Source organism: Oncorhynchus masou, unplaced genomic scaffold (genome assembly GCF_036934945.1).
Source record: "Oncorhynchus masou masou isolate Uvic2021 unplaced genomic scaffold, UVic_Omas_1.1 unplaced_scaffold_1234, whole genome shotgun sequence".
Lineage (NCBI taxonomy): Eukaryota > Metazoa > Chordata > Actinopteri > Salmoniformes > Salmonidae > Oncorhynchus > Oncorhynchus masou.
Window position 1 is genome coordinate 1 of NW_027002148.1, and position 72089 is coordinate 72089.

At 40.9% G+C, this 72089-nt stretch overlaps 3 protein-coding genes and 1 pseudogene across 4 annotated transcripts; 2 read left to right on the plus strand and 2 right to left on the minus strand.

Annotated features, from left to right (window-relative positions):
* Positions 1 to 5603: 5603 nt before the first annotated feature.
* Positions 5604 to 25943, plus strand: LOC135530011 (zinc finger protein 501-like). The gene is made up of 5 exons (XM_064958400.1): positions 5604 to 5663; positions 7813 to 7862; positions 8983 to 9286; positions 22095 to 22343; positions 22742 to 25943. Exons 3-5 carry the CDS (start codon positions 9196 to 9198, stop codon positions 23734 to 23736), a joined length of 1335 nt encoding a protein of 444 aa, XP_064814472.1. The 5' UTR covers positions 5604 to 5663; positions 7813 to 7862; positions 8983 to 9195; the 3' UTR covers positions 23737 to 25943.
* Positions 25944 to 29336: 3393 nt separating this feature from the next.
* Positions 29337 to 41632, minus strand: LOC135530008 (oocyte zinc finger protein XlCOF6-like). Its single transcript, XM_064958397.1, has 4 exons — positions 41550 to 41632; positions 40374 to 40622; positions 34666 to 34914; positions 29337 to 33876 (listed from the first exon to the last, which is right to left on the minus strand). Exons 2-4 carry the CDS (start codon positions 40474 to 40476, stop codon positions 32372 to 32374), a joined length of 1857 nt encoding a protein of 618 aa, XP_064814469.1. The 5' UTR covers positions 40477 to 40622; positions 41550 to 41632; the 3' UTR covers positions 29337 to 32371.
* A 9116-nt stretch (positions 41633 to 50748) lies between these two features.
* LOC135530010 (zinc finger protein OZF-like) lies at positions 50749 to 64239 on the plus strand. Of its 2 annotated transcripts, XM_064958399.1 has the most exons (6): positions 50749 to 50832; positions 51784 to 52030; positions 56434 to 56667; positions 59857 to 60030; positions 61012 to 61095; positions 62589 to 64239. In XM_064958399.1, exons 2-6 carry the CDS (start codon positions 51928 to 51930, stop codon positions 62633 to 62635), a joined length of 642 nt encoding a protein of 213 aa, XP_064814471.1. In that variant the 5' UTR covers positions 50749 to 50832; positions 51784 to 51927; the 3' UTR covers positions 62636 to 64239. The 2 variants fall into 2 exon arrangements, with proteins under 2 accessions (XP_064814471.1, XP_064814470.1); XM_064958398.1 differs by having other exon boundaries at positions 61012 to 64239.
* Positions 64240 to 67488: 3249 nt separating this feature from the next.
* Positions 67489 to 72089, minus strand: part of LOC135530018 (zinc finger protein 271-like) — an 8931-nt pseudogene continuing 4330 nt past the window's right edge.

The following is a 72089-nucleotide window of genomic DNA, read 5'->3' on the forward strand; positions in this document are numbered from 1 at the left end:
CTCATTACATTAAGCTTTAAAATAGTAGTGCAACCGTGAAATGGTCTCTCTGCTGCATCCACTCTGCCTGGACTGAAGTCTGTTGATGCAGACCGAGTGGCGCCGCCATTTTACCAGCTCGTGAATTTTACACAAAACTAATAAATTGTAAAACGAATTCAGACATCTCAAGTAAATATATTATTTGTGAAATGACATTAGGAAAACGATGTAGATCCACTCAGACAAACACCAAAGGCTCTAACTATGTAACTTGTAAAATTGTTAACATTATCACGTTCTTCACTTGGCTTGACATAAAAATAACACATCACACCTTTACCCAACGTGATAATACCTTAACGGATGTATTACCAAAAATGGTACGACATGTTCTTTCGATATTAGAATGTTTAAACGTGTTATTACATACCTGTAGTAATAAATAGAAAAGGACAAAAAAATATCTGATTGACTGCACCGTTCTGGCGCTTTCTTTACACTGAATAATGGTGCGCTTCTGTCCGGAACTTCCTGTTCCCCCACTAACATCGTCCGTGCATTCCGGGATCCTTGGGATGACCTAAACCCATCACATGAGAAGGGGTCGCTGCCTCCGGGACACATATATTTTGCATAGCGTTAATTGTGGCCTGTAGAATGTTGTCACATCCCAGTGGATCTGTGCCGATTCCGGCTGAGAGTCAGACTCGGCCGAGTCTGGGCCGCCTTAGGCAGTATTACCGAGTTACCGGGCCCAAATATATTACTTGGGTCTCAGACCGACTGGGGCTACTATCTGCCAGATGATTACACGGGCTGCTTTATGTAATTTACACTTCATTATTATTTTATTTGTCCATATTTTATCATAGTATTTTTTGATCACAGAAACAATTTAAATTAAATTATTTAAGAGTTCTTTTTAAGTTGTATTTTTAGTATTTTGATACTTTGTGCAAGGCAATTGATAAGCATTAAAAACTTTTCGGATGGACTGTCCCGATTGGCGCAGCGGTCTAAGACACTGGGTTACTACAGTGAAGTAGAGTGTCTTAGACACTGGGTTACTGCGTTACTCCAGCTGGTAGTTCGATGACTGTATTGTACCGAAAATCTCCACACTGCCAGATTTTTGGCACAACACCGGTCCCTGGAAGAGGGCCGCTTCTGGGCCGATTCCTCATTGCTAGCTGGGACTCCTCTTCAATTGCTGTGCGAAGTTCCTATATATTAGCGGGAACTGGAACAAGCTGTGGTACACGTCGATCCAGACCACCCCAAACAGGCTCAATGGGTGACATGTCTCGTGAGTATGCAGGCATGGAAAAATTGGGACATTTGCAGCTTCCAGGAATTGTGTACAGGTCCTTCAGCATTGTGGGAGATGATTGGCAGGACAATGGGCCTCGGGATCTTGTTATGGTATCTCTGTGCATTCAAATTACCATGATAAAATGCAATTGTGTTCGTTATCCGCCATACCCTAACGCTATGCTACCATGGAGTGCTTTGTTGACAACATTGACATCAGCAAACCGCTCCCCACACAACACCCATACAGGTGGTCTGCAATTGAGACGCTTTGGGCATACTGCCAAATTCTCTAAAACAACTTGGAGGAGGCTTGTGGTAAAGAAATTAACATTTAAATTATCTGGTAACAGCTCTGGTGCAAATTCCTGCAGTCAGGGTTAGGGTCCTACAGTCACTGGGTCCTGATTGTGACAGTGGAGCCCAGTTTGCACTGCAGGATCCAGAGATGACATCAGTGAAGCTGGAAGACTGCAGTCAAACACTGGAGCTGAATGTCAAAATTAAAGATGAAGAAGAGGAGAGAAGAGAACATTGGTAAAACCAGGTTCTATATGCTATTCATAAATTAAACCTACATAAAGAATGACCCCGTCTATTGCTAATGACATTACACATCCATGAAGAACTTCCGACTGCACTAATGTAGTTATGAAAGTTCAATCAGTAAGGCTGGTCTGAATGGATCGTCACTTCATTCATCTAGTAAACTCTATCCTGCAGCTCTGTGGACATAGATTAAGCCTAATCCTAGAATAAATTTCACTTTTAAACTGTAGTAACTAAATTCGTTTTTTTCAGATATGGTTTAAAATAGTCTGACTTGCCCTAGTCTAGATTTTCTGTCAGGATGATATCATCTAGATCCAAGCAGTGGGGAACCATGAGGGCCTTCAGAGAAGGCTAATGGCTTGATAAAAATGTATATACATTTTTTAAAATAAAATGTCATTTTAATTACGATCGTTTTAATTTATATTTCGACTTTACAATAATTGTAATAATTTTCTGATTTCATCTCTTCAGTTGTTGTTGGAAAGAGAAGGGTTATTAAGAGAAAAGCATATCCAATCAGGATATTCTTTGGTGGTCTCTGGGTAGAAAAATCTAGCTAGCTCAGCCAGCCATTGGCTAGAGTCATGGGTAACAGCAAAAATAGAGTGTGTCTGAAAGTGGGCCTGTTGACAGAAGTGGGAGGATCAACAGAAGTGAGTGTTTGGAAAGTGAATTAGCGAATTGAGAAGATTTGTTGCCACTCAAGACCGTTTTGTGTGGCTGATATGATTGTTGAACATTTTCTGTTTGACGACTGTAGCATTTTAGCTAAGCAAAACCCTGACCCTTTTCCTAACCTTAACCTCATCATCCTAACCTGCCACGTTAATTATCCTAACCATTTTCCTAACCTTAACTTCATTATCTTAACCGGCCACGTGAATTATCTTAACCTGCTACGTTAATTATCCCAACCTGCTCGGTTAGTTCCTCTTAACCTGCTATGTAAACATTAAGCTGACCAGCATGTACCTGGCTATGGCTGGTCTAACCAATAATGGAGTGCAGATGTTACACCCATCACTGTTGATCCACCCACTGATGTTACACTCATCACTGTTGATCCACCCACTGATGTTATGCTGTGTTAACCATACTTGATTGGCTAGGCCTTCAGAAATTGAACAGATGGCCTCTGCTATTCAAATGTATTAGAGCAGAATTTTAGAGTGACAGGACAAAATAATCAGTGGGGCAAGCAGTAGTTTTCCCACATTAACTCTAGTAACTTTAGTTAGCTTGTGTTGTGGTAGTAGTGTGACAATGGCAGCTGCAGCAGCTGTTATCAACTTCAAGGTGGATGTTGTTGCTAACTTGTTAGCATCACCCTTTTCAAGATTAACTTTTAAACTTTGTTTACAAATGATCATCTGGTGAGTGGCGTCGTGTTTTTGTTGTAGCTCCTTGCTGTTCGCTATCTCTTTGAAAAGAATGACTGTACAAAAGGCTAGGAATTATTTGAAGTTAATCATATCAGTAATGTTAGTAAATCTTATCAGAGCTGTAGCTCCGCCCACCGGTGAAGTGGTGCAGAGCATGCTGGGTGATCTCCAGCTCAGAGAAGATCAGCTGGAGAGAAGTGAAGTATATGCCCTGTAATTGTATACGGGTATGGTGCATATGGGTATATATTGGTATTACATTGTATTCAGGTTCATTGTGCTGTCGTAGCTCTGTACTGAAGATGATGGTGCTGTGCTTTGTAGAAAACGTGCGGCGGCACCCTTTGATCTCAAATGAGTGCAGTCACAGTCACGTTGTATTGAGCTGTATGGTCCTGTACAGCATTACGTCACCATAGTCATGTTCTAGCCATGCATGTTGTTTATAAGAGATGTGAATTGGAGATTGTATTCAGTTATTCACTAGTGTATTTCTTTATTTGCAGACACACACAGACTTTGAGGCAAGTTGCCAGACCACTAAGTTCCTCAGCCCATCCATACTACGTACCCGGTGCTGTTCTGTGCCTGTACATCTTCAGCGTTATTAAACCATTTCAACGGGAATCCTACCTGTCTGTCATCTGTGCCCTTACCAGCACCAGGAAGAGAAATACATAAAGTAGAACCTAACCTAAAGAACATACTGTCCACCAAGTCCTTACTTACACCATGAATGAATCATGCACAATGTGCTTATTTTATTATTTAATGTTTTTGTGTTTGAAATTGTTTGGTAAAATATGCATAAAAGGAGAGTAATTGCCCATATTTCTGCACCTTTTGATAGTTGTTCTTCCAGCTTTTTACAGGCAGTCATTTTCTTTTGATTAATGTATTTGCAATTTTGACTGTATAATATATTTTTTAATTAATGTTTTTATGTTTTAAAAAGACAACTACATTTTTGAAAAGCATTTACTGTTTTGCAAAAGTTGTGTCTTGCTGACTCTGTTTTGCTTGTTGGCGATTGAGAGAAACTGTGATACATAAAGACGGTTGCTCCCTGATTAAATAGTACACGAGTACACCCTGCTGGACAAAAAAGCTTACTGCACCTGGTATTCCCAGCGTACCATCCAAGCACTAGTTATTTCAGCTGGTATGGCCGCAAGCCAATGACTGTATTGCATATATGATAGGCGATATGATAGGCGACTCCGGGATGCTGGCCTTCTAGATAGAGTTGCAAAGAAAAAGCCATATCTCAGACTGGCCAATAAAAATGAAAGATGGGCAAAAGAACACAGACACTGGACAGAGGAACTCTGCTTAGATGGCCAGCATCCCGGAGTCGCCTCCTCACTGTTGATGTTGAGGCCCTCTAATGTACTTGTCCTCTTGCTCATTTGTGCACTGGGGCCTCACACTCCTCTTTCTATTCTGGTTAGAGCCAGTTTGCGCTGTTCTGTGACGGGAGTAGTACACAGCGTTGTACGAGATCTTCCGTTTCTTGGCAATTTCTCGCATGGAATAGCCTTCATTTCTCAGAACAAGAATAGACTGACGAGTTTCAGAAGATAGTCATTTGTTTCTGACCATTTGAGCCTGTAATTGAATCCACAAATGCTCATGCTCCAAATACTCAACTAGTCTAAAGAAGTCCAGTTTTATTGCTTCTTTAATCAGAACAACAGTTTTCAGCTGTGCTAACATAATTGAAAAATGATCAATTAGCCTTTTAAAATGATAAACTTGGATTAGCTAACACAATGTTCCATTGGAACACAGGAGTGATGGTTGCTGATAATGGGCCTCTGTTCGCCTATGTAGATATTCCATTAAAAATCAGACATTTCCAGCTACAATAGTCATTTCCAACATTAACAATGTCTACACTGTATTTCTATAATTTTTTTGTTATTTTAATGGACAAAACATGCGCTTCTCTTTTAAAAACAAGGACATTTCTAAGTGACCCCAAACTTTTTAACAGTAGTGTATATATATCAAAAGTCAGTAGTCATTAAATGTTATGTAATCTTATTGTGTTTCTTTAAAAAATAATAATACTTTAGTTTATTTAGAAAATATTTTCTCAACTCTATTTCTTGAACTGCATTGTTGGTTAAAGGTCTATAAGTATGCCTTTCACGGTAAGGTTGTATTCGGAGCATGTGACAAATACAATTTGATTTGATTTGAGTGATATACTGTATGCTTCATTGCGGTTGGCCATTTTGTATCATAAAGTGTAATGGGTTTATTTTATAGTCCAGTTGGGGGCGGTAATGCTACATATTCGATTCCAACCGCTGTTAAACTCCAAAGCAGAGGAAGAAGTAGTTCCGGGGAAGCGCGCTCCATTCTTCAGATAAAGGAAGCGCTAGAACTGTGCTGTGAAGACAATAACTATTGGGTCCATTATTACAGGTATGTAATAGCAACAACTTTTTAATGTAGAAAGACCACGTCATAACATGCTAGGTAACACATCCGTCAAGGTATTACCACGTTTGGTAAAGGTTGTGTGTGTTATTTATGTGTCAAACCGAGTGGGTGAAAAACGTGATAAACGTCACGTTGCTCGATTTTTCTTTTTGACTCTTTATTAAATTACATTTGAATGATACACGTACAATGTATTTGAGATGTTATTGGCTTTGTGTAAAAATATAAAAGTCCCACGTGCTGGTAAAATGGCGGTGCGCAATCTGTCTGCATTTAATGATATGTATTTTATATATATTTTATATCTATATATATTTTATATTTTATATCTATATATATATATATATTATCCAGTTTATTTTGTACTCAATTAGTTCCATCTTCTCCTCCCCTGAGAGTCCGTCTGGGGACCTCCGAGAAAAGGAAGTTAATGATCACCTTTTGCTTCTCAGCTCTTCTGGTTTTAGCAAGATTACTACCTTATTTTCTAAGGCATTTGGACACCTCAAATTTAAAGAGCTCCCAGTTCTTGCAATAAGATTTTTCTTCACAAGCCCTTTCCCAAAAGTGTGAGAGCAGATCTTTAAACCTCAAATTTGACTATATCATTATTTAATAATGAGCTATTTAGCTTCCAGTAGGATGCTCTACCCAGGTTAGTATCAGGGGTAAATATTTTGATATCAATGTAAATGGCCCTATGGTCTGTGAGGGGAGGAGTACAAATATTTGTAGTAACACACTCACTATCAATACATTTGGATATAAGCCAAAAATCTATTCTGGATTGTCTGGAACCTGTTTTGTTACTCCATGTGAATGATCTGTGGTCGGAAACCTCTCTCTCCATATATCAGTAAGATCAAACTTTTCCATAAAAAGTATTAAACCCAAATTCTGATTGGTTGGCCTACCTGGGGGCCATCTATCAGTTGAATTATCTATAGTAATGTTAAAGTTCCCTCCTATCAATAATAACGAATTGGGAAATTTAGATAACCAATGAAGGATATGCTTCTCTATAGATTCAAGCAACTCATCATTCTCATGTTTGGTGTTATACCCGTAGAAGTTTACAGTAATGAGCGTAATAATGTCATTGTAACTGATCATTCTCATGTTTGGTGTTGTATCCGGAGAAGTTTCCAGTAATGAGCGTAATGACATTGTAACTGATCACAAGACAAATAAAGTGACCAAAGGGGTCACAGTGTAGAATATTACCACCAAAGGTATTTTTCATTTTAGTGACACCAGTGGAGCGTTCAGATCCATGGGAAAGCCAAATATCGTTACCCCACTGTGACCTCCAGAAGTTGCCATCAGCCGAAATTGAGTGAGACTCTTCAAAAAAAGCAAAAATCGGTTCGAAATTGTTTAGCTAATAAAAATAAGGCCTTATTATTCACATTGTTTCGTAACCCCCTAACATTAAGAGAAACTATAGACAAAGACAAAACAACAATGGTATAAACTGTAGTAGGATGAGTCAAAGATGTAGGAGCAGTGAACGTAAACAATAAGGAACCGAGATCTGCACCATTTTAAGTCAATTTAAAGTGAAAATAGCTTATTCCATAACCTTTGAGCTAGACATTATCCGGTTTTGAAATTCCACTCAACTGAAAATTATGTTCAAGACCAAACCAAGGGTTCTTGTAGTAAGAGAGACGAAAAACCCACTTTAGTGTAATTCAGGAACTATTCTGAGAAATAAAATGCAAAATAATAATTTAAATAAAAGGTTACCTACTATTTTAATTGCATATGAAAACTGATCATAAAATAATTTAATAAAAAATGCTTTACACGTTCCTAAGACATTTTTGGGGAAATAAGTATTAATAATTAAATAGAACAATAACCAGTACAGTCAGAGCAGACCTGTATGCTCTTTAAAACAGTATCTTAGTTACTGTATACATAAAACATAAATTCAGCTTTCAATCTTCTTTGTAAGTTTGTAAACAAAATAGGTATTCTGGTGATACACGAACAAACTAATAAATTGAAGTACCTGAGTATTCCTAAAAAAAATATAGTCACCTGATGCTTGTTAGGTAAACAACATAAGGAAAATGAGAATATCATGGCTGAAACCATCAACCTGTTCCTTCTGGTGAGAATTTAGGGAGGAATATGGATTTCTGAACCGTTGATGAAGCATCGCCCTCTGACGAAGTAAGCAGCCTTCCCCTCACTTCGTGCTTTCTTGATCGTTGGCCACAACTTGTTCCTTCTTTCTATGTCCTCCGGGCTGAGATGCTCGGTGAAACGCAGACCATGGCTCTGAAGGAAGGCGTTCTTCCTAGCAGCTTTCCAGACAGCATCACTGTAGAATCTGGCAGTGAATAGGATGGGGTAGCAGCGCAGGTGTACTAAAGCAGTTAGCATCTCTGAATGGGGTAGCAGTGCAGGTGTACTAAAGCAGTTAGTGTCTCTGAATAGGGTAGCAGTGCAGGTGTACTAAAGCAGTTAGTGTCTCTGAATGGGGTAGCAGTGCAGGTGTACTAAAGCAGTTAGTGTCTCTGAATGGGGTAGCAGTGCAGGTGTACTAAAGCAGTTAGCGTCTCTGAATGGGGTAGCAGTGCAGGTGTACTAAAGCAGTTAGTGTCTCTGAATGGGGTAGCAGTGCAGGTGTACTAAAGCAGTTAGCGTCTCTGAATGGGGTAGCAGTGCAGGTGTACTAAAGCAGTTAGCGTCTCTGAATGGGGTAGCAGTGCAGATGTACTAAAGCAGTTAGCGTCTCTGAATGGGGTAGCAGTGCAGGTGTACTAAAGCAGTTAGCGTCTCTGAATGGGGTAGCAGTGCAGGTGTACTAAAGCAGTTAGCGTCTCTGAATAGGGTAGCAGTGCAGGTGCATGAGTGAGAGACTGAATGGGGTAGCAGTGCAGGCATAACTGTTTTGAAGCTGAATGTAATGATCATCAGTTTCTACATGTGTACTAATATTGAGACACATTCAGTTGTTTCAATCTTTATCTATAATTGTTACTATGGTGGAACGGGAAATACAATTGGTAGTGGTGTAAAGTAACTAAGTAAAAACACTGAAGTACTGCTTAAAGGAGACGTTCTCTTTTTTTATAAATGGCATGTTATGGTTACGTGCACTTGTGTTGTGTTGTGTAATTTAAAGTATGTACTTTGTCTAATGAGAATGTTTTGTTTGTTGTCAATGCTTAGCTACCTGATCTATTGTAATTACATAATTGACTTTAAAAAATATTTTTAGAGAATATGAATGTGACAGAACTGCCAAGACAATAACTTTTGTGTCCTTTTCTCTTTATTACTACAGGCCGACTCCGATTTAAGTCTGAGACCGGTAACATCAACATTTACATTTACATTTACATTTAAGTCATTTAGCAGACGCTCTTATCCAGAGCGACTTACATCAACAGTGAGGACAAACCCAGCCTGCCTCTCTCCTTCCACACTGAGTCCAAACCTACAGTCACTGGGTTCTGATTGTGACAGTGGAGCCCAGTTTGCTCTGCAGGATCCAGAGATGGCATCAGTGAAGCTGGAAGACTGCAGTCAAACACTGGAGCTGAATGTCAACATTAAAGATGAAGAAGAGGAGAAATCGGTTTCTCTTAGTAAGCACAGGTTTTTTCTAATTAAGTTTGTGTTCATTCCAACTTCCCGCTGTGCATGAAAAGTTGCAGTAGAACTGTTTCAATTGAAAGATTACTTTTATTTCATGCTACTGAGACTTGCATGGTTTGACACCAGTATTGCCAGCATTTGTTTTAAACACTGGGCTATCTGGAGTGATCAGAGTGTAGACTGAAGAAGTGAAGTAGACAAACTGGCAGTGTTTTAGGGTTCTATGAAATGAGTAGTTGATGAGTAGTGTAGTTACTAACCCTTGTGATAGTGAGTGGAGGATGATATGAAATGAGTCTGTAGTTTCTAATCCTTGTGATAGTGAGTGGAGGATGATATGAATTGAGTCTGTAGTTTCTAACCCTTGTGATAGTGAGTGGAGGATGATATGAAATGAGTCTGTGTAGTTACTAACCCTTGTGATAGTGAGTGGAGGATGGTATGAACTGAGTCTGTGTAGTTACTAACCCTTGTGATAGTGAGTGGAGGATGATATGAAATGAGTCTGTGTAGTTACTAACCCTTGTGATAGTGAGTGGAGGATGGTATGAACTGAGTCTGTGTAGTTACTAACCCTTGTGATAGTGAGTGGAGGATGATATGAAATGAGTCTGTGTAGTTACTAACCCTTGTGATAGTGAGTGGAGGATGATATGAAATTAGTGTGTGTAGTTTCTAACCCTTGTGATAGTGAGTGGAGGATGATATGAATTGAGTCTGTAGTTACTAACCCTTGTGATAGTGAGTGGAGGATGATATGAAATGAGTCTGTAGTTTATAATCCTTGTGATAGTGAGTGGAGGATGATATGAAATGAGTCTGTAGTTAATAACCCTTGTGATAGTGAGTGGAGGATGGTATGAACTGAGTCTGTGTAGTTACTAACCCTTGTGATAGTGAGTGGAGGATGATATGAAATTAGTGTGTGTAGTTTCTAACCCTTGTGATAGTGAGTGGAGGATGATATGAATTGAGTCTGTAGTTACTAACCCTTGTGATAGTGAGTGGAGGATGATATGAAATGAGTCTGTGTAGTTACTAACCCTTGTGATAGTGAGTGGAGGATGATATGAAATGAGTCTGTAGTTACTAACCCTTGTGATAGTGAGTGGAGGATGATATGAAATGAATGTGTAGTTACTAACCCTTGTGATAGTGAGTGGAGGATGATATGAAATGAGTCTGTGTAGTTACTAACCCTTGTGATAGTGAGTGGAGGATGATATGATATGGCTGTGTAGTTACTAACCCTTGTGATAGTGAGTGGAGGATGATATGAAATGAATGTGTAGTTACTAACCCTTGTGATAGTGAGTGGAGGATGATATGAAATGAGTCTGTGTAGTTACTAACCCTTGTGATAGTGAGTGGAGGATGATATGAAATGAGTCTGTGTAGTTACTAACCCTTGTGATAGTGAGTGGAGGATGATATGAAATGAGTCTCTGTAGTTACTAACCCTTGTGATAGTGAGTGGAGGATGATATGAAATGAGTCTGTGTAGTTACTAACCCTTGTGATAGTGAGTGGAGGATGATATGAAATGAGTCCGTGTAGTTTCTAACCCTTGTGATAGTGAGAGGAGGATGATATGAAATGAGTCTGTAGTTTCTAACCCTTGTGATAGTGAGAGGAGGATGATATGAAATGAGTCTGTGTAGTTACTAACCCTTGTGATAGTGAGTGGAGGATGATATGAAATGAGTCTGTGTAGTTACTAACCCTTGTGATAGTGAGTGGAGGATGATATGAAATGAGTCTGTGTAGTTTACTAACCCTTGTGATAGTGAGTGGAGGATGATATGAAATGAGTCTGTGTAGTTTCTAACCCTTGTGATAGTGAGTGGAGGATGATATGAAATGAGTCTGTGTAGTTAATAACCCTTGTGATAGTGAGAGGAGGATGATATGAAATGAATGTGTAGTTACTAACCCTTGTGATAGTGAGTGGAGGATGATATGAAATGAGTCTGTGTAGTTTCTAACCCTTGTGATAGTGAGAGGAGGATGATATGAAATGAGTCTGTGTAGTTTCTAACCCTGATAGTGATAGTGAGGAGGATGATATGAAATGAGTCTGTGTAGTTAATAACCCTTGTGATAGTGAGTGGAGGATGATATGAAATGAGTCTGTGTAGTTACTAACCCTTGTGATAGTGAGAGGAGGATGATATGAAATGAGTCTGTAGTTACTAACCCTTGTGATAGTGAGTGGAGGATGATATGACTCATAATTTTCATGACTTTTTCCCCCCTTTTTAGCTTTCAATAGTTTTATCCCCCCTTTGTTTTCCACAGCCTACTTATGTGAATACATACAGTACCAGCCTACTCATATGTATGCATATAGTGCATTCGGAAAGTATTCAGACCCCTTGACTTTTTCCACATTTTGTTACGTTACAGCCTTATTCTAAAATTGATTAAATGACAAAAAGTTTTGTCATTTAATCTGCACAGACTACCCCATAATGACAAAGCAAACACAGGTTTTTAGAAATGTTTGCACATTTATTAAAAATTACAAACATAAATACCTTAGGCAATTACTTTAACAATACCTGTCCTTGTCAATTCTTTAAACCAGTCCGTTACTTTAACAATACATGTCCTTGTCAATTCTTTAAACCAGTCCATTACTTTAACAACACCTGTCGTTGTTTCTTTAAACCAGGCCATTACTTTAACAATACCTTTTCTTGCCCATTATTTAAACCCCTAGTCAGTTTTACCAGGTGTGAAATTGTCATTACACCAAATGGGTGTAAAACTGGATAATACAGGGGATTCGCCCAGATATTGCTGTACTTTGTGGCATATAGTTGGTGTTTTTAACAAAGGGATTAATAGTATTCTTCTTTAGTTTCTTAAAGGGAGCAGAGTTGTTTTTATTTTATTTAACCTTTATTTAACTAGGCAAGTCAGAGCAAATTCTTATTTTCAATGATGGCCTAGTAATAGTGGGTTAACTGGTCTAGTAATAGTGGGTTAACTGCCTTGTTCAGGGGCAGAACGACATGTTTTACCTTCTCAGCTCGGGGATTCAATCTAGCAACCTTTTGGTTACTGACCCAACGCTCTAACCATCCAAAGTTAAGCCTTTTGTGAATATCATTTCCATGTGCAGCCAGGGTAGGTATTGTTTCCTGGAGAACCAAAACATTGCAGCCCTAATTTGTGCAGTCCAGTAATACCACTGTAGGTTTGGATGTTGCAACCCCCCTCTGTCATAGGCCAGATAAAGAAGAGGAAGTCTAAGCCTTGGTTTTCTGTTGCTCCGGGTATCTTTCAGGTCTAAAGTTGGTGTAGCCAGAGGAATTGATTGAAATAGATGAAGGAATTTGGGCAGAATATTAATGTTAATGATATTTATTCTACCAATAGTAGATACAAGCAGTAATGTTCATCTGTTGATGGATTATGTTATACTCGGCACCGTTGGTTCATAATATGTTGAGTTCAAGGAGCTAATTTCTGGTGTGATTTTAATACCTAGATACGTGAAACCATGTTCTGTATTCACAAATAGATGCTGTACAACTGGATTCAGTATCTTGCTTGTTGAGGAAAAGGATGGAAGATTTGGTTTTATTTTTTAACTTTATTAAGTTATTAATTACATTTACAAATCCAAGATGGTAGCCAATCAGTCTGTCTGTTTGTATGTGATCTTTGAAATCAGAGTTTTAAGAGTTATGTTTTAATGATCCTGTTTACAGAAGCAAATACTTTTGATGTGAAGGTGGATGCTGTATATAACACATTATTTATTTTTAGATCTCAGTCTCTATTTTACGAAATATACTTGTACAAAGATTTCGGATTGAGAGGTCTTTATTCTTTTCCGACACCTTTCTGGAGTTGGAACTTGCCGAGTCAGGAGGGTCTGTCTGCGTGCAAGGCCTGTTACTACGCCAGCGCTGGTGACCACTGAAGGTTAGGAGGGTCTGTCGCTGGTGACCACTGGTGACCACTGAAGGTTAGGAGCGTCTGTCTGCGTGCAAGGTCTGTCTGCGTGCAAGGCCTGCTACGCCAGCGCTGGTCACACTGAAGGTTAGGAGGGTCGTCTGTCTGCGTGCAAGGGTCTGTCTGCGTGGCCACACTGAAGGTTAGGAGCTGTCTGCAAGGTGCAAGGCTACTACCAGCGCTGGTCACACTGAAGGTTAGCTGGTCACACGTCTGTCTGCGTGAGGCCTTGCCAGCGCTGGTCACACTGAAGGTTAGGAGCGGAGAAGCGGATCAGATTGGAAAACCTGATGCACCTTGGGCCGTGGGAACATCTACGTTCTGCACAACAGTCTACTGGTTGTTGCACACCTGTGCTGAAATACCTCTAAAATCCGGCATTATGTAGCTGTTACTGTGCCTGCTCTTTACTCAATGCCATTCTGGATTAAATAGGCTGGATGATCAATGGGTCAGTGAATTATCTTCACCTTATGCCCTACAATTTGCAAACACTCCGACGAGACCATCATGTCAATACCACCAGGAACTTGGTCTCTCTCTGCATTTGTACCACTCAAACGCAACTGGACCTACACTTGATGGCATACTTCCAAAATGTCAAACTATTGATTTACTTTTTTTCCTGTGTCAAAAGACTGTTTGTTTTATTGACAATGGTGCTGGCTCAGCCAAGTCCTCACGCATTGGGCAACTGAGATATATTGTTATGCTTTTATTGTTTCTCTGGTAATGTGCGACCAAACCCTGGGTCGGTAGATACCATGCAATCTCTACCGACTCCCTAGGATTTTAAAAACAGAGACGGTTTTGTCCTCTTGCATGTTAATGTTATTTCCAAAAATAGACATGATTAGAATACAGGCCAAAACAACAAATGCTGACATAATGGTTTGATCAGAAACTTGGCTAAAGAAATCTGTGTCAAATAACTGGATTTCTATTGATGGGTACATGGTTTTTAGAGCTGATCGGATGAGTAAAGGAGGAGGGGATTGAATTTATGTTAAATCTGAGTTTAACACCTCTGGAATTCTCTCGATTACCAAGCCAAACATTTTGAATTGCTTGCGGTTAAAGTGAAAGTATACAAGGACTCTCACATCACTGTAGTCAGCTGCTACAGACCGGCCTCGGCTGCTACAGACCGGCCTCGGCTGCTACAGACCGCCCTCGGCTGCTACAGACCGTCCTCGGCTGCTACAGACCGCCCTCGGCTGCTACAGACCGCCCTCGGCTGCTACAGACCGCCCTCGGCTGCTACAGTCCGCCCTCGGCTGCTACAGACCGGCCTCGGCTTCGGGAGACGTGCTAAACTCTCTTTCTGATGTTCTGCTCAAGTTAAATGACTCTGAATTCATTCTTCTGGGAGATTTCAACTGTGACATGCGTACATCTGTATCAGACTGTTTTAAAGAACTGTGTGACTCCCTGGATCTCGCTCATTTAATTAATGTTCCCAACCAGATGGAATCCCAGAGCACCTAACAAATCAACTCTATTGGACATTATTCTAACGAATACCTCTCACAAACACACATCAACTGGGATATTCTGTAATGATGTCAGTGATCACTGTGCAATTGCTTGTGTTAGAAATACAAAAATGACCAAAGCCAAACCCCGTTATATTTAGAAAATACATTTTAGACAGTTTGATGAGCAAGCGTTCTTACATGATCTGTACCATAATATATAATAATAATATTGACAGAGTAAGTCTGATTCCCGATGTTGACACTGTCTGGGACTATTTTTATATGAAATGTGTGTCCATTTGTGATAAGCCTGCCCCTGTGAAGAAATGTAGAATCAGTGGAAGGGACACACCCTGGTTTTCAGATAACTTGGCACAATTAATTAGAAAGAGAAATATATCTTGGGCTCAAACTAGACATACAAATGCTCCTGTTGACTGGACCTCCTCAGAGCGCTAAGAAACAATTGCACAGGTTTGATCAGGAAGTCCAAATCAGATAACTATTTAAATGTAGTCACCGAGAACCTAAACACCCCTACCAAGTTCTGGAAGCGAATCAAATCAGTGTCAGGTTCTAATGTATCCTCTGACCTTCCTGACCATTTAATGATGGATTCTAATGAAGTGAAAGATGAAGCCCATATTGTAGGGGTTTTAACAAGCACTTCATATATGCTAGTTCAGTTGTTGATAATGGTGGGGCCCAGGCCTCTAATGTCAGCTCTGTTACAGTCAACTATGATATAGGCCCTCATGGGAACCATTTTAACTTTGAGCCTGTTTCTTATACTGATGTCTATAAAGCACTAAAGGCCATAGACACTAAAAAGTCTGCAGGTCCAGAGAACCTGGACTCCGACCTCCTTAAAGATAGCAGCCGGTATTATTACTGAACCTGTGGCTCACATTTTCAATTGGAGTCTCTTGACCAATTCCATACCCAGCATTTGAAAATCAGCTTTGCATTGTGAAAGTATTCAGACCTAAGGCCACTAATTCTTGAGTCGGAGTTCAGAAGGGAAATTGGTCTAACTTTCACATTTTGTTGGGTATTTATCCAGCTTCAGAATGAGAGGAAAACACTCCTTAGAGAGGGGGAGCAACCTTGCTTGACTGCATTTTTTCAGACCCCCACATTTTGTTACATTACAGCCGTATTATGAAATAGATGAAATGTTTTTTTCCCTTGTCAATCTACACACAATACCCCATAATGACATCACAATACCCCATAATGACATCACAATACCCCATAATGACATCACAATACCCCATAATGACAAAGCAAACACAGGTTTTTAGAAATTTGACAAAACAAAACAAAAACATTTACATAAGTATTCAGACCCTTTACTCAGTACTTTGTTGAAGCACCTTTTGGCAGTGATTACAGCCTCGAGTCCTCTTGTGTATGACGCTACAAGCTTGGCACACCCGTATTTGGGGAGTTTCTCCCATTTATTCTCTGCAGATCCTCTCAAGCTCTGTCAGGTTAGATGGGGAGTGTTGCCGCACAGCTATTTTCTGGTCTCCAGAGATGTTCAAGTCTGGGCTCTGGCTGAGCCACTCAAGGACATTCAGAGACTTGTCCTGAAGCCACTCCTACGTCGTCTTGGTTGTGTGCTTAGGGTCGTTGTCCTGTTGGAAGGTGAACCTTCGCCCCAGTCAGAGTTCCTGAGCACTCTGGAGCAGGTTTTCATCAAGGATCTCTCTGTATTTTGCTCCTTTCATCTTTCCACTCTATCCTGATTAGTCCCCCAGTCACCTCCCTGACCAAGGCCCTTCTCCCCCGATCTCTGTTTGGCCAGCTCTAGAAAGATTATTGGTGGTTCCAAACTTCTTCCATTTTAAGAATGATTGAGGCCTTTCGATCATATCCTTGGACTAAAATGATTGACACTCACATGCAAGCCTAACATCATGTGCAAAGGGCCTCTGGGTAACGTAGCACATTATTCAATGGTATCGCTGTTTCTCCACAGGCTGTTCATTTCTGATCTTTGATACTTTCTTTGTTTATTAAGGTATCATGTTATATATACTACGTTAACACTATATATGTATGGACCATTTTGTTACTTAGTATTGTTAGGTTCTAATTCTCAGAGTAAAAACTCAACGGACTCTAAAAAAGCTCAAACCAAGTTTATTCTTCTCAGCGGATCAATATAGCTGCATTTGAGAAAGACATTGCTCACACAAGCACTGATATTTAACCCTTTCTCCTAGGCTGAGTCTCCTCCTACACATCTGAACAAACAGTTTTCTGCCTAGCAGTTAAGATACAAAGTGATACAGCCATAAACGTGTCTTTCTCCCTTAATGTATTCTTATCGGCAGACTCAATAGCCTTGGTTTCTCTAATGACTGCCTCGCCTGGTTCACCAACTACTTCTCAGATATAGTTCAGTGTGTCAAATCGGAGGGCCTGTTGTCCGGACTTCTGGCAGTCTCTATGGGGGTACCACAGGGTTCAATTCTCGGGCCGACTCTTTTCTCTGTATATATCAATGATGTCGCTCTTGCTGCGGGAGATTTCCTGATCCACCTCTACGCAGACGACACCATTCTGTATACTTCTGGCCCTTCCTTGGACACTGTGCTAACTAACCTCCAAACGAGCTTCAATGCCATATAACCTTCCTTCCGTGGCCTCCAACTGCTCTTAAACACTAGTAAAACCAAATTCATGCTCTCCAACCGTTCGCTGCCCTTTTAGCCACACTTCTGACCTAGAATATGTGGACAACTATAAATACCTAGGTGTCTGGCTAGACCGTAAACTCTCCTTCCAGACTCATATTAAACATCACCAATCTAAAATCAAATCTGGAGTCGGCTTTCTATTTCACAACAAAGCCTCCTTCACTCACGCCTCCAAACTTACCCTAGTAAAACTGACTATCCTACCGATCCTCGACTTTGACGATGTCATCTACAAAATAGCTTCCAATACTCTACTCAGCAAACTGGATGCAGTCTATCACAGTGCCATCCGTTTTGTTACCAAATCACCTTAATCCACCCACCACTGCAACCTGTATGCTCTAGTCGGCTGGCCCTCGCTACATATTCGTCGCCAGACCCACTGGCTCCAGGTCATCTATAAGTCTATGCTAGGTAAAGCTCCGCCTTATCTCAACTCACTGGTCACGATAACAACACCCACCCGTAGCACACGTTCCAGCAGGTATATCTCACTGATCATCCCCAAAGACATCACCTCCTTTGGCCGCCTTTCCTTACAGTTACATTTACATTTACATTTAGGTCATTTGGCAGACGCTCTTATCCAGAGCGACTTACAAATTGGTGAATTCACCTTATGACATCCAGTGGAACAGCCACTTTACAATAGTGCATCTAAATCATTTAAGGGGGGGGGGGGGTGAGAAGGATTACTTTATCCTATCCTAGGTATTCTTAAAGAGGTGGGGTTTCACAGTTCTCTGCTGCCAGTGACTTGAACGAATTGCAAAAATCACTGAAGTTGGAGACTTATATTTCCCTCACCAACTTTAAACATCTGCTATCTGAGCAGCTAACCGATCGCTGCAGCTGTACATAGTCCATCTGTAAATAGCCCACCCAATCTACCTACCTCATCCCCATACTGTTTTTATTTTATTTACTTTTCTGCTCTTTTGCACACCAGTATCTCTACATTTATCACTCCAGTGTTAATCTGCTAAATTGTAATTATTCACTAATATGGCCTATTTATTGCCAACCTCCTCATGCCTTTTGCACACACTGTATATAGACTTTCTTTTTTTCTACTGTGTCATTGACTTATTGTGTAATTGGCTTGTATGTTTATTTCATGTGTAACTCTGTGTTGTTGTCTGTGTCACACTGCTTTGCTTTATCTTGAACAGGTCGCAGTTGTAAATGAGAACTTGTTCTCAACTAGCCTATACCTGGTGGGAAAAAAAGTGACCTGACCTTTAACCCCCTTCATCACTAATCCATGGCTCTCTCTCCTTATCAATACCTGACACGTGATTGCTTTCCCTGCACTCAGCACATTCCAAGCTTAATTGCACACACTATATACCTTCCCCTACAGATAACCATTTACTTCTGGTGTAAGCTCTCAATATTTCAATAGGATATCTTATAATTAACCCTATCCCAAGGTCAGGAGTTAATACCCAGAATCCATCAGTAGCTACAAGCCAAATACCCTGTGTTGTGGTATCAGGCTAGGAATATGTTATTGAAAGTATGTGAATGTATCATTTTGCAACTGTGATGGGGGTCATATTCTCGAATTCCCAGAGTGCCCTGTTAGGGTGAAAGTGATTGAGGTGTCAAGGATCAGGGCTGACAGCAAATCTCTTATGTGGAGGTGGAATAGATGTGGAGGTGGTGACGAGAGTTATCGGGGCAAAAGACCACAGTTCTGATGCAGATATGGAGGTGGATGCACCGCAACTAGTTGTAAATGTTGTATGTCAATCAAGTGATCTGGATACACTTACTGTGAAGGTGGATGTTTTTAGTATTTATCGCCACAGTTATTAATTGTACTGCACAAGAAGTCCAAGAATCTGGACCTCATATCTGCAGCTGAGACATTTTTGGGCCTCCAAGACCGCAAGGACTACTGTTGCCAGAGAACGTAATATTAATTTCTCTACCATAAGCCGCCTTCAATGTTGTTTTAGAAAATGTGGCAGTATGCCCAACCAGCCTCACGACTGCAGACCACCAGTATGGAGTTGTGTGGGCATGCAGTTTGCTGATATCAATGTTGTGAACAGTGTGCCCTGTGTTGATATCGGGGTTATGGTATGGGCAGGCATAAGCTACAGACAACAAACACAATTGAATTTAACAATGGCAATTTGAATGCACAGAGAAACCATGATAAGATCCTGAGGCCCATTGTCCTGCCATTCATCCTCCGCCATCACCTCATGTTTCATCATGACAATGCGCAGCCCCATGTCGCAAGACTCTGTACACAATTGAAAATGTCCCAGTTCTTCCATGGCCTGCATACTCACCAGACATGTCACCCTTTGAACATGTTTGGGATGGTCTGGAACGACGTGTACGACAGCTTGTCCAAATGTAATTACTCTGATTCCTTTAATTGGGATGTTTACTTTGCTAACAGTGGAAATAATTTTTCATGCCACAAGAGGTGGCTACCTGATTCTGGCAAATGGGTTCCAGAACGAAATACAAAAAAAGTGACAGGTGCTGGAGGATCCAACTGAAATTAAGCACTTCCCTTCTCATATAACAGGGTAGGGCCATTCCAAGTATCCCAGTCAAAACTGTTCCGGCTCTTTATTACAATGGTGGAACAAATCACACCAAACGGAGTCAATATCCGGAGACAAGAAACACCTCTTCATACCTAGGATAGGTCCTTCTCACCCCCCTCCCCCTTAATGATTTAGATGCACATTTAAAGTGGCTGTTCCACTGGATGTGAAGAAGGTGAATTCACTATTTTACAAGTCTCTGGATAAGAGCGTGCTAAAGACTTAAATGTAAATGTAAATTATCCAAACCAAGATGACAACACTGCTCAATGGGAAAGATAAGTCAAGTGGGCAGAGAACACTAAAATGAGATCCACATCTAGCATATCTGCATATGAATGAACGCCTATTATTATTAAACTACTTTTTCGTTCCTTCTCAACGTCTTTAAAAAAAATAATAATCATAACTTTTGCAAAGGGTGAAGTCTACAAAATTTGGTCCACTCTGTTCACAACTGATTTTAGTTTGGGGAACAGAAAACTGTACTAAGATCAGATGTTTCATCGATTAGAACATTTGCAGAATGTCGACCAAAATCCATCTCGTTCCATCTTCTCCCACTGCCGGCCAGTGGGCTTCCTCTCACTACCATATTTGATAGTGAGTGGAAACACTAAGCAGATGCTTCCCATTTATACATCCGGTGAAATATCTGTCTCATTGTTCTATCTGTGGCTGCACTGTGGTCGTGGGGGAACAGGAAGTTCGGGGCAGGTACACACCATTCTTCATAATAAATATAAATATTTATCTCCAGAACTGTCATGTTAAGTAGATAACCCTTGTGTCCATTTATATGTATTACTACAGGTATGTAGTAGCAGGTTTAAACTTCCTAATATCAAAACATGTCATACCATGCTAGGTAACAAGGTATTATCACATTTGTTAAAGGTTTCATGTGTTATTTTTGTGTCAAACCAAGTGAAGAACATGATAACTATTTTACAAGCTACATAGCTAGAGACCTATATATATATTCTACCTGTGGCTGCAGTGTGGTAGTGGGGGAACAGGAAGTTCTGGGTACACAACATTCTTCAGAATAAAGAAAGAACCAGAACTGTGATGTCAAGAAGATAAACTTTTGTGTCCGTTTCTATTTATTACTACAGGTATGTAATAGCACGTTTAAACGTTCTAATATCAAAAGAACATGTCATACCATGCTAGGTAACAAACCTATTTAGGTATTATCACGTTTGGTAAAGGTTTGATGTGTTGTGTCAAAGTGAGTGAAGAACGTGATAAACTATTTTACAAGTCACATAGCTAACGTTAGATACTTTGGGTTTGTCTGAATGGATGTACATCATTTCCTCAAGAATCTATTTATTTGAGATATCTGAGTTTGTTTAGCATGTTATTGGTTTTGTGTCAAATTCACAAGCTGGTAAAATGGTGGCACCCACTCTGCTTCAACAGAATTCAGTGCTGGTCCAGAGAGGCAATTTCACGGTCACACTACAGTTCTGAAGCAGAATGTAATGATTATCAGTTTTCTACATGTGTACTAATATTCAGACACATTCAGTTGTTTCTATATTTATCTATAAATGTTACTATGATGTGAATGGAAATACTATTGGTTTTTGATTCGACTAATACAGCGAAGACAAGGTTATTCAGGAAAATAGTACATAGTGCTGCCTAAAACATACTGCAACCTTGTACTAAATGATTTTTAGTCATTTATGCGAATTCGGGAAATATAGGTTAAGTGCACTTACGTTGTGTAGACTAATTAAAACAGGTACTTTGTCTAATTGTAATGAATTCATGTTTTGTTCTAAATGCTTATCTACCTGATCTATTGAAATGAGATCAGTGCTTAACTTGGAAAGTATATTAACAGTATTGTGGAGCTCCTGCACCTAAAAATGATTACCAGCACCTATTTCAGTCCAAGTCAAGCACTGAAATAGATCATTTAACAAGAAGAGAAATATAATATATTTTATTGAGAATAAAGTGCCAGAACTGTCACAACAATATTATAATAATAATAATAATAATAATAACTATAAATAAATAATAACTTTCTGTGTCTGTTTCTCAATGTTCTTACAGGACAACTGGAATTAAGTCTGAGGCCGGTAACATCAACAGTGAGGACAAACCCAGCCCTCCTCTCTCCTTCCACACTGAGTCCAAACCTACAGTCACTGGGTCCTGATTGTGACAGTGGAGCCCAGTTTGCTCTGCAGGATCCAGAGATGGCATCAGTGAAGCTGGAAGACTGCAGTCAAACACTGGAGCTGAATGTCAACATTAAAGATGAAGAAGAGGAGGAGAAGATTGGGAAATCTGTTTCTCATGGTAAGAGCAGGTTCTATCTAACTAAGTTTGTTGTTCATTCCAACTTCCCACTGTGTATGAAAAGTTGCAGTAGAACTGTTTCATGATGAACTGTTTCAATGAGAAGGTAGATGTTATTTCATGCTACTGAGACTTGCATGGTTTGACACCAGTATTGCCAGCATTAGTTTTATTAACTGGGCTATCTGGAGTGATCAGAGAGTAGACTAAAGAAGTGAAGTAGACAAGGTGATCTTTCTCCCCAGTCTGTGGTACTGAGTATTCTGGAACAGGTTTTCATCAAGGATCTCTGTACTTTGTTCTGTTCATCAAACCATTGAATGAGTATGTGTTCTAAAACTTTTGACCTGTAGTGTATATCACACAACTGACTGGTTCTTCTGATGTTGTTCACACAGGACACCATGTTGAGACATTCTCGACATCCAGAGAACAACAGCAGGAAGCTCACAGAGCTAAGAGGTCTCACCACTGTCCACATTGTGAGGAGAATTTTTCAATTCCATCCAAGCTAAAATTACATGTAAAAATACACACAGGAGAGAATCTGTATTCCTGTACTGACTGTGGGAAGAGAGTCACAACATCAAGGGCTCTGACAGTTCATCAGAGAGTGCACAGAGGAGAGAAGCCTTATTCCTGCTCTGACTGTGGGGCGAGTTTCTCTCAACTGGGCACCTTAAAAAGACATGAACGTATACACACAGGAGAGAAGCCTTACTCCTGCTCTGACTGTGGGGCGAGTTTCTCTCAACTGGGCGACTTAAAAACACATGAACGTATACATACAGGAGAGAAGCCTTACTCCTGCTCTGACTGTGAAAAATGCTTCAAAAGATCAACTGCTCTAAAAGTTCACCAAAGAAATCACACAGGAGAAAAGCCTTACTCCTGCTCTGACTGTGGAAAGAGTTTCTCTCAAATGGGCGACTTAAAAACACATGAACGTATACATACAGGAGAGAAGCCTTACTCCTGCTCTGACTGTGAAAAATGCTTCAAAACATCAACTGAGCAAAAAGTTCACCAGAGAACACACACAGGAGAGAAGCCTTACTCCTGCTCTGACTGTGGAAAGAGCTTCTCTCAACTGGGGGACTTAAAAACACATGAACGTATACATACAGGAGTGAAGCCTTACTCCTGCTCTGACTGCGGAAAGAGCTTCTCTCAACTGGGCCACTTAAAAACACATGAACGTATACATACAGGAGTGAAGCCTTATTCCTGCTCTGACTGTGGAAAGAGTTTCTCTCAACTGGACAACTTAAAAAGACATGAACGTATACATACAGGAGAGAAGCCTTACTCCTGCTCTGACTGTGGAAAGAGTTTCTCTAAACTGGACAACTTAAAAAGACATGAACGTATACACACAGGAGAGAAGCCTTAATCCTGCTCTGATTGTGGGGCGAGTTTCTCCCGATTGGGCAATGTAAAGACACACCACCGGATACACACTTGACTGAAGCCTTATCACTGCACTGACTGTGAGAAGAGATTCTACAGATTGGGCCATTTAAAAAGACACCAATGTATACATAAAGGAGAGAAGCCTCATCAGCTCTCTCAGACCAGCTAAGATTAGACACTCCACTTCATTCTCATGTCATTAAATAATTGGCAACGTTGAATTGGATCAAATGAAGTGTAGAACGCTCTATTGTAAAAAACAAAAACAAACAAAAAACATTAAGAACACCTGCTCTTTCCATGACAGACTGACCAGGTGAACCCAGGTGGGCTAAGGAATGAAAACACTGGACACTGAAAATTGTAAAACTGTTGCCTGGTCTGATGAATCCCTGTTCCTGCTGTTTCATGCTGATGGGAGGACTGGGGTATGGAGGAAACCACGAGGACATACATCCAGTGGTGGAAAAAGTACCTAACTGTCAGACTGAGTGAAAGTAATGAAACCTTAATAGAAAATTACTCACGTGAAAGTGAGTTACTCAGTAAAATACTACTTGAGTAAAAGTCTAAAAGTATTTGGTTGTAAATATACTTAAGAATCAAAAGTAAAAGTGTGAATAATTTCAAAATCCTTAAATTAAGCAAACCAGACTGTACAACTGTGTTGTTTTTTATATTACGGATAGCCAGGGGCAGACTCCAACATTCAGACATAATTTACAAACGAAGCATTTGTGTTTAGTGAGTCTGCCAGATCAGAGGCAGTGGGGATGACCAGGGATGTTGTCTTGATAAGTGTGTGAATTGGACCATTTTCTGTCCTGCTTATCATTAAAAAAAATGTAACAAGCACATTTGGGTGTCAGGGAGTAAAACGTGCATTATTTTCTTTAGGAATGTAGTGAAATAAGTTGTCAAATATAAGTAGTCCAGTACAGATACTACTAAAGTAGTTATTTAAATAATTTTTACTTAAATACTTTACACTGCCTGCATCCATGACTTGTGTCAGCATTGCAGGCTGGTGGTGTGATGGTTGGGGTGTGTTTTCAGGCCACACATTGGGGGGGACTTGATAAAAGTTGAGCAATGTTTGAATACCACAGGATATCTAAACATCATTGCCAATCAGGTGCCTCCCTTCATGGCAGCAGTGTATCCATCTGCAAATAGATTTCTTCAGCAGTATTATGCCACATGGCTTGACAGGGAATGGTTCCAAGAACAGCTCACTGAATTCACTGTAATTGTGCATCTGTGGGAGGAGATGGAATGAGCTATTCAGAGTAGATCCACTCCCAGCCAACTTGACACAATTGTGTGAAGCATTGGAGTCAACATGGACCAGCTTCCCTGTGAACCGCACACAACACCTTGGACAGTCCATGTCCTGACGATTGGAGACTGTTCTGAGGACAAAGGGGGGTGCAACTCTATTAGGAAGGTGTTCCTGATGTTTTGTACTCAGTGTATATCAGATGAAGATGGTGTGATGATCAGTTTTCAGCATTAGTTTGGGTAGATTATTTTATATTGCTAAACAACTTTTGTTTAATGATAAATGTAGAGCTTGTATGTATATTATGTATTTTTAGTGTTTCCTGTTTGACCCCAGGAAGAGAAGCCGCTGGGGATCCTAATAAAATACTAAATGTATCAGATATTGATGACATGTTGATCAGTTTTCACCATTAGTAATGTAATGAATGTCTCATTCAATGTGTTTCTATGGGATATATATAGTAGTAAAGGCCAAATTCTGTATTTTATCAAATCATTTTTAATCATGTTTATACCTAATGTCCTGAAATACAAAATGAATGATCTAAACAATCCATGGTGCGACCTTCTTAAAACCATCCCATATGTCAGCATAGTATTGTAATGCATTATTAGTCTTTTCATGGTGCCAACGTCCAGGGACAGCATTACCACCACAATCCAATAATGACCCAGTTACTATTGGGGGAATGGAACCAGAGAGGAAGCTTGTGTTTCCTTTCTCACACCACTACAGTATTCAATTCAACAGACCTTTTCCATGACCCATTGTTAGAGCTCAATCTATACCAAAGACTATATAGAGGGTCACTGTTAATGGAGTGGTAGGCTTTATGACTGTTAATGGAGTGGTAGGCTTTATGACTGTTAATGGAGTGGTAGGCTTTATGACTGTTAATGGAGTGGTAGCTTTATGACTGTTAATGGAGTGGTAGACTTTATGACTGTTAATGGAGTGGTAGGCTTTATGACTGTTAATGGAGTGGTAGGCTTTATGACTGTTAATGGAGTGGTAGGCTTTATGACTGTTAATGGAGTGGTAGGCTTTATGACTGTTAATGGAGTGGTAGGCTTTATGACTGTTAATGGAGTGGTAGGCTTTATGACTGTTAATGGAGTGGTAGGCTTTGACTGTTAATGGAGTGGTAGGCTTTATGACTGTTAATGGAGTGGTAGGCTTTATGACTGTTAATGGAGTGGTAGGCTTTATGACTGTTAATGGAGTGGTAGGCTTTATGACTGTTAATGGAGTGGTAGGCTTTATGACTGTTAATGGAGTGGTAGGCTTTATGACTGTTAATGGAGTGGTAGGCTTTATGACTGTTAATGGAGTGGTAGGCTTTATGACTGTTAATGGAGTGGTAGGCTTTATGACTGTTAATGGAGTGGTAGGCTTTATGACTGTTAATGGAGTGGTAGGCTTTATGACTGTTAATGGAGTGGTAGGCTTTATGACTGTTAATGGAGTGGTAGGCTTTATGACTGTTAATGGAGTGGTAGGCTTTATGACTGTTAATGGAGTGGTAGGCTTTATGACTGTTAATGGAGCTTTATGACTGTTAATGAGTGGTAGGCTTTATGACTGTTAATGGAGTGGTAGGCTTTATGACTGTTAATGGAGTGGTAGGCTTTATGACTGTTAATGGAGTGGTAGGCTTTATGACTGTTAATGGAGTGGTAGGCTTTATGACTGTTAATGGAGTGGTAGGCTTTATGACTGTTAATGGAGTGGTAGGCTTTATGACTGTTAATGGAGTGGTAGGTTAATGGAGTGGTTTATGACTGTTAATGGAGTGGTAGGCTTTATGACTGTTAATGGAGTGGTAGGCTTTATGACTGTTAATGGAGTGGTAGGCTTTATGACTGTTAATGGAGTGGTAGGCTTTATGACTGTTAATGGAGTGGTAGGCTTTATGACTGTTAATGGAGTGGTAGGCTTTATGACTGTTAATGGAGTGGTAGGCTTTATGACTGTTAATGGAGTGGTAGGCTTTATGACTGTTAATGGAGTGGTAGGCTTTATGACTGTTAATGGAGTGGTAGGCTTTATGACTGTTAATGGAGTGGTAGGCTTTATGACTGTTAATGGAGTGGTAGGCTTTATGACTGTTAATGGAGTGGTAGGCTTTATGACTGTTAATGGAGTGACTTTATGACTGTTAATGGAGTGGTAGGCTTTATGACTGTTAATGGAGTGGTAGGCTTTATGACTGTTAATGGAGTGGTAGGCTTTATGACTGTTAATGTTAATGACTGTTAATGGAGTGGTAGGCTTTATGACTGTTAATGGAGTGGTAGGCTTTATGACTGTTAATGGAGTGGTAGGCTTTATGACTGTTAATGGAGTGGTAGGCTTTATGACTGTTAATGGAGTGGTAGGCTTTATGACTGTTAATGGAGTGGTAGGCTTTATGACTGTTAATGGAGTGGTGCTTTATGACTGTTAATGGAGTGGTAGGCTTTATGACTGTTAATGGAGTGGTAGGCTTTATGACTGTTAATGGAGTGGTAGGCTTTATGACTGTTAATGGAGTGGTAGGCTTTATGACTGTTAATGGAGTGGTAGGCTTTATGACTGTTAATGGAGTGGTAGGCTTTATGACTGTTAATGGAGTGGTAGGCTTTATGACTGTTAATGGAGTGGTAGGCTTTATGACTGTTAATGGAGTGGTAGGCTTTATGAAAGGAAAGTAAGAAATAAAAAAAATAAAAAAACGTTTCAGTGTATTTGGTTCATTAGTCCACTGTTAATACAATGCCAAAAATGTTGCATGTTAGCAATCAAGTTGGAGCACTTTCAGTACAGAGAAAAAAGTGAGATACTTGTGCAAATTATATGCAAATGAGCTAAATAATAATTGCATATAATTTGCATCACACCTTTTGGTATGTACTACATTGTTTTCCCATCCTGGTCCTGGGGATCCATGAGCTGTTTTGTTTTTGCCCAAACACTCACACACTGGATTCAACTAAGCAACTCAAGCCTTTGAATTGAATAAGGTATGAGAGTGTGAGGGCAAAAACACACATGTACACCCCTTGGGACCAGGATTGGGGAACACTGCTGTACTGAAAGTCCTCCATCTTCAGAACTTCACTGTTGACGTGCACATTTTTGGGATTGTTTACAGGGTGAAGAAACCAAGGTGGACATTTGTCATTTGATTGAACTATCCCTTTAATTAGAGTTCCGTTAGAGATGCATTTGCTCTCAGCATGTGCTATATTCATTTATTTTATAAAGGTGCTTTTGTCATCTCTTAAAAAGGCTAGGCGAACCTAATGTGTGCTCGCATACTCCCTTAAAAGACCTTTGCTTGAAAAACGAGAAAAAGTGGCAGTAGCACTGTTTGTCCATTTTGAGACGCCATAGATCCCTTTCTCTGTTCACAAATTATAATTGGATTTTAAGGTTTGTATGAATGTCCTGCTTCATAAAATGTTTGTCATCACAAATCAACTGCATTATACTTAAACACTTTAATCAGTAAAATGTTTTTCCGCTATAGCCTATATCAATGAGCATTCTGTAATCTTAGCAACTGTTCAAGAAAGAATAAAAACAACATTGTAAGGGTATATAAACCCAAAGTTATTTGTTTGTAAGTATTAAAAACGTACATCTAGACGACTGCTGCCAAGAGTCGCACACCTCTGTGAGTGACGTCAGTGTGTCGAGTACTGAAAAAGTCTATCGCCACTTCCTCAAAATGGATAACTCAAATCTGTCATTAATGTTGAGTGCTGTTGACCAATGAAGGGCCTTAAACTTCGACTACCGACTTCAGCAGAAGACTTGCCTCGAGGAAAAGATAAAAGTATGTACATGCTAGGCCTATTAATTTAGACATAGGTGATTTTACCACTGTAATCAGATCAACATTATGTTATGGTCATTGAATTGATTAGCCCACTAACCACATGTTAAATGTGTATTGTAGCCTAGACGGTAGGACTAGGAATTGGGAAGCTATAGGCTATTTGTTAATAGGTAAATTATGTTCTGGCCCGCAGACGAGCTACAAGCTCAGCAACAAATTGACTGGAGGCCAAACCTAGTTGCCAACCCCCGTTCTATATTGTAAATTCAATCTTCACCTTCACCATCATCATCAAACAGAGAATTCAAACGTGTGTATATAGTGTTAAACTTGAAGGACTCATTGTCTCTGTGAACTGAAATGTTGTTGCCCACCAGTGCACTCAGAAGAGGAAACAACGATACAATGTAGTCTAACAACTCTCTCAAACAGCACAGATGTGTTTCACTGTAGAAGCACTGGTCCTCTTACATTTTAATTCCAGGTTGCATATTACAATATTTAAGGACATATCAGATGGCCTGTTCTGACCATAACAGTCACACCAAGCATATGGTTGGTTGGTATAAGATTGAAATGGGTGATTAATGTACCTATGAAAACCCTATGAAATAGCTCCCCAATACCATCTGATGTATATATTTAATGTATTACATGAATAGTGACCACAGCCCTTCCAACAATACATTTAAATCATGTTTTACTGTGATTGTTCCACCCTGCTGAATGTTTTCAATGTATTCCATTTCAAATGTGTCCCAGTGCAGATTTACTTCCAGGCTATTATGACACATCTGGCAGTTTCATCTATGTTCCTGGGCCTCGTACAATGAAAAACATTGTTTTTTGGTCACTACCATTCCACGAAAATACCATGCTATATTTTTTTCATTGTACTACAATCGTACATTTTAGTACAGATCTTCACATCGGAGTGATGCTGCATGTCCTTTGCCTCTCTGGACCATGTCGGAGGGCACAACTCACAAAGATCAAGACGCGCTCTCCACTTCCCTCTGGTAGTCATTTAGCCTGATAACACATCACAACCGACCGACACACGCAAAAACTAAATGTAGCAGCCTGTACACCTAATCATTAGCGTTCTGACATGCTATATTGCACTAACAACAGCAGCTACATAGTCTAGCTATACTACTACTATATGGCCCTGTCCCTCTGACCAGGGTTAATAAAGTGGTGATGTTGTGTATTGCATATACAGTATTTCACTTCAAACAGTTTATTTCATTTAAGAGGAAAAAGTGGTTGCCCAGCATATATTCATGAACAAACATTTTTCATTATATTCGTGTCATTTAGCAGATGTTCTTATCCAGAACGATTTATAGGACAAATAAGGGTTAATTGACTTGCTGAAGGGCACAATGACAGATTTTTCACCTAGTCAGCTCGGGATTCAAACCAGCAACCTTTCAGTTACTGGCCCAACACTCTTAACCGCTAGGCCAGATCAATTAACTTCAATACAGTTATTCAAATACATTCATCATCAATGACTAAAATAATTAATCTAATATTAAAATACAGTTTAATAAACAAGTAGTCGATTCATAGCCTGTTTATCATTAAACAAAAGTTGAGTAATATAAAATAATCCACCCAAACTAATGCTAAAAACTGATCATCACACCATCCTCACCTGATATATACATTGAGTGTACAAAACATAAGAAACAACTTCCTAATATTGAGTTGCACCCCCTTTGTCCTCAGAACACAGGGATGCTGGTCCATGTTGACTCCAATGCTTCCTACAATTATGTCAAGTTGGCTGGGAGTGGATCTACTCTGAATAGCTTTTTCCATCTCCTCCCACAGATGCACAATTACAGTGAATTCAGTGTAATGTTATTGGAACCATTCCTGGACAAGCCTTGTGGGAGGGATAAACTGCTGCCATGAAGGGATGCACCTGATTGCCAATGATGTTTAGATATCCTGTGGCATTCAAACATTGCTCAACTTTTATCAAGGGGCCCAATGTGTGTCCTGAAAACACACCCCAACCATCACACCACCAGCCTGCAATGCTGACACATGGCATGGATGCATGCAGTGGTGTAAAGTACTTAAGTAAAGTTGATTTAAAGAACTTTTACTTAAGTTTTGGTGTATCTGTACTTAACTATTTATATTTTTTTTTACAATTTTTACTTTTATTTCGCCAAATTCCCCTGCCCAAATGTTACTTTTTACTCCATATATTTTCCCAGACACCCAAAAGTACTAGTTACATTTTATATGATTACCAGGACAGAAAATTGTCAAATTCCCACACTTATCAAGATAACATCCCTGGTCATCCCTACTGCCTCTGATCTGACAGACTCACTAGTTCGCTAAAAACCTCTTAAGGATCGTACCCTTTAAAAAAAAAAAATCTTTACATTTCCACCTAAAATGACCCAAATCTTACTGCCTGTAGCTCAGCACCTGAAGCAAAGACATGCATATTCTTGATATCTTTTCAAATGAAACAATTTGAAGTGTGTGGAAATGTGAAATTAATTTAGGAGAATAACACATTAGATCTGGTAAAATCATACAAACAAAACCTTTTTCTTTTTCATTAACTTTGAAATGCAAGAAAGGCCATACTTTCAGAAAGGAGGAGTCTAGGTGTAATTTAGATTTTGGCCAACCAGATGGCAGCAGTGTATGAAAGTTTGACTGATCCAGTGAAGAATTACATTACTGCACTGTATCAAGTCTGCCAGGAGTTTCCCCAAATGTCCTGAATTGGTCAATTGATACAATTAAGTACAAAACTATAGAGAACATATAAAAATGCTATGGTAATAAAACATTTAAGTTTACACACTGACAGGAATTTCATACATGATGGATCATTAGCTTATTCACTAACTTTCACACATCTAGATGGTCTGGCTGGGTAGGTGTGGAACCAGAGACGACAGGGGTTAAAAAATGTAGAACCCAGTTCCTACATTTAAAATAAAAATTGATTTTATCAAACAAAACTATGCTACATTTTATCTCTGGGACCCTAAGGATGACAAATCAACTGGTTTGAATGTATCAAACCAGTTGCAGTGATAAGTTGTTGTTTTACACTTTACCCAAACAGCAGCATGGTATTTTTTCACTGTAATAGCTACTGTTAATTTGACACTGAAGTTTTTAAAATTCTTGTTAATCTTTCTGCCCATATAAAAGACATGTCCATGTCCCAGAAAGTTAGCTGTTGAATACAATGTCATTATAGTCACATTAGCAACTGTCCTGTTTTAGGAACACCCATCCCGTAGAAGCTAATTTAAGGAATTTGAAATGATTCATACTTTTAGCTTTGATACTTAAGTATATTTAAAACCAAATACTTTTACTCAAGTGGTATTCTACTTGGTGACTTTCACTTTTACTTGAGTTACTCTTGCCACATTAAGTCAGGTTCCTCTCCTGTGTCTGTCTCTGATGACCTTTTAGCTCAGCTGTTGTTTTAAAACAGTTTCTAGAGCCAGATCAGCGGTGAGGAATAACTCCTGTATGTATACGTTCATGCGTTTTTAAGTTGCACAGTAGAGAGAAACTCTTTCCACAGTCAGAGCAGGAGTAAGGCTTCTCTCCTGTGTGTACACGTTCATGTGTTTTTAAGTTGCACAGTAGAGAGAAACTCTTTCCACAGTCAGAGCAGGAGTAAGGCTTCTCTCCTGTGTGTGTTCTCTGATGAACTTTTAGCTGACCTGATGTTGTGAAGCATTTTACACAATCAGAGCAGGAGTAAGGCTTCACTCTTGTATGTATACGTCCATGTCTTTTTAAGAGAATCAGTTGAGAGAAACCTTTTCCACAGTCAGAGCAGGAGTAAGGCTTCTCTCCTGTGTGTGTTCTCTGGTGAACTTTTAGCTCAGCTGATGTTGTGAAGCATTTTAAACAGTCAGAGCAGGAGAAAGGCTTCACTCCTGTATGTATAAGTTCATGGCTTTTTAAGGGGCCCAGTTGAGAGAAACTCTTTCCACAGTCAGAGCAAGAGTAAGGCTTCTCTCCTGTGTGTATACGTTCATGTTGTTTTAATGTGCCCAGTTGAGAGAAAGTCTTTCCACAGTCAGAGCAAGAGTAAGGCTTCTCTCCTGTGTGTGTTCTCTGGTGAACTTTTAGGTCAGTTGATGTTGTGAAGCATTTTACACAGTCAGAGCAGGAGAAAGGCTTCACTCCTGTATGTATACGTTCATGTGTTTTTAAGTTAAACAATAGAGAGAAACTCTTTCCACAGTCAGAGCAGGAGTAAGGTTTCTCTCCTGTGTGTGTTCTCTGATGAACTTCTAGCTGACCTGATGTTGTGAAGCAATTTCCACAGTCAGAGCAGGAGTAAGGCTTCTCTCCTGTGTGTATATGTTCATGTCTTTTTAAGGGGCCAAGTTGAGAGAAAGTCTTTCCACAGTCAGAGCAAGAGTAAGGCTTCTCTCCTGTGTGTGTTCTCTGGTGAATTTTTAGCTCAGCTGATGTTGTGAAGCATTTTAAACAGTCAGAGCAGGAGTAAGGCTTCACTCCTGTATGTATACGTTCATGTCTTTTTAAGGGGCCAAGTTGAGAGAAAGTCTTTCCACAGTCAGAGCAGGAGTAAGGCTTCTCTCCTGTGTGTGTTCTCTGATGAACTTTTAGCTCAGCTGATGTTGTGAAGAATTTTACACATTCAGAGCAGGAGTACGGCTTCAGTCCGGTATGTCTACGTGTATGTGTTTTTAAGAAGTCCATTCGAGAAAAACTCTTCCCACAGTCAGAGCAGGAGTAAGGCTTCACTCCATTGTGCACACTCTGATGAACTTGCAGATTCCTTGATGTTGTGAATCTCTTCCCACAGTCAGTACAGGAATACGGATTCTCTCCTGTGTGTATTTTTAGGTGTATTTTTAGCTTTGATAGAATTGGGAAAATCTCCTCACAATGTGGGCAGTGGTGAGACATCTTAGCTCTGTGATCTTCCTGCTGTTGCTCTCTGGATGTAGAGAATGTCTCAACATGGTCTCCTGTGTGAACAACATCAGAAGAACCAATCAGTTGGAGTGATATACATGTCAATCAAATGTATATTATGAATCCCTTTTTACATCATCAGTTGTCACAAAGTGACACTTTATAGAAACCCAGACTGAAACCCCTAAAGAGCAAGCAATGCAGATATAGAAGCACAGTGGTCTGGAAAAACTCCCTAGAAAGCAGGAACCTTGGAAGAAACAGGCCCAAAGGGGTGGCCAGTCCTCTTCTGGCTGTACTGGGTGACATATGTATTCATATCAGTAGCCTGTACAATACAGGGGAATAAAACTATTCTAAAAGTGGGTAAGAGATGAAAGCTAAAAAAGGGGTGTGTCATCCTCTACTCACTATCACAAGGGTTAGTAACTACACAGACTCATTTCATATCATCCTCCACTCACTATCACAAGGGTTAGTAACTACACAGACTCATTTCATATCATCCTCCACTCACTATCACAAGGGTTAGTAACTACACAGACTCATTTCATATCATCCTCCACTCACTATCACAAGGGTTAGTAACTACACAGACGGATTTCATATAACTTTAACACACTGGCAGCTTGTCAACTTCCCTTCTTTAGTCTGCTCTCTGATCACTCCAGACAGCCCAGTGAATAAAACAAATGCTGGCAATACTGGTGTCAAACCATGCAAGTGTCAGTAGCATGAAATAACATCACATTTTCATTGAAACAGTTCTACTGCAACTTTTCATGCACAGTGGGAAGTTGGAATAAATAACACAAACTTAGTTAGATACAACCAGCTCTTACCATGAGAAACAGATTTCCCAATCTTCTCCTCCTCTTCTTCACCTTTAATGTTGACATTCAGCTCCAGTGTTTGACTGCAGTCTTCCAGCTTCACTGATTCCATCTCTGGATCCTGCAGTGCAAACTGGGCTCCACTGTCACAATCAGGACCTAGTGACTGTAGGTTTGGACTCAGTGTGGAAGGAGAGAGGCAGGCTGGGTTTGTCCTCACTGTGGATGTTACCGGCTTCAGACTTAATTCTAGTCGTCCTGTAGTAACAACGAGTAACAGACAAAAAAAGTTTGTCTATATTATTATTTCTTCTTGATCAATGTTCTAATTCAGTGCTTGACTTGGACTGAAATAGGTTCCGGTACTGTTTATATTTAGATGCAGGAGCTCCACAATACTGTTGAGCTAATATTCTATAAGAGGAACATGAGCTCAAGCAGTAGAACATTGAGGTGCCGGTACTCAGCTCCAGTGAGCTCCTGTCCATCTCATTTCAATAGATCAGGTAGGTCAGCATTGACAACAAAACATGAATTCATTCAAAATTAGACAAAGTACACGCTTTAAAATTAGCTACGCTGCACAACGTAAGTGAACTTAATCAAAAGTAGATTTCCCAAATGCATAAATGACAAAAACATTTAGGACAAGGTTAGTTTGTTTTAACCTTGTTTTCACTTCAAAAATCAATTGTATTTCCTGTTCACACCATAGTAACATTTACAGATAAATCTGTTGACGCAGACAGAGTGGGCCCAGCCATGTTAACAACTTGTGAAAATCACACAAAACCAATAACATGCCAAAAAAACTAATAAATGTCAAATAAATAGATTTTTTATTAAAATGACCTTGAAGAAATGATGTACATCCATTCAGACAAACCCAAAGATTCTAGCTGTGACTTTTAAAATAGTTTATCACGTTCACTTGGATTGACACAAAAAATAACAAACCTTTACCAAAAGTGAAAATCCTTTAATGGATGTTACCTAACATGGTATGACATGTTCTTTTGATATTAGATAGCACATTTAAACTATTAAATACCTTTAGTAACAAATAGAAACGGACACAAGGTTATCTTTTTAACATCACATTTCTGGCGCTTTCTTTACTCTGAATATTCGGGATCATTGCTACTTGAACTTCCGCGATGCATTCAAAGCCCTGCCTTTGGCAAATCTGACCATGAATCAATGTTGTTGTTCCCTGCCTATAGACAGAAACTAAAACAGGAAACGTCCGTGCTCAGGTCAATACAACGCTGGTCTGGCCAATCAGATTGCTTCTATCATGTGGACTGGGATATGTTCCGGATAGCCTCAGACAACATTGATGTATACGCTGACTCAGTGAGCGAGTTTATTAGCAAGTGAATCGGTGATGTCGTACCCGCTGTGACGATTAAAACCTTCCCAAACCAGAAACCGTGGATTAATAGCAGCATTGGTGTAAAACTGAAAAGCGCAAACCACTGCTTTTAATCATGGCAAGGCGACCGGGAACATGACCGAATACAAACAGTGCAGCTATTCCTCCACAAGGAAATCAAAACAACAAAAGCATCAGTATAGAGAAAAAGTTGAGTCACAATTCAAACACGAGATGTATGTGGCAGGGTCTACAGTCAATCACGGATTACGAAAAGAAAACCAGCCCTGTCGCGGACGTCTTGCTCCCAGACAAGCTGAACAACCTCTTTGTTCGCTTTGAGGACAATACAGTGCAACTGACACGGCCCGTTACCAAACCTGTGAACTCTCCTCAGTGGCCAATGTGAGTAAAACATTTAAACGTGTTAACCCTCGCAAGGCTGCCGGTCCAGTCGGCATCCATCAGAGCATGCGCAGAAAAGCTGGCTGGTGTGATTACGGACATATTCAACCAATCCCTATCCCAGTCTGTTGTCCCCACATGCTTCAAGATGTTCACCATTGTTCCTGTTCCCAAGAAAGCCTAGGTAACTGAACTAAATGACTATTGCCCCATTGCACTCACTTCTGTCATCATGAAGTGCTTTGAGAGACGAGTCAAGGATCCTATCACCTCCACCCTACCTGATACCTTAGACCCACTCCAATTTGCTTACCGCCCCAATAGGTCCACAGACGATGCAATCGCCATCACACTACACACTGACTGTCCTAACCCATCTGGATAAGAGGAATACCTAGGTAAGAATGCTGTTCATTGACAACAGCTCAGCATTTAACATCATAGTACCCTCCAAACTCATTATTAAGCTCGAGACCCTGGATCTCAACCCTGCCCTGTGCAACTGGGTCCTGGACTTTCTGACGGGCCGCCCCCAGGTGGTGAAGGTAGGGTAGGAAACAACATCTCCACCCCGCTGATCCTCAACACTGGGGCCCCACAAGGGTGCCTTCTCAGCCCTCTCCTGTACTCCCTGCTCACCCATGACTGTGTGGCCATGCATGCTTCCAACTCAAGCATCAAGTTTGCAGACGACACTACAGTGGTAGGCCTGATTATCAACAATGATGAGACGGCCTATAGGGAGGAGGTGAAGGCCCTCTGAGTGTGGTGTCAGGAAAACAACCTCTCACTCAAAGTCAACAAAACAAAGGAGATGATCGTGAACTACAGGAAACAGCTGTTATGAACAGAGTGGACCAAGTTTTGTAGACTTTACCCTTTGCAAAAAAAATATACACTGCTCAAAAAAATAAAGGGAACACTTAAACAACACAATGTAACTCCAAGTTAATCACACTTCTGTGAAATCAAACTGTCCACTTAGGAAGCAACACTGATTGACAATACATTTCACATGCTGTTGTGCAAATTGAATAGACAACAGGTGGAAATTATAGGCAATTAGCAAGACACCCCCAAATAAAGGAGTGGTTCTGCAGGTGGGGACCACAGACCCCTTCTCAGTTCCTATTCTTCCTGGCTGATGTTTTGGTCACTTTTGAATGCTGGCGGTGCTTTCACTCTAGTGGTAGCATGAGACGGAGTCTACAACCCACACAAGTGGCTCAGGTAGTGCAGCTCATCCAGGATGGAACATCAATGCGAGCTGTGGCAAGAAGGTTTGCTGTGTCTGTCAGCGTAGTGTCCAGAGCATGGAGGCGCTACCTGGAGACAGGCCAGTACATCAGGAGACGTGGAGGAGGCCGTAGGAGGGCAACAACCCAGCAGCAGGACCGCTACCTCCGCCTTTGTGCAAGGAGGAGCAGGAGGAGCACTGCCAGAGCCCTGCAAAATGACCTCCAGCAGGCCACAAATGTGCATGTGTCTGCTCAAACGGTCAGAAACAGACTCCATGAGGGTGGTATGAGGGCCCGGCGTCCACAGGTGGGGGTTGTGCTTACAGCCCAACACCGCGCAGAACGTTTAACATTTGCCATGGAATACCAAGATTGGCTAATTCTGTGCTCTTCACAGATGAAAGCAGGTTCGCACTGAGCACGTGACAGATGTGACAGTCTGGAGACGCCGTGGAGAACGTTCTGCTGCCTGCAACATCCTCCAGCATGACCGGTTTGGCGGTGGGTCAGTCATGGTGTGGGGTGGCATTTCTTTGGGAGGCCGCACAGCCCCCCATGTGCTCGCCAGAGGTAGCCTGACTGCCATTAGGTACCGAGATGAGATCCTCAGACCCCTTGTGAGACCATATGCTGGTGCGGTTGGCCCTGGGTTCCTCCTAATGCAAGACAATGCTAGACCTCATGTGGCTGGAGTGTCAGCAGTTCCTGCAAGAGGAAGGCCATTGATGCTATGGACTGGCCTGCCCATTCCCCAGACCTGGATCCAATTGAGCACATCTGGGACATCATGTCTCGCTCCATCCACCAACGCCACGTTACACCAGACTGTCCAGGAGTTGGCGGATGCTTTAGTCCAGGTCTGGGAGGAGATCCCTCAGGAGACCATCCGCCACCTCATCAGGAGCATGCCCAGGCATTGTAAGGAGGTCATACAGGCATGTGGAGGCCACACACACTACTGAGCCTAATTTTGACTTGTTTTAAGGACATTACATCAAAGTTGGATCAGCCTGTAGTGTGGTTTTCCACTTTAATTTTGAGTGTGACTCCAAATCCAGACCTCCATGGGTTGATACATTTGATTTCCATTGATAATTTGTGTGATTTTGTTGTCAGCACATTCAACTATGTAAAGAAAAAAGTATTTAATAAGAATATTTCATTCATTCAGATCTAGGATGTGTTATTTTAGTGTTCCCTTTATTTTTTTGAGCAGTGTATATAATTGCGTTATTTATAAGGAATGTAAAGGTGAATTGAGTTATTGCACACAAGCGCTTCACAGAGGAGGCGTTCCAGAACAGAAATATGCAGATGTGTTGTAGAACACACCAATAGGTTCTCGCTGACTCGTGCTTGGCTCTGCCCAGTATGACTCATCTGTTCCCATTGGAAACGACCAGCTGTGGTCGGTCTTGGTTTAGTTATAAAAAGTGCAATCGTCCGTGCATTCAGGGATCCTTGGGATAGACCGAGCCCATTATATGAGAAGGGCGGTGCTTAATTTGAGCCAGATCCTCCGGCACCGCTCAGTTTCGTAGTCTTTCGTTCCGGAACCCATTCACAAAGATCAGTCACCTTGCGACGCAAAAAAATATTTCCACTGTTTGCAATGCAAAAAAATCCTCATAAAAGCAAATCAGAGTAATCACATTTGGATTCCTCTGTAATTATCAGCCCCATAAAAAACAATGTGAAAACGTGCCTGATGTTCTAAGAATGTATTAATGTTGGGCCGAACCAGGTTTATGGTTTATGCAACATTGTAGCCTATTTAGACCAAGGCGTGGCCATTGCTGTGGTGAGAGAGAAGCACACCTGTATCTCTCACAGAACTAAAATGAGATTCACTCTCTATGATCCCTCTCTGTGTTGTTATAGACATGAGCCTGCAACTCTCATCTCTCCTAAGAGGCCTTTCACAATATTTTTTATACAAATTGCAGGAAAACAGGTTGTAAAACAAATGGATCCTGCTGAAAAGAAATTACCAATCTGTCTGTTACCAAGTTATCTTTCAAATGGGCCTATTGAGCGAACAGCATTGTTTTATAAAGCAAGAGAGAGAAGCTTTTGTCTGGTGAGTGAGATGCACATCATTGGGTGAGTCAGTGAAACTGGACAGCTTGTTTAGGACTAGAACTTCCTCCTCATATTGTACAATGTGTTTCTCCTCACAGCTGCATTGATGGATTGGGGTTGAGTCATATTGTACAATGAAACTGGACAGCTTGATTTAGGACTATAACTTCCTCCTCATATTGTACAATGTGTTTCTCCTCACACCTGGCCTAGACTATTGATGGGTTAGAGACAAGCTTGTTTAGGACTATAACTTCCTCCTCATATTGTACAATGTGTTTCTCCTCACACCTGGCCTAGACTATTGATGGATTAGAGACAAGCTTGTTTAGGACTATAACTTCCTCCTCATATTGTACAATGTGTTTCTCCTCACACCTGGCCTAGACTATTGATGGATTAGAGACACGGTCGTTTATATTGACCTCAGATTCTCAGTTTGTCAGTGTCAAAGTAGCCTGTCATTTGTGAGGTATTTAAAAAACATTGTGCGAAAGTCTCCAGTCATCTAAAATGATGTATAATTGCATGAAATCTGTTTATAAAAGGCCAACTTCTGCAAGTGTCTCCACACCACTGCCAGTACACAAACTTGGACAGACATAACCTGCTCTTACCATGACTAACAGATTCCCCAATCTTCTCCTCCTCTTCTTCATCTTTAATGTTGGCAATCAGCTCCAGTGTTTGACTGCAGTCTTCCAGCTTCACTGATGCCATCTCTGGATCCTGCAGTGTAAACTGGGCTCCACTGTCACAATCAGGACCCAGTGACTGTAGGTTTGGACTCAGTGTGGAAGGAGAGAGGCAGGCTGGTTTGTCCTCACTGTTGATGTTACAAACCTCAGACTTAAATCTGAGTCAGCCTGTAGTAATAAAGAGAAACGGACACTTAAGTTAGTCTTGACAGTTCTGGCACTTTATTCTCTAAAATATGGTTTATATTTAGGTTCAGGAGCTCCACAATACTGTTGAGCTAATATTCTATAAGAGGAACATGAGCTCAAACAGTAGAAATTTGAGGTACCGATACCGGTGAGCTCCTGTCCAAGTCAAGCACTGATCTCATTTCAATAGATCTGGTAGCTAAGCATTGATAGCAAAACATGCATTAGTTCACATTAGACAAAGTATACACTTTAAATTAGGCTACACAAATCTAAATGCACTTAAACTATAGTAGATTTCCTGAATTCACGTAAATGCATAAATTACTCAAAAACATTTAGTACAAGGTTGTAGTAGGTTTCAGGCAGCACTATGTACTATTGTCCTGAATAACCTTGTCTCCACTGTATTATTCCAATCAAAAACCAATAGCATTTTCCTTCACACCATAGTAACATGTATAGATAGACAGATACAACTGAATGTCTCTGAATATTAGTACACATGTAGAAAACTGATTACATTAATAATTTAGCGCAACCGTAAAATGGTCTCTGCTGTAACCTCACTGCCTGCACTGAAGTGCGTTGATGCAGACCGAGTGGGATCCGCCATTTTACCAGCTCGTGAATTTTATACAAAACCAAAAACGACATGTAAAACGAACCCAGAAAGCTACAACAAATTGATCGTTAATGAAATGACCTTAACGAAATTATATACATCCACTCAGACTAACCCACAGTCTCTAACTGTGACTTGTAAAAACGTCATCACGTTCACTCACGCGGTTTGACACAAAAATAACACATAAAACCTTTATCAAACGTGATAATACCTTGACGTATTTGTTACCTAGCATGTTATGACATGTTCTTTCGATATTATAACGTGCTATTACATACCAGTAGTCATACATTTGAAACGGACACAGAAGTAGTTGTCTCTACTGCACAACTCGGATGTTTCCTTTATTGTGAAGAATGATGTGCGCCTGCGCGGAACTTCCTGTTCCCCACTACCAGTTTCTAAACCCAGAGACGTAACAACGCGAGACTTCAGAGAACGCTTTTGAAGCAGACCAAGCCTGGGTTTGACAAGTCAATGAGAGAAGTGAACAAGTCTGATACTTTTGCAGCGGCTAATGGGGATCCTAATAAATACCAAAAAGATTCTGTCGTCACACAGTTGATACATGGCCATTCTTTTATCAATTTCATAACTGCAGTGGCTTATTCACAATAGCTCTCACTGCATCTGAAATATCCTAGCATCACAGGTAGCCTAGTGGTTATTGCGTTGGGTTGCTGGATCGAAACCCCGAGCTGACAAGATAAAAATCTGTCGTTCTGCTCCTGAACAAGACAGTTAATCCACTGTTCCTTAGTAGACCGTCATTGTAAATAAGATGTTTTTTAACTGACTTGCCTAGTTTAAATAAATGTTTTTTTTAATCACATGAGTTGGTTTTATATTCAGACATTCATTCGCAAAAAATCAATTTAAATTGCAAAAATCAATAACTAATTCATTAATTGTCACAGAAACAAAAATATTCTATAAAAGTCTAGCATAAAATCTATCAAATATAATTTAAAACTGTTTAAATCAATAACTAATTCACCGTTTGTCACAGAAACTTCAAAATGTGTATGATTTATTCTATTAATGTCTAGTATACTTTTACAACCTTTGCTTTGAGTAGAAATTGCAGTTTTGATTTGATAGAAATACATAAAATATCAAGTATTGCATGTAAAGATAAAGAAATCAATAACTCATTCAGTGATTGTCTCAGAAAAAAAGTGAGAATATGCATATAAAATAACTTTAAATAAATGTTAATTTCCAGTGCAATTTGTTCTATATGAAGTTAGACGATGTTTACATAAAGTTGTACAATGTTTACCATCTTAAACTATATGTCAAATCAATATTTTTATGCTTAGTGCAACAGTTCCACATGTTAAAGTAGTTACAAAGCACAACAGTAATTTATTTATACGTCTCTAATTTAACAGCAAAGCTGATATGGAGCGGAGGATGAGGGCCTAGTATTTGAATGGTATGTAGTGGAAAGACATAGGAAGAACAGAGATAATGATACTGGAAGCAGTGGTGCATGTAGTATAGAAACTCTAAAGAGGCCCCTGGTAGGGAGCTAGAGTAATAACGTGTCACAGTGGAAAGTTGGGATGGTGTTTGAGGAGACCACAGGGCCTCATTTACACTCTGATGTAATGTTAACCAAGGCCATAAAAAGAGAGGTGAAGTTAAACTGGGCTTCACCCGTGTAAATGAGAACTTGTTCTCAACTAGCCTACCTGGTTTAAAGGTGAAATAAAAAATTGGAAATGGTAGATTGTTAATATATTGTGCTAGTCAGTTTCAGCAAGGGAAGATTCTTCAAATAGAAAAACTTAATGGGACAAAGCTCAGAAGCCATGACCCTGGAGCTGATGCTAAATTGAAGGGAGTAATAATCTCTGAGGTCCCAATATCTATGTTCATGGATGATATTGTTAAAGAACATGTGAAGGGAGACAGTGGTTGAAGCCTAAAGGTTGATCAGTAGGAAAGAGGGTTAAAGAAGTGAAAGCTTATCAGTGCTGTTGAGGTGTTAGAAGGTTTTGATGGAGTTTACATTGATGGAGCTTCCATGGCTGGTAGTAAGTGGTACTGTCAGACTGATGGAGCTTCCAGTAGTAAGAGGACCTACTGTCAGACTGATGGATGGCTGGTCCAGTAGTAAGAGGACCTACTGTCAGACTGATGGAGCTTCCATGGCTGGTAGTAAGTAAGAGGACCTACTGTCAGACTGATGGAGCTTCCCTAAGAGGACCTACTGTAGTGATGGAGCTTCCATGGCTGGTCCCGTAGTAAGAGGACCTACTGTCAGACTGATGGAGCTTCCATGGCTGGTCCCGTAGTAAGAGGACCTACTGACAGACTGATGGAGCTTCCATGGCTGGTCCCGTAGTAAGAGGACCTACTGTCAGAACTGGTCTTTCTACTAGTCCTGACATGGTTTCGAGGCCTGTTCAGAAATCTTGCGTCCATAAATGCACTGTGACAAAGGATACTTTATATTGAATAATGTGTACTTCATTGCTTTCATTTGTAAGGTTATCAACAACTTGGATTGTATAAAGCAGAAATACCAGGTTTAAAGTATCTTGTAAACTGCAGCAGAGTTGTTGGGGGTAACAGATATTACTGTTGGCAACCTAAGGGTGGATTGTCTCAGCATGATATAGACCCCAATGTTTGCAAACACAGAAAGGGTTCCATTGATATAGTTTATTGGGGGGTGTGGGAGGGTTTTGGGGAAGGGGAGGGTGTGGTAGAAGTTAATAGGGATTTCTTGTTTTATTTTCTTAGTACTGAATTAGACAGACATGGACCTTAAAGGTTTGTTTGTGGACCTCCATGATACCATAGGAGATCTGCATCAACGGACTTCAGTGCAGGTAGTGCCTCATCAGAGAGAGAACATTTCAGTTGCTCTACAGTTTTGAAGCTGAATGTAATGATTATCAGTTCTTTACATGTGTACTAATATTCAGAAACATTCAGTTGTTTCTATATTTATCTATAATTCAGGGTTTTCACACATGGGGCTTAAAGTAAATAAATATAAGTGCTTGAAAAAGTACTTAAGTCCTTGAATTTGACTTGCCACTGTACGAACCCTGTGAGGATTTCTGTCTATGCTCTATAACCAACTACTATATCACGCAAGATTGAATTGTTTGAACAGCAGTTGTGTGTGTGTGTGTGTGTGTGTGTGTGTGTCAAGGACGGAGCAACATGCTGAGACTGCTGCATGTTGCAAAACTGTAGATAACAGCCCAGCAGATGCTTTGTCCTTGTGTTTGTATGTGACAATATTGAGCACATGGTGTGACTTGCTGTATCTTACAAAGTTGTGGTTAATCAGGTATAGGGAGGGGTGGTCATCACGAGGAGGTTTAACTGAGATGGAAAAATACTGAACAACACAATAGCAGGAACTGAGCAACTGTTATAACTAGGGTGTGATACCAGAACAGTAGGAATCTATACATCGACGGAGGGGGGACTCCAAGAAGCGCCAAGAGATTAGGACTAGTCTGAGCGCCTGCGATAGGCTGAGCAAGTCTAAAACCACGCTCAATCTCTACTGTGATAGGCCAACAGACGGGTTGGAACTATGTCTATCACAGTATAAGAACAACTGTTTACGTACATCCTGTCAGTTCTCTGTTTGCCCTGCGAAGTGGGACAGAGAGCCCGTATATACGAAAATTGCATTTACCACTTATTGCTTTAATTTAATTAAAAATATTAACGACAGATTCTGACTTTTATTCTTCCTGATACCGGATTCGAAAAACGCAACTCTAACATGGTGACCCCGACGTGATCTGGTTAAAGGACCCCGCTGGACATTGGTGTGCCAGCCGATTGGCCAATACTGTCGTCGGACGGTGTGTCTCACAAAAAGACCGGTCTACTAAAAAGGTAAGCAGATACCTATTGTAATAACTGAAATTCTGCATATTGGCATTATCCAAATTTATTTTGTGAGAATACCCGTCTGACGTTAGTAACCAAATTATAACAAATTTACACTGATAAAAACAAGTCACTGGCGATACGCAGTGGTAAATGCAATGTTGAATGGCCAGATATTCTATGATATAACGAATGAATGTAATGTACTGGGTGAGATGCCAAGTGTGAATGTTTAAAGGGCGAGATGCCCTATTTTTAAAAAATGACTGAGGGTGGGAATTGATATAACAGTGAATGAAGTGTATTAAGTTTATATGGTGTAAATTGAAGCTTACTGGTGTGAATGAAGATTTGTGAGACTCAGATCGTGTGCATGAAATACGCTTGATATTCAGTCGGGGACTCATATCGGTATGAATGAGGTCGGGGACCTTCAGATGAGATGTCTGAGTTGTATTAATTTGAGCCTGCCAAGCGAGTGTGGTACATTAGGTATTTCAGTTGGAGCTGGTACCGGGGAGAATGTTTAGAAAGTCACGGACTTGCAGATGAGATGTTTGCACAGTTATATCATTGAATATTGAGGGGGTGTGCATGACTATTGGAAAAAGTGTTAAACTCTATTAACGTAAAATTCTGTGTGTAGATTTATATTATGAGGTTTGAACTATACCAATATTGTAGAATTACATAATCAACATCTGAACATACGTTAAACATGAATTGAGCCACTGAGTAATAGACAAGATATACACTAGGTACGGAGACGAGGCGACGGGTGTGGTCGACGTAAGACGGGAGGGGTGTTCTAACCAAGTCAAGCGAATAAACGTATAGCAGATAACAGACCGACAACACCCCACGATGGAATGCTTAACTATTGAAAATGTATCGAAAACATTGAAATCCACCTTGAACGTGAATGGTGGTAAAGAAGGCAAGGAATGGAAGCAGCGAGGTGAAACGATGTATAAAGAATGGATTGAGGAAGGCTATATCATCTCCCCCACCGGGCTCCCTGCAGAGGGCGAGCCGGGTCGCATCCGAGACTCGCTCAAACGGAAAGTGCATAAGACAAGCATCGAATGGAAGCAGGGGGAACCAAATAAAGGGCAGATAACAGATGAAATGGAAAAGGCCAAGCTGAATGAGAAAATTGGGTTGGCAATGCTGGAGAAGCTGCAGAAAATGTGCAGCGAGTCTACACCATCCACACCCAAGCCCATCCACGGGGAGATTAATCCCCAACTACCCACAGCCCCTGAGCCCCCACCCTATGAAGGGTCGAAGTTGATGGCCCCAGTACTGGATGTAACCGCAACTGTCAACTATAACAAGAGACCAGAAGGGCATCACGACCAAGCTTGGGTCCCTTTGGCTCAAGACCGAGGTCCGGAAATTGATGCGCTACTAACAGCATCCCGCTCCCTGAGAGATGGGGTAACGGAACTGAGCAGAATACAGAGAGAGGAAGCTATGGGAATGGATGCTCGGGAAGCGCAGAGATGGACAAAGAAAGTGTAAACGACAGGGGTCAGGTATGGACAGAAGACAGCCTGACCCAGAGAAAGAGAGAGAACGAAGGAGAGTATGGGAGGAGCTACAGCTGAGGCGCATGAAGCAAACTCTAGATAGAATGGAAGAGGAACATAGACTGAATGAGGAAGTGAGAAAGCAGCAAGGAGGAACAGGTGACAATGGGGGAACCTTCATACAACATTATATAATTATTATGATGTGTTACAGATGTGGAGGAAATGGCCACTATGCCAGGAACTGTGGACGACCCCCCGCATATCAACAAGGCCTAACAAGGGGCAGGGGATATTCTGGGCCCCCACGGGGACGCAGTAACTGGACACCGCGTGGGCGGGGAAATTGGGGCGGATATGGAGGTGGTCACCAGGCCCAGCCTCAACAGCCATACTACCAGCAGCAGCCATCTGGTCCAGGTATGCCTGCTGGGGCAACAACTTCCGAATCCAAGCTTGATCCCAAGTATGGCCTGGCTAAGCCAAGGAACCGGACCTCATCAATGAAGCTGCCCAGAGACCCCAGTTAACGGAAATAACACATTTCCGCCTAGTGAGGAACCAGTAGTTAAAATGGCATGATTGGGGGTAAACAGCAGAGTATGTTGATTGACACAGGATGCACGTGGTCTTCTGTGCAAGCATCATACCCCCTTACCACCAAGACGCAAGCTTTCCCAGGGGTCTCGGGAAATATTATGAGAGCCATTTACCGTGCCACTGGATGTGTACTGGGATGACCTGAAAGTCACCCATCAATTCCTATACAACCCGGAATGTTCCATCGGTTTGATGGGAAGGGACCTACTCTCTAAACTTGGCTGTAGCATATACTGCAATGGACAGGGTATGCATGGAACAAACATTCCTCCAGCCGAACTAACGCCGATGCTGATGACCGAAAAGCTTGACCCTCCCCGAATGTTGTATTTGGGGGATACAGAAGAATGTATCACAAGGTATCCAATAAAATCACATCTTGAACATGCACGGTAGAGAACAACCATGTAAAGTAAATAGATCTAAACCTCTTTAGTAGCATTTGATGATGCTCAATATGGAGACATTCAGTCAGCGAGGTCAAAGGTGGCTCAGGCTCCTGGATTGTGACCCAGACACTCCACGTGTCTGTGGTACTTTCCAGAGGTGGAAACCATGGATACAAACTGAATGCTTACTACCCACCAGACGACCCACCACATGTTACAATGAACTACTCCAAGGAAAAGGACGAGATATATGAAGAAGCATGGTATGAAGACATGACCGAGAGACAACCTATTGTACATAGCAGTCCCTTATATGTGCTCAGAGGGCGTGGCAACAAGCTGCATTACTACAGTGCACAACTGGACAACATTGAATGTGGTCAAACTGATTGCGCGAGACACATTGCTGCCCTGTCTAAGGCAATAGGGAGGCAACAGCTCATATCGTTATGAGACATCCTCTGGAAATCAACACAGATCACAGGGTGACCGCCTTTATTGGCTCCAAACTGTTCACCCTATCGAGCAAGAGGAAGTCGAACATCACAAAAAAGATCACGGCCAAGCACATCACCTATGTGACAGAAGTAACCAACATGACGGATGGGATGGGAAACGGAGAACCGCACATTTGTGAAGTAAGGGCAGCAAAACAAGTAAAGGTCAGGATGGACCTCGAATGTCCCGTTGGAAGGAACAGCAGAGACTCTGTTTACGGATGGTTGTTGTTACAGGTCACAGACACCAGGAGGAGGGAACATAGCAGCCTATGCAGTGGTGAAGCAAGGAGGAGGGAACATAGCAGCCTATGCAGTGGTGAAGCAAGGAGGAGGGAACATAGCAGCCTATGCAGTAGTGAAGCAAGGAGGAGGGAACATAGCAGCCTATGCAGTGGTGAAGCAAGGAGGAGGGAACATAGCATCCTATGCAGTGGTGAAGCAAGGAGGAGGGAACATAGCATCCTATGCAGTGGTGAAGCAAGGAGGAGGGACAGGAACACACGAGGTGGTAGAAGCAAAGAGATTGGACCCATCTGTGGCCTCAGCCCAGCTGGCTGAACTCTGTGCACTAAGAAGAGCTCTGGAACTGAGCAAAGGGAAAAGAGTGAACATCTACACAGATTCTGCATACGCACATGGCATTGCACATATAGATGGTCCACAATGGATGAGGAGGGGCTACCTGACCAGCTCAAACGAACCCATAAAACACAAACAGGAAGTGCAACGACTAATTGAAGCGATACAGCTGCCAAGGAATGTGGCCATCATGAAATGTAAAGGGCACAGTAAAGAGGGCCCCAGTGTGAGACGAGGCAACGACAGGGCAGACCAAGCAGCTGGAAGTTACACGGCACAACAGATGGTGCAGAGAACTGGAGAAACGCAAGATGAACTAACTATGGACACAGTCAGGCAGCTGCAAGAGGCCCCGGATGTATATGAACAGACTGTTTGGAACAGGCATGGAGCCAGAAGAGACCATCAAGGGAGTTTATAGCTCTTGGACATAATTATAGTTTGGACCAAGTGGAGAAAGTGGAATTGAGGCAGGACAGATTATGGGGAGCGGGGGAACAAACTCGAGTGAGGAAGAAGGCCAGGTTCAGGATTCCGCTTTAAATATTGGCTATGAAAGTTTCCAATTGGCTACTATTGATTGAGATGTCCTTATATAGGTTAATATATAGAAATTGCCACCATAGACATGTTACCCGTTACAACCATCAAATATGTTAACCCTGCTTTCCCGCATTACTATCGAGCTAGCAAATAAGTTAGTGTTAACGTTAGCTAGCTAGCATGCAGGTATCCAACCAGAGTTTATTATGTTAGCCTAGAGAAAATAACAGTTTGCGACATTAACCGAAACTGATCATTAATATAACAACCTTATCAAATTAGAAACGTTTTCAGAAATGTTGATGCTTACAATTATCATTGTGTCGTTGTGTTACCGTCTTGAGGAACAAATGTCTGGTGAATGACTTGATCTTTCTGCTTCTCCCAGTTTTGAGACATGACGGTTATAAATTGTAATCAATTCCATTGTGATATTGTAAACTAATGATTTGAAATTACAGATATTAGATGTTTAACATGTATTTTAAATCAATATATTTCATGATATTGTGTATGTAAAAAAAGATAATCAAACTTATACTATTTGCAATATTGTATAGTTGTATTCGTGTATCTAATGCATTTCAATGAGTACAAGCTGATCAGCCTGACCTTCAGCTATATTTGGATCAAAACAGACGGACAATTTTGGGCTAAATAAAGTCAATGATGGATGGACCTGATAGAGCCGAAATTCGCTGTCCGTGGACGTCGCCACTGATGCTATGGCAAAGCCACGGTGAAATTCCCCTTTAACCTGAAGTTTTGGGCTTTTTTCAATGCAGGATTCAATGCGGGGTGTGTCTGGTTTTGGGGAGGGAAATATGGCGAAGCGGAGGTGATGTTCAAGTCTGATATCTCCCAGTTGAGTAAAGTTGGTCAGAAGGAATGGAAGACGGAGACAACGAAAATGGAGCAAACAGACCAAAAGTTGTAAACGAACATTGGTTTCTTTTGGAGCGCGATTCATAAAAAAATATATATTTTGGGGTGATCATTTGAGGTCAGGAAGATGGTAAAGGAGGCATGAGGAAAGGTAGAGTCAGTCAGAGTGACCAGTAATGGTTTTGTTTTGATTATCATGAGTAGTCTCAGAAGAGTAGGAGAGAGCATTTTTTTTCGGAGCAGGGCACTGATAAAATGTGTTATATCTGGAGTTTCGTTGAAAGAGTGAAGAGTGTCTGCCTACTCATGTGATGCTGCAATTTGTAAGATACGCGAATAAACCACTGCAGTTATGAAATTAATAAAAGAATGGTCATATTTCAAGTGTGTCGACTGAATATTTTTGGTATTTAGTAGGATCTCCATTAGCCGCTGCAAATGTATCAGAATTGTTCACTCTCATTGACTTGTCAAACCCAGGCTTGGTCTGCTTCACAAGCGTTCTCTGAAGTCTCGCGTTGTTACGTCTCTGGGTTTAGAAACTGGTAGTGGGGGAATAGGATGTTCCACGCAGGCGCACATCATTCTTCAGAATAGAGGATACGTCAGAATTGTGCAGCCGAGACGACAACTTCTGTGTCGCTTTCAAATGTATTACTACTGGTATGTAATAGCACGTTACAATATCGAAAGAACATGTAATAACATGCTAGGTAACAAATACGTCAAGTTATTATCACGTTTGATAAAGGTTTTATGTGCTATTTTTATGTCAAAACGCGTGAGTGAACGTGATCACTTTTTTTTTTACAAATCACATAGTGACTTTGGGTTAGTCTGAGTGGATGTATATAATTTTGTCAAGGTCATTTCATTAAGGATCAATTTATTTGAGATTTCTGGGTTCGTTTTACATGTCGTTTTTGGTTTTGTGTAAAATTCACGAAATGGTAAAATGGCGGTTCCCCCTCGGTCTGCATCAACGCACTTCAGTGCAGCAGAGATGGACCATTTTACGGTTGCACTACTGTTTTGGAGCTGAATGTAATGATTATCAGTTTTCTACATGTGTACTAATATTCAGACATATTCAGTTGTATCTGTCTATCTATAAATGTTACTATGGTGTGAACGGAAATACTATTGGTTTTTAATATTTTAATATGAATAATACAGTGAAGACAATGTTATTCAGGAAAATAGTACATAGTACAAAGTGCTGCCTACAACATACTGCAACCTTGTACTAAATGGTTTTTGAGGCATTTATGTGAATTCAGGAAATCTACTATAGATTAAGTTAATTTAAGTTGTGTAGCCTAATTTCAAGTGTATACATTGTCTAATGTGAATTAATTAATGTCAATGCTTAGCTTCCAAATCTATTGAAATGAGATCAGTGCTAGACTTGGACAGGAGCTCACCGGAGCTGAGTACCAGCACCTAAAATTTCTTCTGTTTGAGCTCATGTTCCTCTTATAGAATATTAGCTCAACAGTATTGTGGAGCTCCTGCACCTAAAATAAACCATATTTTTAGAGAATAAAGTAAGTCTTGACAGTTCTGGCACTAACTTTTGTGTCCGTTTCTCTTTATTACTACTGGCCGACTCAGATTAAGTCTGAGGCCGGTAACATCAACAGTGAGGACAAACCCAACTTGCCTCTCTCCTTCCACACTCCAAACCACAGTCCAAACCTACAGTCACTGGGTCCAGATTGTGACAGTGGAGCCCAGTTTGCACTGCAGGATCCAGAGATGGCATCAGTGAAGCTGGAAGACTGCAGTCAAACACTGGAGCTGAATGTCAACATTAAAGATGAAGAAGAGGAGGAGGAGATTGGAATATCTGTTTCTCATGGTAAGAGCAGGTTCTGTCTAACTAAGTTGGTGTTTTTCATTCCAACTTCCCACTGTGCAGGAAAAGTTGCTGTAGAACTGTTTAATTTTATTTCACCTTTATTTAACCAGGTAGTCCAGGTGAGAACAATTTCTCATTTACAACTGCGACCTGGCCAAGATAAAGCAAAGCAGTGCGACACAAACACAGAGTTACACATGGGATAAACAAACGTACAGTCAATAATACAATAGAAACATATATTCAGTGTGTGAAAATGTAGTAAGATTAGGGAGGTAAGGAAATAAATAGGCCGTAGTGGTAAAATATTTACAATTTAGTATTAACACTAGAGGGATGGATGTGCAAGTAGAGATACTGGGGTGCAAAAGAGCAAAAATAAATAACAATATGGGGATGAGGTAGTTGGGTGGGTTATTTACAGATGGGCTGTGTACAGGTGCAGTGATCGGTAAGCTGCTCTGACAGCTGATGCTTAAAGTTAGTGAGGGAGATATGTCTCCAGCTTCAGTGATTTTTGCAATTTGTTCCAGTCATTGGCAGCAGAGAACTGGAAGAACATGTGGCCAAATGAGGACTTGGCTTTGGGGATGACCAGTGAAATATACCTGCTGGATCGCTTGCTACGGGTGGGTGTTGCTATGGTGACCAGTGAGCTGAGATAAGGCGGGGCTTTACCTAGCAAAGATGTATTGATGACCTGGAGCCAGTGGGTTTTGTGACCAATATGAAGCAAGGGCCCAGCCAACAACCAGGCCGCAGTGGTGGGTAGTATATGGGGCTTTGGTGACAAAACAGACGAGACTGTGATAGACTACATCCAATTTGCTGAGTAGAGTGTTGGAGGCTATTTTGTAAATTACATCGCCGAAGTCAAGGATCGGTAGGATAGTCCGTTTTACGAGGGTATGTTCGGCAGCACGAGTGAAGGAGGCTTTGTTGCGAAACAGGAAGCCGATTCTAGATTTAATTTTGGTTTGGAGATGCTTAATGTGAGTCTGGAAGGAGAGTTTACAGTCTAACCAGACACCTAGGTATTTGTAGGTATAGAGTGGTGATTCTAGTCGGGCGGGCGGGTGCGGTCAGCGATCGGTTGAAGAGCATGCATTTAGTTTTACTAGCATTTAAGAGCAGTTGGAGGCCTTGGAAGGAGTGTTGTATGGCATTGAAGCTTGTCTGGAGGTTTGTTAACACAGTGTCCAAAGTATACAGAATGGTGTTGTCTGCGTAGAGGTGGATTAGAGAATCACCAGCAGCAAGAGCTACATCATTGATATATACAGAGAAAAGAGTCGGCCTGAGAATTGAACCCTGTGGCACCCTCAGAGACTGCCAGAGGTCCAGACAACAGGCCCTCCAATTTGACATTGAAAGCCTTGGCCAGATCGATGAAGATGGCTACACAGTACTGTCTGTTATCGATGGTGGTTATGATATCGTTCAGGACTTTGAGCGTGGCTGAGGTGCACCCATGACCAACTCGGAAACCAGATTGCATAGCAGAGAAGGTAACTTGGCTTTCGAAGACTTTAGAAAGGCAGGGCAGGATTTCATGATGAACTGTTTCAATTAGAAGGTACATGTTATTTCTTGCTACTGAGACTTGGTGGTTTGACACCAGTATTGTCAGCATTTGTTTTATTCACTGGGCTATCTGGAGTGTTCAGAGTGTAGACTAAAGAAGTAAAGTAGACAAACTGCCAGTGTTTTAAAGTTCTATGAAGTGAGTCTGTAGTTTCTAACCCTTGTGATAGTGAGAGGATGATATAGCTCATCATTTTCATGACTTATGAAGCCTACAGCCTACTGCTATAAATACATACAGTACCAGCCTACTCATATGTATGCATACAGTGCATTCGGAAAGTATTCAGACCCCTTGACTTTTTCCACATTTTGTTACGTTACAGCCTTATTCTAAAATGGATTAAATTAAAAACGTTCCTCATCAATCTACCCACAATACCCCATAGTGACAAAGCAAACGCATGGTTTTAGAAATGTTTAAACATTTATGAAAAAACGTAAAACAAATGCCTTATTTACATAAGTATTCAGACCCTTTGCTATGAGACTCGACATTGAGCATCTTGTTTCCATTGATCATCCTTGAGATATTTCTTCAACTTGATTGTTGTCAACCTGTGGTAAATTCAATTGATTTGACATGATTTGGAAATGCACACACCTGACTATATAAGGTTCCACATTTGACAGTGCATTTCAGCGCAAAAAACCAAGCCATGAGGTCGAAGGAATTGTCCGTAGATCTCCACGAAAGGAAAAATTCACAAGCTGTTTGAATGGCGGCACCCGCGCTCGGTCTGCGTCAACGGGCTTCAGTGCAGACAGTGTGGATGCAGCGAGAGACAATTTTACGGTTGCACTACTGTTTTGAAACCAAATGTAATGATTGTGTTTTCTACGTGTGTAATAATATTGACACATTCAGTTTGTGTTCATCTATGGTGTGAACAGGAAATACAATTGTTTTTTGAAGTAAAACAGTGAATAAAGGTTATTAACGAAAATATCACATAGTGTTGCCTAAAACAAACCTTGTACTAAATGGTTTTTGAGTCATTTACGCATTTATCTACTACAGGTTAAGTTTTAGCTCAAAAGTATTGTGGAGCTCCTGCACCTACAGTGGGGAGAACAAGTATTTGATACACTGCCGATTTGCAGGTTTTCCTACTTACAAAGCATGTAGAGGTCTGTAATTTTTATCATAGGTACACTTCAACTGTGAGAGACGGAATCTAAAACAAAAATCCAGAAAATCACATTGTATGATTTTTATTTAGCATTTTATTGCATGACATAAGTATTTGATCACCTACCAACCAGTAAGAATTCCGGCTCTCACAGACCTGTTCGTTTTTCTTTAAGAAGCCCTCCTGTTCTCCACTCATTACCTGTATTAACTGCACCTGTTTGAACTCGTTACCTGTATAAAAGACACCTGTCCACATACTCAATCAAACAGACTCCAACCTCTCCACAATGGCCAAGACCAGAGAGCTGTGTAAGGACATCAGGGATCAAATTGTAGACCTGCACAGGGCTGGGATGGGCTACATGACAATAGGCAAGCAGCTTGGTGAGAAGGCAACAACTGTTGGCGCAATTATTCGAAAATGGAAGAATTTCAAGATGACGGTCAATCTCCCTCGGTCTGGGGCTCCATGCAAGATCTCACCTCGTGGGGCATCAATAATCATGAGGTGAGGGATCAGCCCTGAACTACACGGCAGGACCTGGTCAATGACCTGAAGAGAGCCTGGACCACAGTCTCAAAGAAAACCATTAGTAACACACTACGCCGTCATGGATTAAAATCCTGCTCAAGCTAGCGTATCTCCAGGCCCATCTGAAGTTTGCCAATGACCATCTGGATGATCCAGAGGAGGAATGGGAGAAGGTCATGTGGTCTGATGAAACAAAAATAGAGCTCTTTGGTCTAAACTTCACTTGCCGTGTTTGGAGGAAGAAGAAGGATGAGTACAACCCCAAGAACACCATCCCAACCGTGAAGCATGGAGGTGGAAACAACATTCTTTGAGGATCATTTTCTGCAAAGGGGACAGGACGACTGCACCGTATTGAGGGGAGGATGGATGGGGCCATTTATCGCGAGATCTTGGCCAACAACCTCCTTCCCTCAGTAAGAGCATTGAAGATGGGTCGTGGCTTGGTCTTCCAGCATGACAACGGCCCAAAACACACAGCCAGGGCAACTAAGGAGTGGCTCCGTAAGAAGCATCTCAAGGTCCTGGAGTGGCCTAGCCAGTCTCCAGACCTGAACCCAATAGACAATCTTTGGAGGGAGCTGAAAGTCCGTATTGCCCAGTGACAGCCCCGAAACCTGAAGGACCTGGAGAAGGTCTGTATGGAGGAGTGGGCCAAAATCCCTGCTGCAGTGTGTGCAAACCTGGTCAAGAACTACAGGAAACGTATGATCTCTGTAATTGCAAACAAATGTTTCTGTACCAAATATTAAGTTCTGCTTTCCTGATGTATCAAATACTTATGTCATGCAATAAAATGAAAATTAATTACTTAAAAATCATACAATGTGATTTTCTGGATTTTTGTTTTAGATTCTGTCTCTCACAGTTGAAGTGTACCTATGATTTAAAAAAAGTACAGACCTCTACATGCTTTGTAAGTAGGAAAACCTGCAAAATCGGCAGTGTGTCAAACACTTGTTCTCCCCACTGTAAATATAAATAGTACCGGCACCCAAAATGAGCATCGGCAACTATTTCAGTCCAAGTGAATTGAATTAGATAATTGAACAAGAAAAAATATAATATATTTAATAGAGAATAAAGAAAGTGTCAGTTCTGTCAAAATAATAACTTTTTTGTCTGCTTCTCTTAAACTACTTGCTGACTCAGGTATGAGGCCGGTAACATCAACACTGAGGACAAACTCAGCCTGCCTCTCTCCTTCCAAACTGAGTCCAAACCTACAGTCACTGGGTCCTGATTGTGACAGTGGAGCCCAGTTTGCACTGCAGGATCCAGAGATGGCATCAGTGAAGCTGGAAGACTGCAGTCAAACACTGGAGCTGAATGTCAACATTAAAGATGAAGAAGAGGAGGAGAAGATTGGGAAATCTGTTACTCATGGTAAAAGCATGTTCTATCTAATATTTTTGTTCGTTACAACTTCCCACTGTGTATGAAAAGTTGCTGTAGAACTGTTTCATGATGAACTGTTTCAATGAGAAGGTAGATGTTATTTAATGGTACTCAGACTTGCATGGTTTGACACCAGTATCGTCAGCATTTGTTTTATTCACTGGGCTGTCTGGAGTGCTCAGAGAGAAGACTAAAGAAGTGAAGTAGACAAACTGCCAGTGTTTTAAAGTCCTATGAAATGAGTCTGTGTAGTTACTAACCCTTGTTATAGTGAGTGGAGGATGATATGAAATGAGTCTGTGTAGTTACTAACCCTTGTGATAGTGAGTGGAGGATGATATGAAATGAGTCTGTGTAGTTACTAACCCTTGTGATAGTGAGTGGAGGATGATATGAAATGAGTCTGTGTAGTTACTAACCCTTGTTATAGTGAGTGGAGGATGACACACCCCTTTTTAGCTTTCATCTCTTACCCAGTTTTAGAATAGTTTTATTCCCCTGTATTGTACAGCCTACTGATATGAATACATACACTACCAGCCTACCTTAATGAATACATACACTACCAGACTACTGATATGAATACATACACTACCAGACTACTGATATGAATACATACACTACCAGACTACTGATATGAATACATACACTACCAGCCTACTGATATGAATACATACACTACCAGCCTACCTTAATGAATACATACACTACCAGACTACTGATATGAATACATACACTACCAGACTACTGATATGAATACATACACTACCAGACTACTGATATGAATACATACACTACCAGCCTACTGATATGAATACATACACTACCAGCCTACTGATATGAATACATACACTACCAGACTACTGATATGAATACATACAGTACCAACCTACTGATATGAATACATACACTACCAGCCTACTGATATGAATACATGGCTAGACTGCAAACTCTCCTTCCAGACCCATATCAAACATCTCCAATCAAAAATCAAATGATATTGAACAAAGCCTCCTTCACTCACGCTGCCAAGCTTACCCTAGTAAAACTGACTATCCTACCGATCCTCAACTCGAATACATACACTACCAGACTACTGATATGAATACATACACTACCAGCCTACTGATATGAATACATACACTACCAGCCTACTGATATGAATACATACAGTACCAGCCTACTGATATGAATACATACAGTACCAGCCTACTGATATGAATACATACACTACCAGCCTACTGATATGAATACATACAGTACCAGCCTACTGATATGAATACATACACTACCAGCCTACTGATATGAATACATACAGTACCAGCCTACCTTAATGAATACATACACTACCAGCCAACAGTTTGGACACACCTACTCATTCAAGGGTTTTTCTTTATTTGTACTATTTTCTACATTGTAGAATAATAGTGTTGTCATCAAAACATATGAAATACACATATGCAATAATGTATTAACCAAAAAAGTGTTAAACACCTAGCCACCCTTTGCCTTGATGACAGCTTTGCACACTCTTGGCATTCTCTCAACCAGCTTCAAGAGGTAGTCAGTCACCTGTAATGAATTTCAATTAACGTGTGTGAATGAGTGGAATTTCTTTCCTTCTTAATGTGTTTGAGCCAATCAGTTGTGTTGTGACAAGGTAGGGCTGGTATACAGAATATAGGCCTATTTGGTAAAAGACCAAGTCCATAATGTGGCAAGAACAGCTCAAATAAACCATTTGTTACAGAATTTTAGTTTGTCCAACATAATGCTAGAGCTAATTAAGTTTGTTCATTCCAACTTCCCACTGTGCATGAAAAGTTGCATTAGAACTGTTTCAATGAGAAGGCAATGTTATTTCATGTTACTGACACTTGCATGGTTTGACACCAGTATTGTCAGCATTTGTTTTATTCACTGGGCTGCCTGGAGTGTTCAGAGAGGAGACTAAAGAAGTGAATTTTTTTAAAGTTCTATGAAATGAGTCTGTGATAGTGAGTGGAGGATGATATGGCTCATCTTTTTGACTTATGGGATAGTTTAAGATTAGTTTTATTCTCCTTTTGTATTGTGCAGCCTACTGATATGAATTACGTACAGGTAGCCTAGTGGTTGGAGAGATGGGCCAGTAATCGAAAGGTTGCTGAAACTAATCCCTGAGCTGACAAGTTCAAAATAAACTCGGCAAAAAAATAAACAACCTCTCACTGCCAACTGCGTTTACTTTCAGCAAACTTAATGTGTAAATATTTGTATGAACATAATAAGATTCAGCAACTGAGACAAAAACTTAAGAAGTTCCACAGACATGTGACTAACAGAAATGGAATAATGTGTCCCTGAACAAAGGGGGGGCAAAATCAAAAGTAACAGTCAGTATCTGTTATGGCCACCAGCTGCATTAAGTACTACAGTGCATCTCCTCCTCATGGACTGTATCAGATTTGCCAGTTCTTGCTGTGAGATGTTACCCTACTCTTCCACCAAGGCACCTGCAAGATCCCGGACATTTCCTGGGGGAATGGTCCTATCCCTCACCCTCCGATCCTACAGGTCCCAGACGTGCTCAATGGGATTGAGATCCGGGCTCTTCGCTGGCCATGGCAAAACACTGACATTCCTGTCTAGCAGGTGTGATGTTCGGATGTATCGATCCTGTTCAGGTGTTGTGGTCTATTCCAAAGGCCAAAATCAACATCCTCGCGAATTCTACCGATTTCATTCAGTTCTACATCATTTTAGATGACTGGAGACGTTCGCAGAATAATTTTTAATACCTCACAGATGACCAAAATGACAGACTACTTTGACACGGATAAACTGAGAATCTGAGATCAATAGAAACAACCTTGTCTATAATCCATCAATTTATTTGTTAATTTTTATTTCAACTTTATTTAACCAGGTAGGCTAGTTGAGAACAAGTTCTCATTTACAACTGCGACCTGGCCAAGATAAAGCATAGCAGTGCAACAGAAACAACACAGTCAATAACACAATAGAAAATAAAGTCTATATACAGTGTGTGGAAATGGCATGAGGAGGTAAGGCAATAAATAAATAGGCCATAGTAGCAAAGTGATTACAATTTAGCAGATGAACACTGGAGTGATAGATGAGTAGATGATGATGAGCAGATGAGGACAAACCCAGCCTGCTTCTCTCCTTCCACAGTGAGTCCAAACCTACAGTCACTGGGTCCTGATTGTGACAGTGGAGCCCAGTTTACACTGCAGGATCCAGAGATGGCATCAGTGAAGCTGGAAGACTGCAGTCAAACACTGGAGCTGAATGTCAACATTAAAGATGAAGAAGAGGAGGAGGAGATTGGGAAATCTGTTAATCATGGTAAGAGCAGGTTCTATCTAAATTTGTTGTTCATTTCAACTTCCCACTGTGCATGAAAAGTTGCAGTAGAACTGTTTCAATGAGAAGGTAGATGTTATTTCATGCTACTGAGACTTGCATGGTTTGACACCAGTATTGTCTGCATTGTTTTATTCACTGGGCTGTTTGGAGTGATCAGAGAGTAGAATAAAGAAGTGAAGTAGACAAACTGCCAGTGTTTTAAAGTTCTATGAAATTAGTATTTAAAAAACAAAATAAAAATATTTGACCTTTTATCTAGGCAAGTCAGTTAAGAACAAATTATTATTTACATTGACGGCCTACCTCCCGGGCCAAACCCGGACGATGCTGGGTCAATTGATCGTCACCCTATGGGACTCCTAATCACGGTCGGATGTGATACAGCCTGGTTACTAACCCTTGTGATGATGAGGGGAGGAGAATTTTCACCACTTTTAGAATAGTTTTATTCCCCTTTTGTATTGTACAGCCTTCTGATATGAATACATATGTTACCAGCCTACTGATATGAATACATATGTTACCAGCCTACTGATATGATATGATATGACCAGCCTACTGATATGTACCAGCCTACTGATATGAATACCAGCCTACTGATATGAATACATATGTACCAGCCTTCTGATATGAATACATATGTTACCAGCCTACTGATATGAATACATATGTCACCAGCCTACTGATATGAATACATATGTCACCCGGTACGGCCAGAAGAGGACTGGCCACCTGTTTGAACCTGGTTCCTCTCTGTTTCCTCCTTGGTTCCTTCTTGCTGTGGAGTTTTTCGTGGCCACTTAGCTGCTACATTTGCATTGCTTGCTCTTTGTGGTTTTAGGCTGGGTTTCTGTAGAACACTTTGTGACAACTGCTGATGTAAAAAGGGCTTCATAAAATACATTTGATTGACATGTATATCACACCAACTGACTGTTTCTTCTGATGTTGTTCACACAGGAGACCATGTTGAGACATTCTCTACATCCAGAGAGCAACAGCAGAAAGATCACAGAGCTAAGAGGTCTCACCCCTGCCCACATTGTGAGGAAATATTCCCATTTCTATCAAAGCTAAAAATACACCTAAAAATACACACAGGAGAGAATCGGTATTCCTATACTGACAGTGGGAAGAATTTCACAACATCCAAGGATCTGACAGTTCATCAGAGAGTGCATACAGGAGAGAAGCTGTTCTCCTGCTCTGACTGTGTAAAATGCTTCACAACATCAGCTAGACTAAAAGTTCATCAGAGAACACACACAGGAGAGAAGCCTTACTTCTGCTCTGACTGTGCGGCGAGTTTCTCTCTACTGTGCAACTTAAAACGTCATGAACGTATACACACAGGAGAGAAGCTTTACTCCTGCTCTGACTGTAAGGCGAGTTTCTCTCTACTGTGCAACTTAAAACGACATGAACGTATACACACAGGAGAGAAGCCTTATTCCTGCTCTGATTGTGGAAACAGTTATTCTCTACTGGGCCACTTAAAAAGACACCAACATATACATACAGGAGAGAAGCCTTACTCCTGCTCTGACTGTGGAAAGAGTTTCTCTCGACTGGGCCACTTAAAAACACATAAACATATACATACAGGAGAGAAGCCTTACTCCTGCTCTGACTGTGTAAAATGCTTCATAACATCAACTGAGCTAAAAGTTCATAAGAGAACACACACAGGAGAGAAGCCTTACTCCTGCTCTTATTGTGTAAAATGCTTCACAACATCAACTAGGCTAAAAGTTCATAAGAGAACACACACAGGAGAGAAGCCTTACATCTGCTCTAACTGTGCGGCAAGTTTCTCTCTACTGTGCCACTTAAAACGACATGAAAGTATACATACAGGGGTGAAGCCTTACTCCTGCTCTGACTGTGCGGCGAGTTTCTCTCTACTGTGCAACTTAAAACGACATGAACGAATACACACAGGAGAGAAGCCTTATCACTGCACTGACTGTGAGAAGAGATTCTACAGATTGGGCCATTTAAAAAGACACCAATGTGTACATAAAGGAGAGAAGCCTAATCAGCTCTCTCAGACCAGCTAAGATTAGACACTCCACTTAATTCTCATCTCATAAAATAATTGGCAACGTTGAATTGGATCAAATGAAGAAAGTGTAGAACACTCTATTGTTGTCCTATTGTTTCTCAATGTGATAGAACTGTACAGAGGAAATGGAGCATTATAGAATGTTAACCTCTCTTTACTTTACTGATCAGTGTGCACCTTGTCAGTTTTGGTGTGTTTTGTTAGCTTCTACTGTAAAGATGTTGATATGACCTTGGATTTGCCCTTAGGGTTGAATATCCTCTGTGAGGCGTCTCACAATGGAGTCTGATGGTTAACTGGGTGGGACTGCTTCCCTCTACAGTTTTCTGTGGGAATGAGCTAGTAGACACAACATACACTGAGTGTACAAAACATTAAGGACACCTGCTCTTTCCATGACCAGCTGAACCCAGGTGAAAGTTATGGTCCTTAATGATTTAGTTGTTGTGTATTTGTTATGGATCTCCATTAGCTTTCAACAAACAAACAAAACTGCCGTTGCAGTGGGCTAAGGAATGAAAACACTGGAAAGTTGGAAACCTACTGCCTGGTCTGATGAATCCCTCTTCCTGCTGTTTCATGCTGATGGGAAGACTGGGGTATGGAGGAAACCACAAGTACATACATCCAGTGGTGGAAAAAGTACCTAACTGTCAGACTGAGTGAAAGTAGTGATACCTTAATAGAAAATTACTCAAATAAAAGTGAGTCACCCATTAAAATACCACTTGAGTAAAAGTATTTGGTTGTAAATATACTTAAGTATCAAAAGTAAAAGTATGAATAATTTCAAATTCCTGAAATTAAGCAAACCAGATGGAACAATTGTCTTGTTTAAAAAAAAATATTACAGATAGCCAGGGGCAGACTCCAACACTGACATCATTTACAAACGAAGCATTTGTGATTAGTGAGTCTGCCAGATCAGAGGCAGTAGGGATGACTAGGATGTTATCTTGATAACTGTGTGAATTGGACCATTTTCTGTCCTGCTAATCATAAAAATGTAACGAGTACTTTTGGGTGTCAGGGAAAATGTATGGAGTAAAAAGAAAATTATTTTCTTTAGGAATATAGTGAAATAAAAGTTGTCAACAATATAAATAGTAAAGTACAGATACCCCCCCAAAACTGCTAAATTAGTTTAGATAATTTTTGCTTCAGTACTTTACACCACTGCATGCATCCATGCCGTGTGTCAGCATTACAGGCTGGTGGTGTGATGGTTGGGGTGTGTTTTCAGGGCACACATTGGGCCTCTTGATAAAAGTTGAGCAATGTTTGAATGTCACAGGATATCTAAACATCATTGCCAATCAGGTGCCTCCCTTCATGGCAGCAGTGTATCCATCTGCAAATAGATTTCTTCAGCAGGATTATGCCACAGGGCTTGTCCAGGAATGATTCCAAGAACATGACAGTGAATTCAGTTTACTGCAGTGGCCTGACGAGTCACCAGATCTCAATCCAATTGTGCATCTGTAGGAGGAGATGGAAGGAGCTATTCAGAGTAGAGATCCACTCCCAGCCAACTTGACACAATTGTGGGAAGCATTGGAGTCAACATGGGCCAGCATCCCTGTGGAACACCTTCAACACCTTGTAGAGTCTATGCCCCGATGAATTGAGGCTGTTCTGAGGACAGGGGGGGGGGGACTCAATATTAGGAATGTGTTCCTAATGTTTGTGCACTCAGTGTATATCAGATAAAGATGGCTTAATCAGTTCTCAGCATTATTTTCGGTGTATTATTTTATTACTAAGCTTTTGTTTATTGATAAACAGGGAATGAATCAACTGTTTATTAAATTGTATTTTAATACTTGATTCATTATTGTAGTCATTGATGATGAATGTATTTGAATAACTGTGTTGAAGTTGATTGATCTGGCGGCAGGTAGCCTAGCGGTTAAGAGTGTTGGGCCAGTAACTGAAAGGTCACTGGTTTGAATCCCGAGCCGACTTGGTGAAAAATCTGTCAAGGCAATTAACCCTTATTTGTCCTGTAAGTCGCTCTGGATAAGAACATCTGCTAAATGACAAGAATGTAATGAAAAATTGTTTGTACATACATTTTTTCTCTCTTGTGTATAATTAAATGAAATAAACTCTTCTAAAACATCCGGAAGAGTTTGTGCATATATTATGACGACATTTTGTGAAGTTTTCGTTTTGGGCTTTGTGTAAGGGTTTTTTCGGCTGTTTGTGCACACACATTTTTTCTTGGAGGCAAGTCGGTAGCCGAAGTTTAAGCCCGTTCATTTGTGATTGGTCAACAGCACTCAACATTAATGACATATTTGAGTTATCTATTTTGAGGAAGTGGCGATAGACCCTTTTTCAGTACTCAACACACGAACGTCACTCACAGAGGTGTGCGACTCTTGGCAGCAGTAGTGTAGATGTACGTTTTTATTACTTCCAAACAAAATATCTTTGAGTTTATATACGCTTACAATGTTTTGATTCTTGCTTGAACAGTCACTAAGATCACAAAACGTTTTCGTTCATTGATATAGGCTATAGCGAAAGCCATTTTACTGTTTAAAGTGTTGTGTTTTTAAATATAATGCAGTTGATTTGTGATGATGACACAAACATATGAAGTAGGACATTCATACAAGCCTTAAAATACAATTTTAATTTGTGAACAGAGAAAGGGTTCTATGGCGTGTCAAAATGGACAAACAGTGCTACTGACACCTTTTTCTCGTTTTTCAAGCAAATGTCTTTTTGGGAGTATGAGAGCACAATCGTTAGGTTCGCCTAGCCTTTTTAAGAGATGACAAAAGCAGTTTTCTTTACTAAATAAATTAATATTTATAGCACATGCTTAGAGCAAATCCATCTCTAACTAAATATAACTCCAAAGGAACCCTAATTAAAGGGATAGTTCAATCAAATTGCAAATGTCCACCTTGGTTTCTTCACCCTGTATACAATCCCAATAATGTGCACGTCAACAGTGAAGTTCTGAAGATGGAGGACTTTCAGTACAGCCGTGTTCCCCAATCCTGGTCCCAAGGGGTGTACATGTGTGTTTCTGCCCTCGCACTCTCATACCTTATTCAATTCAAAGGCTTGAGTTGCTTAGTTGAATCCAGTGTGTGAGTGTTAGGGGCAAAAACAAAAAGGCTCACCTCTATGGATCCCCAGGACCAGGACTGGAAAACAATGTAGTACATACCAAAAGGTGTGATGATGCAAATTATATGCAATTGTCATTTTGCTCATTTGTTTGCATATAATTTGCATAAGCATCCCACTTTTTTCTCTGTACTGAAAGTGCTCTATATTGAAAATTTGACTGCTAACATGCAAACTTTTTGGCATTGTATGAACAGTGGACTAATGAACAAAATACGACGAGGACGTTTTTTATTGTTGTCAAAACTTCCCTTTCATAGAGCCTACCGCTCCATTAAAGGAGTAGTTCACTATTTTACAACTTGAAGTCCTGTATGTAAGATTACTTGGTTTGTATTCAGGGGACTAGGTGTGTACTCAATATTTGTGATGTGTACTCAGGAGACAAATCTCTGATCTTAGCAGTGCCTTTCTTACACCCTGAACCCTGAACATTCATTTCAAACGACTCACCTTGAAATGGGCCATCAATACCAGAGTTCTACAATACTATTTACATAATCAACTAAGCATTTTAACAGTCTGACCCTCTATATAGTCTTGGGTATATATATTGAGCTCTAACACAGGGGCGTGGAAAAGTTCTGTTGAAATGAATACTGTAGTGATGTGAGAAAGGTAACACAAGCTTCCTCTCTGGTTCCATCCCCCAATACTAACTGGGTCATTACATTACAATATAATGCTAACATATGGAATTGTTTTAAGAAGGTCATACCATGGATTGTTTAGATCATTGATTTAGAATTTTAGGACGACAAAAGTATTTAGTCAGCCACCAATTGTGCAAGTTCTCCCACTAAAAAGATGAGAGGCCTGTAATTTTCATCATAGGTACACTTCAACTATGACAGACAAAATGAGAGAAAAAAAATCCAGAAAATCACATTGTAGGATTTTTAATGAATTTATTTGCAATTTTATACAAGATGTTGCCCAGAACAAATTAATGTACAAACATTTCAATTAACTTCAACAGTTATTAAAATAAAATTGTCAATGACTAAAACAATGAATCTAGCATTAAAAGGCAATTTAATAAACAATAGTCAATTCATAGCCTGTTTATCATGAAACAAAACATGTTTGGTAATTTAAAAAAATAAACCACCGAAACTAATGCAGAAAACTGATCATCGTTATCTGATACAGTGCATTCAAAAAGTATTCAAACTGCTTGACTTTTTCCACCTTTTGTTACATTGATGCATTTTATAATAATGCTGAAATCTACACACAACACTCCAAAATTACAACAAAAATCAGGTTTTTCAAATTTTTTGCAAACATAGTTTTTAGCTGTGTGCTTAGGGTCATTGTGTGAGGCCCTGAGCACTCTGGAGCAGGTTTTCATCAAACCTGACTACCAAAGTCCATTTGATGTCACAAAGCTGGCCAGTACTTTAAAAATATATCCTGTTGTCCTGGTTTCCAGTAGTTTGTAGAAGAGGATGTCTTCCTTAATTGACCCTCCAAAAACAACGGACATATACCAGGAGCTGTGCCAGGCCCGCCACGTCTGTTGACTCATCTAGCTGTAACGCATAGAATTATTGGCTTGTAAGGCGAAGCAGTAATTGTTCCAAACATCTGCCATGTCACTGATGCGTCGTGAAAACGGTATAGTTTTTTGGGATTTTCCCCAGCCATATCTGCAGAAGCAGGAAGATTTAAGTCCTCCACAATAGTATGGTGCTTGCCTGTCCCAGCCACTCGAAAGTTCACCATATAAGACGATTCTAGCGCCTTCTTATTAATGGTATCTGTTGCTTTAATAGGTGTCTTACTACTCGAAAGTCGTCTCAACTCTCGCTGAAAAAACTCCTGTGGCTTATTTTTCAAATGGGCATGTTTTGTTTCTAAATGTCTGCGCAAGAGTGAAGGTTTCATCGAGTTGTGAGATATAAACACACTGTGGCTGAGGAAAGGCACATCCCTGTCGGTTTGGTGTTTTTCCGGATGAGGCGGCAGTAGCTCTGACAGTTGTGATTCTGATGCAGCCCAGTGTCCATGCTAGCTGGGCTAACAACAAATGGAGAATTACAGATGCTAGCATTGGATGTGCTTATGGAAGCAGAACAACTTGTGTCGTTGACAGGTGCAGTACTGCTGGTAGTACCAGTACTACCAGTAGAGCTGGGATGTGTCTATGGACGGAAGCAAAAAAAAAAAAACACAGCAAAAAACTGACAAGATGCACACTGATCAGTAAAGAGAGACTAACATTCTATGATGCTCCCTTTCCTCTGCATTGTTCTCTCACAGTGAGAAACAATAGGATTACAATAGTGTTCTACACTTTCTTCATTTGATCCAATTCAATGTTGCCAATTATTTTATGAGATGAGAATTAAGAGAAGTGACTAATCTTAGCTGGTCTGAGAGAACTGATAAGGCTTCTTTCAAGTGTGTAGCCGTTGGTGTGTTTTTACATTGCCCAATCGGGAGAAGCTGTTGCCACAGTAAGAGCAGAAGAAAGGCTTCTCTCCTGTGTGTGATCTCTGATGACCGTTTAGCTCAGCTGATGATTTAAATCATTTTCCACAGTCAGAGCAAGAGTAAGGCTACTCTCCATGATGTGTACCTTGGTGTCTTTTTAACTGGCCCATTTCAGAGAAACTCTTCTTACAGTCAGAGCAGGACTAAGGATTCTCTCCTCTATGTATACCTTGGTGACTTTTTAAGTGGTTCGATTGGGAGAAATTAGCCCCACAGTCAGAGCCAGCGTAAGGCTTCTCTCCTGTGTGTACACGTTCATGTTGTTTTAGGTGGCTCCGTTGAGAGAAACTTGCGCTACAGTCAGAGCAGAAGTAAGGCTTTTCTCCAGTGTGTGTTCTCCGGTGACGTTTTAGAATAGTGGCTGTTGAGAAGCATTTTCCACAATCAGAGCAAGAGTAAGGCTTTTCTCCTGTGTGTACACGTTCATGTTGTTTTAGGTGGCTCCGTTGAGAGAAACTCGCGCTACAGTCAGAGCAGAAGTAAGGCTTCTCTTCTGTGTGTGTTCTCTGGTGAACTTTTAGAACATTTAAATACATGAAGTATTTTCCACAGTCAGAGCAGGAGAAAGGCTTCTCTCCTGTGTGTATACGTTCATGTTGTTTTAGGTGGCTTGATTGAGAGAAACTCGCCCCACAGTCAGAGCAGGAGTAAGGTTTCTCTCCTGTGTGTGTTCTCTGGTGACGTTTTAAGTGGCTCGAATGAGAGAAATTCTTTCCACAATCAGAGCAGGAGTAAGGCTTCTCTCCTGTGTGTGTTCTCTGGTGAAGTTTTAGCTCAGGTGATGTTCTGAAGCATTTTCCACAGTCAGAGCAGGAGAAAGGCTTCTCTCCTGTGTGTACACGTTCATGTTGTTTTAGGTGGCTCCGTTGAGAGAAACTTGCGCTACAGTCAGAGCAGAAGTAAGGCTTTTCTCCAGTGTGTGTTCTCCGGTGACCTTTTAGAATAGTGGCTGTTGAGAAGCATTTTCCACAATCAGAGCAAGAGTAAGGCTTTTCTCCTGTGTGTACACGTTCATGTTGTTTTAGGTGGCTCGGGTGAGAGAAACTCGCACTACAGTCAGAGCAGAAGTAAGGCTTCTCTCCTGTGTGTGTTCTCTGGTGAACTTTTAGAACATTTAAATACGTGAAGCATTTTCCACAGTCAGAGCAGGAGTAAGGCTTCTCTCCTTTATGTATACCTTGGTGACTTTTTAAGTGGCCCGAACGAGAGAAATTCTTTCCACAATCAGAGCAGGAGTAAGGCTTCTCTCCTGTGTGTGTTCTCTGGTGACTTTTTAAGTGGCTCGAACGAGAGAAATTCTTTCCACAATCAGAGCAGGAGTAAGGCTTCTCTCCTGTGTGTGTTCTCTGGTGACTTTTTAAGTGGCTCGAATGAGAGAAATTCTTTCCACAATCAGAGCAGGAGTAAGGCTTCTCTCCTGTGTGTGTTCTCTGGTGAACTTTTAGGTCAGGTGATGTTCTGAAGCATGTTCCACAGTCAGAGCAGGAGAAAGGCTTCTCTCCTGTGTGTATACGTTCATGTTGTTTTAGGTGGCTTGATTGAGAGAAACTCGCCCCACAGTCAGAGCAGGAGTAAGGCTTCTCTCCTGTGTGTATACGTTCATGTTGTTTTAGGTGGCTCGATTGAGAGAAATTCTTTCCACAATCAGAGCAGGAGTAAGGCTTCTCTCCTTTATGTATACCTTGGTGACTTTTTAAGTGGCTCGAATGAGAGAAATTCTTTCCACAATCAGAACAGGAGTAAGGCTTCTCTCCTGTGTGTGATCTCTGGTGAACTTTTAGCTCAGGTGATGTTCTGAAGCATTTTCCACAGTCAGAGCAGGAGAAAGGCTTCTCTCCTCTATGTATACGTTCATGTGTTTTAAAGTTGCTCAGTCGAGAGAAATTCTTTCCACAATCAGAGCAGGAGTAAGGCTTCTCTCCTGTGTGTGTTCTCTGATGAACTTTTAGCCGAGCTGATGTTGTGGATCTCTTCCCACAGTCAGTGCAGGAATACAGATTCTCTCCTGTGTGTATTTTTAGATGTATTTTTAGCTTTGATAGAACTGGGAAAATCTCCTTACAATGTGGGCAGTGGTGTGACCTCTTAGCTCCATGATCTTCCTGCTGTTGCTCTCTGGATGTAGAGAATGTCTCAACATGATCTCCTGTGTGAACATCAGAAGAACCAGTCAGTTGGTGTAATATACAGTACCAGTCAAAAGTGTGGACACACCTACTCATTCAATGGTTTTTCTTCAATTTTACTATTTTCTACATAATAGTGAAACATCAAAACCATGGTATTACACATTTGGAATCATGTAGTAACCCCACCCCCAAAAAAGTGTTAAATCAAAATAGCTTGTATTTTAGATTGTTCAAGTATTCACCCCTTGCCTTGACAGCTTGGCACAGTCTTGGCACTCTCTCAACCAGCTTCACCAGGAATGCTTTTCCATTCAACTTCCGGCGCCGACAGAGATGGCCGCCTCGCTTCGCGTTCCTAGGAAACTATGCAGTTTGTTTTTTTACGTGTTATTTCTTATTTCTTACCCCAGGTCATCTTTGGTTTCATTACATATAGTCGAGAAGAACTACTGAATATAAGAGCAGCGTCAACTCACCATCAGTACGACCAAGAATATGACTTTCGCGAAGCGGATCCTGTTTTCTGCCTTTCACCCAGGACAACGGAATGGATCCCAGCCGGCGACCCAAAAAAACGACTTCGTAAAAGAGGGAAACGAGGCGGTCTTCTGGTCAGACTCCGGAGACGGGCACATCGTGCACCACTCCCTAGCATTCTTCTCGCCAATGTCCAGTCTCTTGACAACAAGGTTGATGAAATACGAGCAAGGGTAGCATTCCAGAGGGACATCAGAGACTGTAACATTCTTTGCTTCACGGAAACATGGCTCACTGGAGAGACGCTATCGGAGTCGGTGCAGCCAGCTGGTTTCTCCACGCATTGCGCTGACAGAAACAAACATCTTTCTGGTAAGAAGAGGGGCGGGGGCGTATGCCTTATGGCTGACGAGACGTGGTGTGATCACAAAAACATACAGGAACTCAAATCCTTCTGTTCACCTGATTTAGAATTCCTCGCAATCAAATGTCGACCGCATTATCTACCAAGATAATTCTCTTTGATTATAATCACAGCCGTATATATTCCCCCCCAAGCAGACACATCGATGGCTCTGAACGAACTTTATTTGACTCTTTGCAAACTGGAATCCATACATCCTGAGGCTGCATTCATTGTAGCTGGGGATTTTAACAAGGCTAATCTGAAAACAAGACTCCCTAAATTGTATCAGCATATCGATTGCGCAACCAGGGCTGGCAAAACCTTGGATCATTGCTATTCTAACTTCAGCGACACATATAAGGCCCTGCCCCGCCCTCCTTTCGGAAAAGCTGACCACGACTCCATTTTGTTGATCCCTGCCTACAGACAGAAACTAAAACAAGAAGCTCCCACGCGGAGGTCTGTCCAACGCTGGTCAGACCAATCTGATTCCACACCACAAGTGGACTGGGATACGTTTCGTATTGCCTCAGACAACAACATTGACGATTACGCTGATTCGGTGTGCGAGTCCATTAGAATGTGCATTGAAGATGTCGTGCCTATAGCAATGATTAAAACATTCCCAAACCAGAAACCGTGGATTGATGGCAGCCTTCGCGTGAAACTGAAAGCGCGAACCACTGCTTTTAAACAGGGCAAGGTGACCGGAAACATGACCGAATACAAACAGTGCAGCTATTCCCTCCGCAAGGCAATCAAACTAGCTAAGCGTCAGTATAGAGACAAAGTAGAATCTCAATTCAACGGCTCAGACACAAGAGGTATGTGGCAGGGTCTACAGTCAATCACGGATTAAAAAAAGAAAACCAGCCCAGTCACGGACCAGGATGTCTTGCTCCCAGGCAGACTAAATAACTTTTTTGCCCGCTTTGAGGACAATACAGTGCCACTGACATGGCCTGCAACGAAAACATGCGGACTCTCCTTCACTGCAGCTGAGGTGAGTAAAACATTTAAACGTGTTAACCCTCGCAAGGCTGCAGGCCCAGACGGCATCCCCGGCCGCGCCCTCAGAGCATGCGCAGACCAGCTGGCTGGTGTGTTTACGGACATATTCAATCAATCCCTATCCCAGTCTGCTGTTTCCACATGCTTCAAGAGGGCCACCATTGTTCCTGTTGTTCCAAGAAAGCTAAGGTAACTGAGCTAAACGACTACCGCCCCGTAGCACTCACTTCCGTCATCATGAAGTGCTTTGAGAGATGAGTCAAGGACCATATCACCTCCACCCTACCTGACACCCGAGACCCAC

Coding starts and splice junctions, on each gene's coding strand:
- LOC135530008 (XM_064958397.1), bottom strand. CDS start 40,476: ATGGCATCAGTGAAGCTGGAAGACTGCAGTCAAACACTGGAGCTGATT. Junction 34,915..40,373: donor TGGGGAATCTGTTAGTCATG/GTAAGAGCAGGT, acceptor TTGTTACTACAG/GACGACTAGAATTAAGTCTG. Junction 33,877..34,665: donor TGGGAAATCTGTTTCTCATG/GTAAGAGCTGGT, acceptor TTGTTCACACAG/GAGACCATGTTGAGACATTC.
- LOC135530011 (XM_064958400.1), top strand. CDS start 9,196: ATGGCATCAGTGAAGCTGGAAGACTGCAGTCAAACACTGGAGCTGAAT. Junction 9,287..22,094: donor GGAGAAATCGGTTTCTCTTA/GTAAGCACAGGT, acceptor ATGTTCTTACAG/GACAACTGGAATTAAGTCTG. Junction 22,344..22,741: donor TGGGAAATCTGTTTCTCATG/GTAAGAGCAGGT, acceptor TTGTTCACACAG/GACACCATGTTGAGACATTC.
- LOC135530010 (XM_064958398.1), top strand. CDS start 51,928: ATGGCATCAGTGAAGCTGGAAGACTGCAGTCAAACACTGGAGCTGAAT. Junction 52,031..56,433: donor TGGAATATCTGTTTCTCATG/GTAAGAGCAGGT, acceptor TTGCTGACTCAG/GTATGAGGCCGGTAACATCA. Junction 60,031..61,011: donor TGGGAAATCTGTTAATCATG/GTAAGAGCAGGT, acceptor TTGTTCACACAG/GAGACCATGTTGAGACATTC.